The sequence below is a fragment of the Stegastes partitus genome, unplaced genomic scaffold (genome assembly GCF_000690725.1).
Source record: "Stegastes partitus isolate 25-593 unplaced genomic scaffold, Stegastes_partitus-1.0.2 Scaffold333, whole genome shotgun sequence".
Classification (NCBI taxonomy): domain Eukaryota; kingdom Metazoa; phylum Chordata; class Actinopteri; family Pomacentridae; genus Stegastes; species Stegastes partitus.
In genome coordinates this window covers 606,911-678,436 of record NW_007578064.1, presented here as the reverse complement: position 1 = coordinate 678,436, position 71,526 = coordinate 606,911, and the positions used below count along the sequence as shown (strand labels likewise).

Here is a 71,526-nt window from a genome sequence, read left to right as displayed (position 1 = left end):
TATTATATTATTCTCATTTAGAATATAGCCCAGCTGTAGCTTGTCATCAGTAATCAGTCTAAACAGTTTTTAGCGGGCAGTTAGGTTCACTCTACTGGAGATATATTAGATAGTGTGCTGTTTATGGCTCAGCAATAGCAGAAAACATTGGATGACAAAGAAGCCAACATTTAAAGCTGTTCCTAATTTGAAACTTTAATTCGGTCACATCTGTTACATTAACCGAGCCTCTTCACCACAGGGTTGTAATGGTTGAACTACAGTGACAGCCTGCGTAAGATGTACAGCAAATTATTTTTAATGATGTTCTTGATGCTCTTTGGGATGTGACGTCAATGGCGGGCTTGCCTCACTGTCGTCCTTGTCTTTTGCCACGAGAAGCTGGCAGCGACTTGTGAGTGAATCTAGATAACGGTCGAGTGCTATGTGATGTGCAGCGCGCAACGCTTACACATACTTGGAGTGCTGTAAAAAGTGGGTCACCCAGCCCACTGAGATTCAGCCTGTACCATTCACTGATGTGGAAATAAGTCTCCTGCATCGGGCCCAGCTAGCAAGGCTGCACTACCAAACGCTGCCACAGTCAGCACCCAGCTTTACACAACACAAACGTCCACATTTTCGCTTTTAAGGCCAAACTAGTCATTGTTATGCAACACCAGCCTAAAAAATGTATAAACCTACACATTATTATCACTATTTAAAGAGACTGACCATAATGTGTGCTTTACTCTGGAGACATTTCACTTGTACTGGATGATAAACGAAATCTGTGCACCAGGATGGGGCTGTTTTTAATGTGATTATTTAGCCTTGAGGTTTTTTTTTTTACCACAAGATGCACCACATTCCCATAAATTATATTCTTTGTCCAAGGAATGGCTTCATGTCTTTGCTATCTCAGCAAATATGAGGTAATTCTGTCATATTCTATCATATTTCCTGTGTCTTCATGACAGTTATGCAGACAGAGAAATCTACCTCGAAGACTCTCATGCAACTCACATAGTGCGGATAGAGTTAGCCACATAAACTTGGCTGTCACTGCTGCTGACAGTCTGCAAGACTGTCAACTTTGCATTGCTGGCAGGCACAAACACTGGAAGGATGAATCCCTCGAGTTTAGGGAACCTGTGTGTTTATATAACTCTGTCAGACCTGGTGTAATGTATGCAGAGATTTGAGCTCCTGCAGCTCTGACATCAGGTCAGAGTTGGATATAATGTAAGGGCGAGTAAAACCCTTGTCGGATGACTGATGGCCATGAGCCAGCGCTACTCTCAGCAAAACCTCACTGGCAGGCAACATGCAGGCTTTAATCCACATGCACCGCCGAAAGCTAGAAGTTTTCATTGCCACGGTTGGCTCACAACTATAGCTGGATCAACTTGCTGTTGGCCCAACGTAAAGCCAGTGAGACGGGCTTACTGTCAGTCCATTACCAGATTCAAGGCATCCACCTACTGGGGCATCTTATAGGCCATGGAACAGAATGGTTTGAACTGAACAAAAAGGGAAAATAAAGGATAGGAACGAAAAAAAGGAAAAACAAAACTTAAGAGAGCAACATAATCTGAATCATAAAGCTCCTGTACTGGCACTTGCATCATTTTACCAACATAATGAAACTCTTCCATCCAGTGTGATCAACTGTCTTCACAAGGGAGTCAAGGATCCACTAGAAATAAGAGCACAACATCCTCCCCCTGACTGTAGTGTAAAAAATTGGTATACAGTGCATTTTAAAGCCGTTTCCCCTCTGGGGTCCAATTGTGGCCAGCCAACAGTGAATGGAGAGCCGTACACAGATCTCAGGGGAGCAAAGAAGCTGGGGCAAACAGTCCAGAGCCATTACTGACAGCTCCCTGGTTCTCTCTGCCAGCCATGCCCCGGCGAGTTCACCTTTTACAACTACTTTATAGGGTACATTAAGGCTTATTGCAAAGCACACAGGATTGAATATAATTTCAGATATATGTAGTTCAAATAAAGCAGATGACTTCCTCCACATTCATCCTCCTCTCAAATCCCCCTCTCCCTGACTTCATTCATTTATCTTCTACCTCATCCTCCCTCATTCTCTTTCTCCTCGGGCTGTCTCTGTTTAGTTTGGGGAATATTTGATTGGCAGGTTATAACCCGCAGTGGGGCTGACATTGAGAAAACGTCTTATCTGTAAGTAGCGTTAATTCTTACAGTAATTTCAGAGAATAGCTACATGAATGCAGGGGAAGACAGTGAAGTCAAGTGTAGACGATGATGGACACCAAAACTGGGACATAGATGTGCTTTCATTTTTTTAAAAGGAAATGGATTAAGATTCAAGCATACATACAGCAGAAAATGAATCCCAATATACAGTCTACAAAGGATGCACTCTTATGTACATAGTGAAAGATTTCCCTCTCTTGTTTTGCTTTATTTAATGGCAGGCAGGAAGAAACACAACAGACATGGAATGACTTTCAGGTAAGGTCATACGCCAGACCTGTGCCCATGATGTCACCACCACATGTCGTACATCCCACTTACACACCAGGAGCTTTTTTTATATTGGGTTATAAAGCAGAAAAAAGGGAATGCAGACAATGTAATGCTTTTAGTGTAAGAGGTAGAAGGTAAATGAGCCCATATCCAAACATAAATAAACAAACCTAATGCTCGTAATGCTTAGAAGGTTGTATACATGCTGTACATGTACAGACTGGATGGTCTTGGTGTTTATTTGTCTGGCAAAGATGATAAAAACACAATAGAATCACCACTAGGGTCACTATAGCTGATGTTATTAATAAATAAGCATCCACTCATTTTGTCTTCATACAAGGGCATTTTGTGGTTTCTCATTTGCTCCTGGTGTCTGAGCCTTTTGTCTTTTTATTTACAGTGGCTACCTGTTACCAGAACCCCCACTTTCTACAAAACACAAAGATCAATTTGCAAAAACACTTGCCAACCCAGGGGTCTCCTATTGTATGCTTTCAACTATCAGAGAGCGCGCACAGTTCAGCGGCGAACCTCTGAAAGGTGGAAATCGTAGTAGTGTAGTAGCAGGAGCAGGAAGAGGCAAGAATGAATGGGCTGATTCAAGAACTTCACACAGTTATTTCCCCACAGGCAGCGAGCTCTACCTCATTAGTACAGCCCTCACCTGACTCTGCGCTCCACTCGCCTGCCTCTCTGATGAAATATGAGGCACGCTGAACTAGCCCAGAGACCACGCCACCGCTGGAGGACAGAAGCACAATGCACACAGTAACAACACACATTACATATTCAGACAGGTGCACTGATGAGTACGGTAAAGCACGAGGATGCACGCCTGAATCTGTTGATACGCTTGTGCATGGGCGTGTTGCATTGTGCGTTCGTGTGTGTGTACGTTTGTCCCCTCCTATGCAGAGGAGCCTCACCCACTGATTAACAGTGATGAGTGGCTGGAGATAGCGAGGCCGACCCCTCTGTCGCTCAGCGAAGGCTTTTATCTAACTCCTCAGAGGATTCTGCCATGTGATGTCGCTTCAGTGCTCCTGTCTTAACTCCCATGCCCTCATCTCACCTTATTATCTCCATCGCCCCTCTCTCTCCAAGGCTTTTTCTTAATGACTGTCTGTCGCTCTCCCATGCGCACCCATGCACTCTCAGGATTACTCATTCACCCATGATACACGGACGCATGCATGGTCACAAGGAGTTATCACGCCTTTTGTATTTTAATTATGTTCTTTGTCCTCTCTGTAACAAGAAATGCTTTTCTTTTCTGTTTTTCTATTTATACACAAGTAGATGTAACATCACACTGTAGGAATGCTAAATAATTTGTACATATAAGCACTCATCCATGGCCACACCAGGTATCAGGTCAGAGCAGTACAGGAGCAGGCAAACAGTCTCTCCTAATGGGAGTGGCACCAGGTTAGTGTGTGGCTTCTCCGTAAGCAGTGGGAATGGCCACACTGCCCCCCAGTGGATCATTTCTAAGTTGCAACTTTAAGTATGACTGATTATTGTCCTGAGGCTGTGCTGGAGTGAAAAGGGTGGGCTATAAAGCAGCTGAGGGCTGCTGTTAACTGCCTAAAATGTGTGTCCAAAGGGAAGCTGGGAGGCCAGGTATTACTATGTAGGATTTATTTAACTGTAGCTTACGCCCCAGAGACATCCTACTTTGTGTGTAACCCGACTCAGATGAGCTGGAGCAGCAGGATTTGGAGTGGGACTTCTGCGTTCCACTCCCTGTGATTATTTATGTAGTCTACAGGAATGATCCACTTTGTATAATTTCTCTGATTTACTCAGCACAGAAAAGCCCTGTGAGTTACAGCATGAACAAAATACTACAGTCTGACACACTGAAGACAGAAACCGCTCTCATAAACATGATCAGATATGAAGCTACAGCTGCCTAATAGCCGAATAGCTTAGCATAAAGACAGGGTGAGCAGCTAACCTCGTCTGCACAAAAACAAAAAAGCCAACAAAAATAAAATTAACTTACCAGCACCTCTAAAGGTCTATCATCCACATGTTGCAAATACTATTAAAAAAACATATTGTGATTTTATAGTTCAGACTGTTTCTTTAACAGGAGCAGTAACTTCTTGGTGACTTGTAAGCTAAGCTAACTGGCTGCTAACAGTATCTTTAAATGTACCATGTTTATTAGACTTCTCTTTATATGGCAGTAAATAATTACATCTGAACATTGCAGCAAATAAATAAATAATATATAAAAATAACTATATTTGTATTTCTATGCTTGTGTAAATCAAGGCAAAGCAAAACACCAAAAAAAATTCACAGCTAGGTCCGTCACGATATCAGATTTTGTCTACACAAATTTAATGCCCAAAAGAATTTGCAAAAATAATATTACTGTAATATCTGTATAAAGTTTGAAAAGAAAAAATTTGGACCTTGGCATTCAAATTCATTTCTTTGTTTGTTGTGTTTTTCGTCTTTCTTACACCTGAATGACACTAAAAAAAAGTAAGTGCAGGGAAGAGAAAAAGCTCTGTAACCATAACGAGCTGCTGGAATATGAACCAGATAGTTAATGTGGCTAGAATATTTCCGATTTTATCATGTGTGTATCGTTACTATGATATCAATAAAATAAACTAACTAAAAAAAAAGATGAAGCCTGTCTGTCTTACTTCTAACTTCAATGACTCTTTTTCAAAACAGATTTTATGTGCATTATGCAATACGTCTGTGATTATAAAACAGCGTAGGTGGACATGTTCATTTTTTTTGGTTAATTAGCTTCATTATTCCTGCATCACCATTCATCAAACTTTCGGCAGAGCTCCTTATTCTGTCTCTCAAGAAGACTGAAGAAGATTAATTTTAATCTCAGAATGCAAACAAGCACAGCCCTGTATTATAACATAAAGGTCAAACTGATTGGAATATGACAAGAAATAACCCACATAGGCAAGCTCCCCGATATTACTGAAAAAAAAATCATTTTGGGGATGTAAATGTCAGAAAAAGAAGTGAAATTGCCTTTGGAGTGAAAGAAAAATTCAACTCATGCTTGCACAGTTTGGCTGAGACATCAAGAATCACACTGAGTGTTGCTTCTATCTTTCCTTGATGTTTATTTACAGAAGAGAAGTTTTTCACAGTTGCTGTGAGCTTTGACATTTTCACATATGGTAACACAGTGGAAATATTTCTACAAACCACAAGTACTACCTATCCTGTGACCGATTCATCTGAACAAGCAATGTTTCTATCACAAATCATGGCCACAGTTGCCATGACTAACACTGAGTAATCCATCTGTCGTTTTACAGACTACGAAAATTGCACTTCTAGAAATGTAAAGATGACAGTCCAAAGTTGCTCATGGCCCAAGAAGAAGTGCTAATCTATTAAGTGCTCCTACGATTTGCTCCTACAGTGGCGTCTGTGATGGATGAGGTCTTTGCTCGGCACACAAATTACAAAGGTGTCTGAGTAGCTGCAGAGCGTCGCTGGTGGCACATGACCACAGAGTTTGAGTCTGTGCTTACACATTCTGAGAAGCAGAACTGAGCTGGTACGCACAAAACTAGAGAAGATGTACCAAAAAAGAATGAAAGAAAAAAAAGAAGAAGCACAACAATGTAACATCACTGGACAAAGCAGCTCACCATAAAGCACCAGAATGTACAGAGAAAAGCCAGAGAGACAGAAATACACTGAGCAGTTTGTACAAAAAAAAAAAAAGATATCTGTGCATAAGTTTCCTTGATTTACTTTCCAGAAGGACAAAATGAGGCTTTGTTTGACAACAAATGACATGTATCTGAGTTGGATATGCTGGCATGATCCTCTACAATTTTATGCAAAGATGGGGCACCTGAGTAGAGAAGAGACCATTATTTCTAGAAATGGTTAGTCTGCACTGAGAGGTATGACCTGCCTGGGGAGGCTTTAGTCCCTTTAGCCCTTCTCCCTAAGAAATCAAATAACTGACTCCTACCCCTACTTTTTTGCCCTAAACTCTTTTAAAAAGTTTGTTAATACCTACTACTGCAGAATAACAACTTTGATTACTTCTATTCTCCCCTCTTCCCCTCACTTGTTTACCCCTTCAGTGCAAGACGAGACCATCCAAGTCGCTGTAATGAGTAAAACTCACACTGAGGTAAAACGAAACATCAGTCCCACGTTCTATGAAAAACTTGACTCACAAAACAGGATGCCTATGTTCACATGTTCTACGTGTTACAAAGTGTGCAGTATCAAGAAACTGATCAGAATCCATTCGATGAGTTACCAACATGAGGTATACTGTTTTAATAAAACCCTTACAAAAAGAGGATGAAATAAACACAATTATCAAAGGTAAATATCATCTCTACAAAATAAGAGCATGAGTAATTTTTCCTCCCCACAAATCTGATTGTTCTAGCCAACAAAAAGGTGAACAAAAGGAAGAAAAAAAAAAAGAGTTACATATGTTATAGAGATAGTGGTTAATAGAGCTCCTATAAGGAGAGCATACATACTTTATGCTGGAGGGCAGGCTTTCTGCTGATCCCCATTTCAGATCCTCTGTTAGCTCCACACACCATAATAATCCACTACTGCATCAAGACTATAAACACAGACAACATGATCTGCTTTAAATCAATAATTTGTGGAAAAATGAATACAAAACTATGTCCAGCTAAGGTCTTACATTAGATTTTGGCAGCTACAGTATTATGACATCTAACTCCTTCATCACAGATGTGATAGTGTCTTTTTTTTTTTTTTTTTTTTGTGACTGAATAACATCCAAAAACTTTCAGGCCTAAATCAACTAATTTTCTAACGTGTTAAATGTCCGTGAGAACCAAATGGTGCAGTGGTGTAGAGAATTGACTTTCTCTATTACCGGGCAGAGAACAATCAGCAAATAATATGCACTTTGTATGCAATGACAAGAGATGCTGACAGAACAGCTGCTATGTGAAAAAGCAAACGGTGTAAAAATGGCCATGCTGGGTGAGAGACAACTTGATAAACTCAATACTCAGAAGATTAACTTTAGTAATTGACAATTTACTCAAAACACTACCTTGATTTACTGTCAGGATTCACTGTCCTCCTTTCACTTGGTCACAGTCCGGGTAGTTTTGTAAACACTGCAGCTTTAGAGTCTGCAAATGCTGTGGCGGCTGGAGGAACTGAACCCATGTCTGGATGAAGCCTGTCAGGAACACAGTCTGGGCTTTTAGCACTTCTCTTCTTAAGGTAGCATGGCTAGTCATGGCTGACCTGGACTGAGCGAGGTATGTTAAAGATATCAAACTGGAATGCTTTTGAATGCTTCTTTACGGGACTCAGCACGTTACACGCTTGTGAGAATGATGAGGATTAATATCAGTAAAGAACCGTATTGGTAAAGAACCTGGGTCAAAAGTATACATACATAGTTTTCGGCAGTTTGCTTTAAAGGGCAAATGATTATCAAACCACAGGGCAGAGAGCTTTGGCTGCTTTACCCTCCATACATTTAAATGATCACCTCGATCGATGATGTCACAGCAGGTGTTTTACCTCCAACAGTGATGTAAACCTGCCTTGACATCACTGATTGGAGCGTGGCCACAAATAAAACAAGCTTGTCGTTGTGGATTGATGAGCTGAGTAGTGCAGCAGCAGTTTTCTTGCTATGTGAGCTTGCTGTGGATTTGCCCTTTATATATACCATTTAATGGTGGTTTGCCAAATAGCACAAGCCAGTGAGTGCTACACATTTTTTTTTTATAATTACTATATTAAGGGACATAATAAATATTTCTCTGACAGTTGTTAAAATCTAAATTTTCCACCTATTTACCCCCCCAAAATGTCCAAATTACATTTGACCCAGGTTTATTAAGAACATTCACTTCTGTCCGTAAATGACTGCTACTGCAGTAAAAAATAAAAACAAAAATAAAAACACGTCAGTCTTGTTTTGATGTTGAGTAAATACATGTCAAGGCTAAAAAAATAAGTCTCTTTGAGGTACCAACCATGCATTTTGTACAGAAAATCAGGAACAATGAACGTTTTAGAGCAAACACAATTATGTTGGTAAGAAACAGGTTGAGGATGTTTCATACAAGAACCATTTACATTTCTACTGCTGATGTATTTTGAGTTGAGCTGGTGAGAATTTTACAGTTGCATGAATGTGAGTACAAACATGGGCACGATAGAAAGGGTTCGTCTGCTATCGTTACACTGCTGGATGACTGAAAGAAAACCACCTGAGAGAAGATGAGACATAATGAACAACAGGGCTGGACTCAATTGTTCTGCCTAATTTTTGAAGTTCATTTCAATCATATTATCGTTGTTATTTTCTACAAACTGATCCGAGCCTTTGCAAGCCTGCAACTGCCGTATCAGTCAGTTTTTAACGCACTCATACAAAGCAATGGTTGTCCTTTGTTTCCACCACAACTGTAGTGACTTAAATCATCGTGTTATCCGTCATAAAGTTGTCTTTTTGATGTGAAGCACCAAGTGAAATCAAAACCGACTCACTTCCATTACTTACTGGTAATAAGTTTAGCTGAGATTTTGCCACGAAGTCATGTGCTCGTCCGCCTAAGATATCTGTAAGGTTAAAGTGTGGTGAATACAACCTGTTGTAGCCGCATGCTAACAGCTAACTCATTAGCCAACTTAGCTGAGCTAGCACCTGTCAGTGACAAAAGCTTTCATTCCGCCATTTTGCTTACCATTGCACACAAATTTGGTAAACGGTCGAAAATTATTGAAGAAAAAAAAAAGATGCTTGTCAAATTAACAAAGTATCTACATGGCTGTTAGCAGCTTAGCTTCGATGCTAACATGACTAGATGTTCACATAATTTTGAATATGTACCTGTATTTGACTGTAGTTTCATTCATGTTTGCACACCGTAGTGTTTATTTTTACTATAACAGAGGTCGAATACTGGTGACTGGCGAAAACAACTAATTAGCTACGATGGCGACCTCCATTTTGAACTTTCCAGGGGTCTGTTTCACAAAGCAGGTTTAGTGAAAACTCTGAGTCTTCACTAAAGACTCAGACTCAGAGTTTTCACTAAACCAACCCCAATTCTTAAGGGTCGGCACTATCAGGAAGGAATCCAAAATAAACTGTTGTAGTAACACTCGTTGGCTGTAGGTGGCAAAAAGAAGCCACTGCCTTCCTTGCTTACAGTTGATGCCACTTTGACTGGAAATCGCAAATGGATGATAGCGGGTAGACCTACAGTTTCAGGTGCTTCACATCAAAGCCACTGGTTGTTCATGCTTTTGGTAGGTACAGAATGTTACAGTGAACAACGCACTGAAGAGATATAACTTCCTGTTTTGACGTAATGCAAGAACATACAGTCAGTGTCGGACGATTATTTCTGCAATGCTGAAAGGCTGTAAAATCAGACAGGTTCAGAAAAAGATCTTAAAAAGGTGCTAGATACATGAAACTAATAAAACCACACTGGAAACCATCCTGAAAAGAAATGAGGTAGTGCTGTTGATAAGGAGTAGGGATGCACCAGTCCGTCTTTTACACTGCTTAACCCAATCCTGACTCACTTTGTTTAATGTAATCATTTATTACTTGTTAGCAGAAATCTATTTCATTTTAATCAAAGGAGAGTAAAGGGGCACTTTGATTGATTTTTTTCCTCATTTTTCATCTTATGAATGCAAAACCTTTAAAAAATAAAATAAGATTCTGACATGCTAGCAGAGAAAATAATTGTAAACATTTTCTCCTACAGCTGGGACCAGATGGGCTTGAAAGTTGAATTTCCCTTCAATTTAAACCATTTTGCAAAACCTTCTATACCAAGTTAAAACCAGGCTCCAGCATCTTGACAACAGTATGGACATTGGTGCATCCCTAACTGGGAGCAGAAAAAGGAGAGTGGTCTACAGATGGATTGTAATATCTCCTCTAGTTCTCCCACCAACATAATTAAACCGATACCAAAATCAACACGTGAATACTTTGATTCCAAAATGAGATATCCACCATCTTTAAAAGAGGAAGAAAAAAAAACAAACACCTTTTACTTTTCAATTAAGTGTCCCTGGTTTACAAAATCACACCACCTGGATATATGGCATTTTGGAAAAGAATACTTCACATGTACCAAATCTGTATACTCCATATCATTTTACATTTTCAGTGTTTTGTTTTTTTTTATCCTTCATGTTGACATGTTTTGTAACTGTACTGAATATAATCATATATAGAAATATACAGAGGTTATAAACGCACCTAGAATAATTAGGCACCTGAGACCCCCACACTCCAGTCAGGAAATGTGTGTGAATGCGTGTTTATGCATGACTGTTTGAATTTGTGTGACGTATCAAGGAATTTGCTATTATTGTAGCTTTCTTTGTGTTTTTCAGTGTGTGTCTGTGTGTGCGTGTGGACCCTGAGACAGCAGGAGGCTGGAGAGAAACACAGGTGGTCTGCACTCTCAGAGTGTGCAGATACTCTTTAAGGCTTATTCCTCAGTGCCACTGCAAAGTAGCATCCACACAACGAAGCCCGGGGAGACCCTCCGCTTCCAATCCTCCCATCGACGATGATAGCCTGTTGAAGTGCTCACTCACTCAGGGAACGTTCCTGGCTTTTTCTCATTCCTGAGTGGAGCAGAGCCATGTGCGACACAGTGGGAATAGCCTCCTCCAATCCACTTCCATCTGCTTGGTTAAGTTAATTTTTTTTTCTTTTTCTTTCCTATGGACAGGAAAGTTACCCAGAGGAAAGTATGGTTGCAATGCTAGAGAATGCATACCCATATACAGTACTCTACCACTAAAAATATACTGTATATGTATACCGTATATACACACGTATGAAACAATGGATTCAAAGTACCTATAAAACTTTGCAAAGAAGAGAAAGAAATCCAATAATGAGGTGCATAAAATAATCCGTAGGGATTCTTCCTGGGCACATAAAAGAAAGTCAGTCTATGCGTGGCTGATGCCCTACATGCAGAGGCTATGGGCACAGATAACTGTGTGCTGCTGAGGTAGAGTGGACAAGGCCGGAGCTGACAAAGGGGGCAGGGGACCGTCCAGCAGAGATGGCCTTCCCCGGTGCTGAAGGGCAGTGTCTGGAGTCCCCGTTTTCCAGATGCTCTGACCTCAGCACAGACCTCACAGTCTTAGGCGAGTGGAAGCCATTGGTCAGCCCCATGTCCTGCTGTGGCTCTGTGTCTGCAGGCGGCTGGTGTCCTATACCTTCTATCTCCCCGTTGTGATTAGCCATCAGCTTTATTGAGGGAAGACTCGAGGGGCTTTGGGCCTGTGATAGTTTTTCTAGAGGTTCCTCCTCTGCTGGCGGACTTGCCAGGAGAGGAGGGGAATATCTGTCCTCTGATAATGAGGGTCCCCTGGTGGTGTTGGACTCCTTGTCCCGCTCACTGCACTCCTCCTCTTTCTCCCTCCCAGGATCTGACAGCTCAGAGTGAACAATGACTTCTGCCTCGACCTGGTTACTGCACAGGGATGTACACAGGCGATCTTCTAAGCCCTGCAACAAAACAATGTCACTGTTAGTTGTTTTCCTATTAGTTTATCTCGCTGAGCAACTCTGAGTCCATTATAGTTCCTCTGTACACATCCCAAGGGCATGTGCTGGTGTAGGGGATGAATGTTTCATCTACTCCTATGTAAGCCTCAACTGTTGGTGTGTCCACCTAACTAGCTTTTGGCTGTAGTAGTGAGTGTTACTTCGAGGGCCAAGGAGCACAGGTTAAGTATTAATACTAGAACTAACAAGCTTCGCCCTTCAATACAAAGACAATTTTTACTTCTGTGTTTTCTGCAATAGGTGGGTATTCTAATTTTTAACCTGTGGAGTAAAAACTTTAGCCTCAGTCTGCAATAATCTCATATATGGAGGCCAATGCATATTTAATACCACATGCATAGTATTCATGCAATAAGCCAGTCAGCTGCAGACAATAAAAAGTCATTTCTTGGAGCAAAAATTAATCTAGCTTTGGCTGATATCTGCCAGCGACACCTGTCACATCAGGCAGCAGAATCGATGGTCACCAGCCAGAAATGAGATGCTGCTTTTGTTTACCTCTTTCCGAAATCAAGTTTTCTGTTTTTTTTAAAATAAGATTGCATTTTAGTGGTTTGTCTGCCACTGTTTAGATCTAAATTGCATTGACTATGAGGGGTGTGACTTATTAGTCTGTCAAGAACATATATGATTTTAGCCAGGGATGCTAAAGCTAAAGCTGTTTGTCACTGGCTGACCGGCTACAGTAGTTCATGCAAGTTGTTGTGTTGTGTTTCTTCAATTACCGTGCCGTTATCTGTAATTAGCATGTTGAGAGCTCCATTGATGAGTGCTGGAGAGTCTTCTGTTATGGTGTCTCTGTATCTAGTGATTCTGTTGGCCCAGTTATGGCTCACAGAGCCGTTCCAAGCAGCCTGCAACATGAACACAGTGAAAGCATCAAAATTAGGTCTATTATCTCTCTATCAACACGTGAAAATAACAACAAAAAAAAAAAACACAGAGAACATCCAAGGCCCATCTGGAAATGAGTTTTTCCCTTGCAGGTTTCGACCTTGGGTTCAGGTGCGGGGGCATCCTCCCCTTCCCTTGGATTAGCACTTGCCATCAGACTCTGTTCCTCTGGGGCCTCTGCTGGCGGCTGACCAGACTCTTGGCTGCCGAGGGGCATTAATGTCTCCAACTCATGACTATCGCTGCACTCTGGCACGGTGGTGGGAACAGGGCAGCCTCCTCTCCTGTACTGAGGCGTCATAGCTGTGGAGTCCAGGCCTCTCGATATCTCCCTATTTGATGCAGTGGATGTGAGGGATAGAAAAAAAAAAAGACTGAATAATATGCAGGTTTAGCTTTTTGTTGTTTTAATAAGGAGTGTAATAGGTAACATGCATTGGTGCTGATCTACTGATGCTGTGCAGTTACTGTACCTGGATTTGCTGTTACGAAAGCTGAAACACATGCAGAGGAGGATGCATATCAGTCCCAGACACACACCGACTATGATGCCTGTCACTGCATGGATATCCAGCTCTGTTAAAATATCAAACAATATGCAAAAAAAAGAAAAAAAATTTAATGAACACAAACAACAAGCAGGCCTTTAAAGTGGCAGAAATGTAGCCAACCCCAGATATATACACCATATTAATTTTCACATTTGATCTATTACTCATAATAGAAGTCCATCCAAAAAAAAAAATTATAGGAATTATAAAAACACATCGTGACTGAAATACTACTTGGCACAGGTCTGGCATAAAGGGACTATTAGAAGTGACTGATTCCTTCATGTAAGGTAAGGTTACTGTAGCAAAGAAACACAAGGCAGCATTGAACAAGGGAGAGGCAGACCTTCATTGATATTCATTTATGCTGGGTATCTTTGGCAGTCTGGATTAGGAGAGGAGAGGAAACAGATGGCAGAAGATCTCACCCACCCACCAGCCACCTCAGTCCCATTCACACTGCATACTGGTAACACTATTACAGCTCATGTGAACAAAATAAACCTGTTACTCTGCCTTTTTATTAGAGTTTTGCTTTTCAGAAAAAAAAAGAAGAAGAAGAAGAACAAACAACAATACTGCATTTGACTGCTTCTTGTGCTGCCAAAACTACCCTCTGTAATTACAATATTCACAAAGTAAACAATATCCCTCTTAGGTGCTCATGACAGAAAAATAAAACGACAAAATGCTTAATTGTTCACAGAGGAGTTAAAGGTATAGCTATGTTTAAAGTAATTACAGGTATGACTAAAATGCTGACTGAATGTACGGGAAAGCGTGAGCTTGAACAAAAAAAAATGACACGAGAGTAAAGAAACTGCTGTCCCCAGCATATTCTACTATGTACACAGAACATTATTTCAAAGATCTCCCTTGGGGGTCGCTGATGAGGCCACCCCCCACTTTCATATCCACGCTTTAATGCTATCCTCAAAATGTGGAATAGGGCAACAGAAACAACAGAGTCATGCAGATGTACAGCTTCTCTGCTTGCAGGGACAAATTGCACACTTTAATTGGAGGGACTGTGTGTATTTCTGTGATATATGCACAGATAGTAATGGAGGGTGTGTGTTCTTGCAACAAAAAAAGAGACTGATTGGTAGTTTCTTCTGTTTTCTATAAATGTAAAAAGTAATAATAATTAGTGAGGAAGTCACAGTACTTAGAACGGTGAGCATGATGAATAATTTGGCATTGATGAGAGCATTTTTTAATGAATAAACAAAAGAAATCCTGAAAGAACAGCTTTAATAACATTACTATTAATTTAACTAATGATAATTTGCTTGCCCTAGTGTATTTCCACTATCCTAGCCCTCAGCCAAAGAAATGCCTCTGTGTTTCATCAATTTCTAATTAGGCGTTTTGAATCTTTGCAGCCTCCAAACATTGAGAGTATAACCTTCCTCCTCCTCATTCCCAGTGTTTCTCATTTCCGCTCATGAATTTTCGACCATAGCAGTATTTCCATGTTACATAAACTGATTGCTGATAAATGTTGATCTTGAAATATGTTTTTTTTCTGTCTGTCTGTTAGATCTGGTAAATTTTAACATTCATTTTTTGTTAACAAGGTTTTACTGTGACAAGTTTATTGAAAATATTGCACAATGCTATCACTAGTGTCCTACAATGAGTGTCCTTAAAACTTCTAATACTTCTTTCTCTACCATTACTGCCACTTAAATAAGTTCTACATGTCATGTACCATATTGCTGAAGAGGCGTGTGGACGTCCTTTATGGGGGAATAAGGCCCTGGCCCCACCTCAGTAGACGCTCCCAGCTTAAAAAAGTAACGAGTGCCACTGGACAAACCCTGGACCTCCACACTGGTGATGCTCCCTGAGAAAAACAATGAGAGAGAGAAACCTTGTCAAGATCCACCGTTAGCTCTATAGTTTCAATTATGCCAATAATTTTTTAAGTATTCAACTCTAAAAAAGAGACACAAATACATATTACTGAAGCAAAGGTGAATAATGCATAAATCAAATATCAATATAAAATCAACATGTTTTTCATGTGCCAGGGAGCACCCACCATCCTGAGAGAGGTTTTTCCAGAAGTGCTCCGGCTCGCTGAGGCTGCCGCTGTACAAAATCCTGTAACCGATGATGATACCATTAGGCTCCAGCGGAGGGCGCCAGCTAACCAGCACAGAGGAGGAGTCCAGAGCACTCAGCTGCAGCTCCTCCGGAGGTGTGGAGGGCCCTGAAGGGGAAAGGAAGAGCGGGTCAGTAATTAGAGCCCAGAAATGAGGCCTCACAGCTGGGGAATGTATATTGTCTTGGTGGGGGATCTGACATGTTGTGTGACAACCATCTGTGTCCTCATGTCCCTGCCACCTGGGTACAGGAGAGAGGAGACATGCGGGGCATTGGGGGAATGGGCTGGGGCTCAGGTGATACACATGGTAGTGGGGAGCGTGACGGGGTGATTGGTGGTAATAATGTCATTAAGAGCGGCCCACTCAGCACCCACCACCCTCACCTCAGTGACAAGATGGAGTTGTTGGTCAACACGAGAGCCACTACTACACCTGGGGGTTTCATTCCAGCTAGTTATCAGCCATTGTTGCCAACCGCTAATTCCCATGTTCACTGGCCAGTGGCCAGCCAACACACTGATATGCACATGAGTGAGCACACATTCGCTTGCATGCCCAGACGCACTCAAGCACTCCTTCATATGCATATGCTGCACCACTTCAGGAGTCCAGACAGCAAAAACAGAACACCTTTACCTTGCTTGCTTGAGAACAAGATTAAAATAATTAAATAAAATCAGCATACGCCACCCTTTAGGTGCAGCTAATCAGCCAAAAGGTTCGAGAAACATGAATATGCACTTGAAGAACAAAAGGAAATAAATGATTTACAAGGAGCTTGAGGTGATATATTTTAGCAGACACAATGAAAAACAAATGTGTGACATATTTTTAGATGACTCAGAGGGGACAGAGTCAAAACTATATTTTGAGCTGAATGAATCTGAAAGGACCTAAAATACAGGCTCCCACTATTTCCTTTAAACACTGTTCAAAAAGAAAATGTGCACTGACCCTGTATCCTCCTTGTCTTCAAGAGGCACATTCCCACACATATCTACACCTGGTAGCTGTCCAATAGAACTGCGCTTTTCTATTTTTTGGCACAGTGTAGTTCTCCCTGAGCTGTTAAGGTTAAGTGACTTGCTCAAGGGAAATGCAATGGTTGTCAAGGAAAGGAATGATTTTTTTCTGTTTTATTTATTTTCCACCATCAGGTTCATAATAAAGGACTTGAAGTGAATTGTCTAACCCTACATGAGTCAGAACACTCACACCTACTGTGGATATACTGCTGATTACTCGTAATCAGCAGACTATCTAAAACCTGCAGGGGAATCTCGGTGGAGACTCACGGTCAGACAGAGTGGACTCCTCCACAGTGCCACTGAAGGGTCCTACCACGTCCACTCCATTAGACTGCACTGCCAGCTCATAGCGGGTGAAGGGCCTCAGTGCCCCGAGCAGAATCTCCTGCGCAGAACTGCAATACACGAGCATGGGAAAGGACTTAGGTACTCTCTGTGCTGACAGAAAAAATAACTGCGAAATATAGTATATAGTATATAATATGACCAATTATATCGGAACAATATCTCATCTCTCGAAGCAAGATCATATCATTTATTTAATAAAGATGTTAATTTCATTGGAGTTTAAAGTGTACAATTATAGGAGAAAACTTTAAATAGGGCTTTGCAACATAGACTGTATAAAAGATGGTCGTAGCAACCGGCCCTGAAAAATTAAGCCAACCCAGAAGTGTCAAAAACCTTCAATATCACTACGTCCACTAGCTGCTGGCTCCAAAAAGCCCTGGCTCCCATAGAAATGAATTGGAAAAGAAGTGATCACAGATCAGGAAATACCGCATTCCTACAGCTCAGGATTTTTTTCTTATTAGTTTTCATAATCAAATCCAGAGATCAGGTGGCCAATCTGAAAATAAATCAATACTGAATTTATAAAAAATCGTCAACATTTTCGGGGCAAGGGGCGTGGCTGCTTGATTGACAGTCGGCAGTGACGATGCAGGAGGGCCCGCCTCTCAATCCGTCTGACCAATCACTGCTCCTATGGCTCCGCCCCCCTCCGACGATTTTTGCGTCACTGGCTCCAAAAATCCAAGATGTCAACCAGGAAGTAGCAAAACCCTGGCTTCATTTTCTCAGTGCAGAAACCAACGGGTGACGTCACGGTAGCTACGTCCATCTTTTATACAGTCTATGCTTTGCAATGAAAACACTGATACAAAAAGAGTTATCCAGGATGCAGTACTGTATGAATGTTGACCATAAATGTTTATTTTGTGCCATCCAGGGCCACTATTTCTTATACATTACAGGCATGATTAGGTTTCTGGTATTTTGCCTGATGTCCTGACCTGGTGTGATAGGAGACCAGCGATGCGTTGGTGGTTCCTGCCGGGCTGCAGCGCACCGTGTAGTTGATGATGCGTACGTTGCTGAACCGCGGTTTCTCCCAGCGCAGCCAGATGGACGTGGAGCTGTTGGCCGTGGCTTGGATGCTGCTTGGCGGCAACGGAGGCGGGCGTAAGGGCAGCAGCAAAGCTTTAACACACAAGTACATGTTACTTCCCTTGAATCTTGGAAAATGTAAACATCATTATTATTACTCGCCACTCTATAAAAATGATAGAGTTCAGGATGTAAACATGTGTTTCATTCACTTATTTATTCATTCATTTATACATCCACACATGCATAAAGAGGTCTTACTTCTGTTATGGGCCTTGTCTGTCCTTCCCTTCCACACTGCAGCTGCTCCATCTATCTGCTTATTGAATGCCCAAACCTTCACCTCATACTGCCGGTCAGGGACTGACACAAACAGAAATAAACAGAGACAGAGGGAGACGGAATGACGTTCCAGCCACAGTCAGTTAGAATATGCTTTCAGTGATTTGTACTTGTTTCCCGAAAACCACAAATAGCAAATGTTCTACTACCTGCAACCAAATGCTTCAACTTAAGAGACTGTTTTTGAATGAAATGTTCAACCATTCATTTTTATTTTGCAGAAAGGTTTCTCTTCTTTTACTTTTCAAAATAGCTGTAATACACCACTATCTGCCAAAGACAGCTGTACTTTATTTGTTTAAAAAAAAAAAAAAGAAAAAAAAGATGACTCCTTTTTCCATTTTTCAAAAACGTAGATAAAAGCAAGGTTAGAAAAGCATGGACAAGGTGCTTCGTCATTGCATTTGGAGAGTTCTCTTGTCAACAACTTACCCAGGCCAGTGAGTAGATGATACCTTGCCTTCTTACGTAGCCTGATGGTGTGGGTCTGTGTTGTCCTTTCCCCGTTGGCAGATTCGTCAACCTCCACCTCTCGACAGGACAGCTTGTAACCAGAGACCAGCGTGTGATTGGGTGAGGGATGCCATGTCACATTGAGTGTGCTCACTCTGGCTCTGACTTTCAGCTCAGTAGGAGCAAAGATCACTGGAAAAGATTGTGAAAGGAAAAATTATTCTAACCGCCAGACCTTCAGTCCAACTATATATCGACCTGATGGCAATGATCACTGCCTAAATCCTTACAGTACTGCTGCTGGCTGATATGTCATCTTACATGTGTGCAATAGCAGCTCACATTCAGTTTGTCTGTACTTCAGTGTACAAGCTTTACATTAATTATGAGCCTCCCAAGCAAGGAGGGAGCACAGCTGTTGAAGGTTGGACTTCAGAATTAAAATTAAAGTTACATTTTTCAGACACGCTGCGCTGTAACAGCATTATATTGCTGCAGCTTGGCAAACCAATAACTTCTGCAATGAGTCACTACTGTATCTAAACAAAAGGTGTGATGCATTTATAATTGAGAACAATGAAGAAATGAACTAGCTTTGCTGACAAAGAAAATATCACCATACAGCTTGAATAATATGTAGAAAGCAAAACAATAAGAACTGAAAGAAAAACAAACAAACAAGTGATTCTCGTTATGTTAAATGTGAAGTGGAGATCACTATCAGTGTTCAGTCATACTGTAAAGTCTAACCTGCATTTTCCATTTTTAACAACAGACACCATCACTTTAAATTCTACACTGAAGCGTATAACGCCGATCATCTCGTTACAAGGCAATGCTCTTCTGGTAAACGTGGGTCAAATGCTCTTTTGACATGGACCACACACCTAAACATCGCTGATGAACAAACACGCCCCTGTTGCCAGCCGTGTCCCCCAGCAGGAAGATCTGGCTTATTACACTGCAAAAACTGCTCATGAATGGCTCGAGGAACTTGACCAACAGTCCAAGTCGTGAATCTAGTCTCCCTCCCAACCCACATGACCCAAAGGATCCACTGCCAACATTCTGATGCCAGGCACCACAAGACACCCCGAGAGGTCCCGTGTGTATGGCCTGATAGGTCCGAGCTTTCTGGCAGCATGAGGGGTAACTACACTATAAGAAAAAGAATAATGCAGCTGACTGGTGTACAAGACAGTCTAAATAGCATATGTTTACTAGGTGACTAAATGGTCAGTTAACATAAAGGACTCTATGTTTCTTGTCTTGATCATAGTTTTCAAAAATTCCTGTCACTACCACATGACCAACAGGAGTCCTGAATAAAACAAAACAGAAATTCTTAGGATGAAACAAATGCAAAGTGAGTCCAGTGCAGTGTCTTCCTTACCCATGCTGTGGTCACTGTGGTTGTAGTGGGCTAATGTTTGGTGCTGGGCCCACTCAGAAGGAACCCCAAAGCCAATGCCAGTTCCAGCTGCTATCCTCAGTCGGTAAGCCTGGTTGGGCTGCAGCTCTCTCAGCGTAAACTGCGTCTCATTTCCCCCCACCTCCACTGAGAACACAGCACCCACTGTGGCAACACACAACAGGCACATTTATGTATACATATCTACTAATGAGGTATCTCTTCTTTCTGATGTTCTGAATGTCTTTTTTTTTTTTTTTTTAGAAGAAAACACACAGCTGTATTCTTTCTTGGAAAGGATGATTCAACATATCATTTGTATTACAAATGTTCTGTTTCTGTGGTAATTCATGTATAACGCAGTCTCTCAGGGACAACCTGTTAAAAAGCTCCATTGAGAGTGAGCTTGAAATCCCCGTGCATTCTGGAGAGAAAAGCACTCAGAACACAGCTCTGCCGGGCCAGCGCACTTGTGCATTCTATAAATTAAATTAACCCTTTCGTACCAGTTCTGTACTCTTAAATCATTATGATCTATATTTTAGAACTATAACAAGAACTGTGAGCAAAACAATAACAGTCCAAGTTCTGCCACTGTGCCTACAACATACCTACCTCACTTTTTTATTTTGAATATTTTGGAAAGAACTCATTATAGAAAAACTGAGAGCAAACAGCATAAAAACGTTAAAACAGTACAGCAGATATGGCCAACCACGTCAAGCATTCAGGTAAAGTAGACTGTTGATGCTTGTCCCTTTCTACACACTTAAGCCAAAGCTAATATTTCCTCGAGTAGTCTCAGCATGTCATAAAAATGTTTTTCACTTGTTGTCAGTCATGGCCAGCAGGGGTTACTCACTCTGATCCAAAGTGCTGTACTCAATGCGATAGCGGGTAACAGCTCCTCGGCTGTGCTGTGAGGATAGTGGATGCCACATCAGCCTGATGTCTGTGGGGGAAGTGCTGGCTATAGACAGCTGAGGAGGTGCACTCGGCACTGAAGGAATGAATAAAAAAAGACACAGTGAGCTGTCTGATGATGCACATTCAAGGCCCTTCCTATAGAACCTCAGAGTCACTGAACAAAAGTGTGTCTCTAACTATTTCATATTTCGTAAAACTTTAAATCAGTGTGTACTTAAAGAATTATCCAAGGCTTGCTGCATTTACGTGGTGATTCTAGAATATAACCGAATGTGAACTCTCAATTAGATTTTGAGGCTGGAAGCAAAAATGCTCAGTTCAGTCTCCAGTGTGCTACTTGCACTCCTTTTTAAATGACTACTCTGATACTGATGATTCACAAGCTCTTAAAAGTGATAAAAGAGTTACGCAGTAAAAATGTTTTCTCTCTGGGTCAGTGACGAATCCCAGGCTGGCCTTATTTTACCTGAGTGGCCTTATTTCATCTCTGTAGCCTCATTTTACCTGCGTACTCGTTTTTATTACTCACCATCCTCCAGCATCTCTACAGTAACAGGCAGGGATGGGCGGCTGGCACCCATGGGAGAGTAAGCCACCACAAAGAACGTGTAGGCAGTATGAGGGAGAAGCTCTTTGACGAGATACTCTGTGGTGTCATTGTTCATCGCAAATTGATACTCCACATTATCGGAGCCTGAAAAGGGATGACAATATTCAAATCAATTACTTTTTCTTTTTTTTCCCCCCTGAAATATGGACACACTTACCATATGTCTGCACACACACACACAGACTAATAAAAAGAACACACCTGCAGCGCGTTGGCAGTGCACAGAGTAGCCGATGATTTGGTCCGAGTTGTACTCAGGTTTCTCCCACGTGAGCAGGGCAGTTGTGCTGGAGTACGGTGTAGCAGACAGGTGGCGAGGAGGGCTGGGCAGACCCTCCCTCACAATGACCGTCAGCTTGGCAGTGGCACAGGCCGTGCCAAGTCCATTGTCTGCTATGCACTGGTAGTAGCCCGCATCCTCCAGAGCCAGCTGGTTGATGAGCAGGACTCCAGGGTTTTGGGTCTTCACTCGTCTGTATGACTTGATCGGCTGGCCATTCTTCAGCCAGTGCAACACTGGAGGAGGCTCCCCAGAGCTGTTGCACAGAAACCGAGCTGTGTTTCCCCGAGAGAGCGACACCGTCTCTGGGGGCTGAAGAATCACTGGAGGGGCTGTTGGGAGTTGGAAGCAAAAGTTTGAGTTGCGCAACATGAAATTAAAGGGATACTGAAAATATTTTGTGTGAGACGGATTATACAAAATAAGTAGGTCAAAACTGAGGTAAAAACACATCCTGACTTTCAGTTTTATCTTGCACTTCCCTTTATTCAACACAATACAATCTTCCTTTCGATCTTACTAGCCTGGTAAATGCCATATCTCACAAAGTTCACACCTGCCAGTTTTTAACAAAGAGTACGTGTTAAATGTTTCCAGCTCAAATTAAGATAACTCAAGGAATGTCACGTGAAGCCCCAGCAGAGACGCAGAAGACATTAAAAAACTGCTTTCTCAAACTAAGTAGATCTGACTTATGAAGTGACTTTAATACGAAGAATTGTTTCTTTAAATAAAAAAATATTGTATTTTTAAGCCTGAATCATTTCCAGAAGGTAGAACGTAACAAGTTCAGTATCTTAAGTTCTGCATTTTTCTCTGTCAAGTTGCCATCTTGTCATAAAATCAGAATCATCAGTTTAGCATTTTCGTACATATGTGCCACAGAGAATGATCGGATGTTCACTGCTTAATTGTACCAATTTGTCAACCAACACATTAGCAGAGGGATGATAGGAAGCCAAAGTCATGAGAGGCAGATGCAAAAGGACTCAACAAGTAATGTTCCAGTTAATCATTAGCTTTTTAACCCCAAAGTGACATTCAGCTCTGGATTTATTACAGACAAATGGCTCATTGCGTTATAAAATAATCTAACTTCTATGTATAGATGGGAGTAACCTGCAGGACATAACACATTTACTCACACAAATTCCATTACATTAGATTTGACAGAAACTACTCTCAATTAAACAGCTCTAACAAATGTCTAACTTGTCATTAGATACCAAACATTACACGACTCTCACCAGGCACATGCAGCTCCGCGGCAGCAATGACAAACTCTCTGGTCTTGGGCTTGTTGGCCCGGCAGACGTAGACGCCGGCGTGGTGACGCCTCGTGTCCCTAATCACCAGGTTTGTTGCGAGGACAACCACATCAGTGGAAATGGGCTTTCCGTCTGATCAAAGCAGAAAGCAATGGAGGACATCAGACGACGGCCCCACATCACAGAGATGGGAAAAAAAAAAAAAAGGAGACTGGCCTTGAGAAAAGTGGAGATCATTTCTCAGGCTTTCAGATGCCTGAGCAACAGCACAAAGGAGAGAGAAAGCACTTGAAACAGCAGGGGATTTGACCTGTAATCACACAGACTGACCAACAGGTGGCTCTGTGACTTTTCAGTCTGAGTTCACTGAGGCGTCTGCATTGGCACACTCCTAAGCTGTGTGTGAAATCATTCACCATTCACTATATAGACCCCTATTTAGTTTGTCCGCCATTTTGAGGAGTGAGTATTTTCCACAGAAAATCTTCATCACCCCCAAATCTCACTAAACAAACATGCAGCGAAACCACGGGCAAGAGATGTTAAGTAATCAAGCACCAATTACCGCTTTGCAGTTGTCATGACCTGAATAGTTGAGTGCAGTTTTCTTGCAAAGAATTCCCTGCATAGCGAAAGGTTATGTGTGAATGAGTGCATCATTTCAAAAGCAGTAACTACACTCCAAAAAACTGCAGAGAGGTTGCCAAATCACAGGGTGAGAAACAACTTCCACATGACATAATTTCCACCAAGATTTCACAAGTGTGTGTGTGGGCGTGTGCGCGCGTGTTTGCGTGTCAGAGCTGTGGAGGTGCGAATGAATCGATGCGTCAAATAATCTTACGTAAAGTGCAGCCCAAAAACACAATAGAACAGCTGAGAAGAGACAGCGACTGTCAGTGAAACAGCTACAGGTACCGCAAATCCGATCCTGACGCGCTGATGTTTGTTCTTTGTGTGTGAGAGGCAGATAGGAAGAGAGAGACACAGATAATGAAAATGTGACAGATGCAATATAAGAGGAAAACAAATAGGCTGGGAAGCAAAGAGAGAAAAAAAAAAAAAGCAAGGAAGAACATTTGTGGTATTACCTTGTCTGCTCCAGGATACCAGTGGTTTTGGCTGGCCTTGTGCCATGCACTCCATCACGGCGGGATGGCCGAGCACAACTGTGGCATTCTGAGGTGGCGCTACGATCACAACTGTGTTCAGGGCTTCAGCGGAGCCTATCGCAACAAAAGAAGTATATGCTTTGGTGTTTTGATCAGGAAAAAATTAGGCAAGTCGGTGCTGAACCCGCTGACTGAATGAGCCGTGCTACCATCCAGATCCTGGGTTTCAGATTGCAGAGCTTTGCAGATTTTGCAGCAATCTAAATACTTTATTATTCAACAATGAAGTGAAACAAAAGGGTAGTTCAAAAATAATTTAAAGAAAAAAAAAAAAGAGGAAACATTGATTTTGGACACTAGTTGCACAATCACAGCAAAAACTATCCTGTTGCAGACCGGCAGTTAGCATCTCATGCAAAGACTTCAAATGCTAATTGTCACGTACTGCAAAAACCCTGCACTGTATCCTATTTGCAACTTAGCTGGAGGAAAGAACAGGATTTATAAAGCTTTGGAGAATGTCTTCAAAGGAACTGTCTGTGACTCATGAGGTAGATGACTTTAACACCAATACAGGCCCTGTAGCTATAGTACTTCATGGAATCTGGCTTAGGCTCAATAAACTATGACTTAATGGTGGCTGTGGACATGATCCTTCATTTACAGACAACAGACATAATGTGCAAAACCAGAGATGAACCATAAACCAAATGGCTGACTGAGGGGGAAATGGTTAAACAGAGAAAGGAGGTGATGCTTCTAAAACATAATGACCAGGAGGAGAAAAAAAAAAAGAGAACACACAAAGAAAAAATGCTTCTGTGAGCGGAAAAAAAAAAGGTAAACCATTAAGTCAGTTAATAGAACGGCCTCAGTGATTGAACTGAGGAACACCTCTCCTCTTCAGTGACAAAGCAGTTATTCAAAGTGTATTGTTTATGAGTTGAAGGGACGCTCATTTCAGGAGTGTATCAGTCCCCATGGTACAGCTGGTGTGAGTGGGCCTTACTTCCCTGCAATTCTGCTCAGCCCACAGCCGCTCATAATGCTAATGATCTCAGGAAAGAGGCCTGGCATTCTGTAAACACATTATAAATTAATCATTGAGATTACATACAGCAAACCTTGGTTATGCATAAGCTTTTAAGTGGGTCAGTCTGCCTTTGCCAGGACTGCACTGCAGGGTGCGCCTTTATAAGGGCCTTGTGTGCAGTGTAAAGCAAAAAAAAATAAGAAAGCGGGTGAAGTAAAAGAAAAAAAATGCAAGCGATTGTAGATTTGAAAGAGGCCGAATGTTTCACATTTTCTATTTTCTACCTCCTCTGAAGTTAAATATGTGATTTGATGACTTTGAGATCAACCTGTCAAAGCTTGGCTGTGGGTGTTGAGGTATTCTATTCATAGAAGTGAAAGCAAGTGAAGTGATGGCATTAGATCTGACGCCTGCTTCATGCAGTGACTCTTAATAGAGTCTTAAGTAGTGTCCTTCTTGAGTTGCATGACAGCAGCAAGGCCACTGGGGGAAACATATTTTTCTTGTTTTCGCTGCAAGTGTGAACATTCTATCTATCTATCTATCTATCTATCTATCTATCTATCTATCTATCTATCTATCTATCTATCTATCTATCTATCTATCTATCTATCTATCNTCTATCTATCTATCTATCTATCTATCTATCTATCTATCTATCTATCTATCTATCTATCTATCTATCTATCTATCTATCTATCTATCTATCTAAAAGACTAACATAAAAATAATAGGCTCTAGACTTGAAATGTTGCTGCAACAACCTTGTGAAAGTGAATGTTCTGTATCTAATCCACTTGCTTTGGCCTTTGTCTGTTTCTCCTCGTCTTTCTTTTTGTTTTTCCCTTTAAAAGAAACACTGGCTGTGACTAAAAAGGAACACAAAGGTTTCCACAGAGCAGCCAATTAAAGTTGACTGGTCTCTAGCTAGCTAGTGACAGAGGCAGATAATACAGCACGGCTTTAAAGTGGGACTCCTAATGGCAGAATCACACCTCATGATGCTCGTCACTGACTCACTGCACCATGTAATCCACTAACGCAAGTATTTTGCAGTCATCGTGGGACTCTGAATAAAGACGGAGAGGTTTATGCTGATAGTAGAAAACTCAAGGCAGTATATTGAAGTATATGTTCATTCTTCTTTAAACAGCATCACTTATTGAATTGAATTTTTAGCACAGTGGTACATTATTTAGAAAAAAATATAGAAATTGTGTTTATTGAATAGCGTAATTTAGATGTGATTACTTATCTGTGGTATCAAGAAATGTAGTGATTTCTATCATAATACATTGAGGTAAATTATTTAAACCAATTAATCCGTTTTCCCCACAGTTCAGCAGCAACTTATGAGAATTGCATAACAAGATTTTTTATACTCGTATTTAGTCAGTGAGATCCATCCCTGAATCATTTGCATTTCTCTTACAGAGCAGGGAAAATAAGCTTTTATCAGTGACTGACAAGATGAACAAAACATCGCGCCAGACACGTATGGCAGAGTACATTAAAAGTGTCAGCCCAATGTCAGCAGCTATATAGAAGGTGACTATAGTGAGTGAATACTCAGAGAAGAGAAGTTTCCTGACACTGTATGTACGGCAAATTAATTCTGAAGGACAGGCAAAGCAAATATACAGCAATTTAATACACAACGTAAGCTTAAAGTGCTTTACATAATGGGCATGCTTTTAATAAGACAACCTAAGTATCAGACATCGATTCAAACCAGCCATTTTTTCTATGAACCCATAAACAGTGATTTGAATTAAAAAAATATTCGACACTGTGATAAACATCACTCCATTTCAAAACATGTTTTTATCTGCTGCCTAACTTAGAAGCAATTTAATATTCAAACGTTCTGCTCTCACATTTCCAGCTACCGAAATCAGATGAATTACATAAATGATCAACACGATGATCAAGTGATTCTGTTTGTTTCTTATAGATGCCGCACATCATGTTCATTCCTTTCGGGTTATATTATATTATTTTATTGTAGGAATTTAGACATAGATTGGTGAGGTGAAGTAATACAGACTATAATACTGAATAATAAGAGTAAAAAATACATTTATAAATATATTCTCAGCAAGAACACGTCCAATTCACTTTATTATAAACGTAGTGGTGGTTGGAAGTTTGTGAACTCTTCACAACTTCCAATATTTCTGCATAAATATGACATCAAACACCATCAAATTTCTGTATAAGTACAAAAGGTAGATAAAGAGAACTCAATTAAACTCATGAGGCAAAAAACACTAGAATTTTTTTACTGAGCAAAATTATCCAATAATACGTTTTCAATGAGTGGAAAAGCGATGTGCACATCTAGAACTAGTAGTTAATTTGAAAGGTAAAATTAGAATCAAGTGTTTTCAGTCAGTGGGTTGACAATCAGGCATGAGTGGAAACTTCACTTTATTTAAAGAACAAGGGTTTACTAAGGTCAGGCATTCGCTTGATTCCTGAGGACCTCATAAACGTAGTTGTTGATGTTCATCAGAGCCGAAAAGGTTACAAAACCACATCTTAACAGTTTCACCAATCTACAGTAGGACAATCTGTGTGCAAATAAAGTATATTCAAGACGGTTGCTACTCGACCCAGGAATGGTTGACCAACAAAGATCACTCCAAGAAAAAGGTGTGTGATAGTCTGTGGTCAACAAGGAACCAAGGTTGATGCTTAGGTTTGTGAATCTATCATCAGGAGACATTCATCAGCAACGGTGCACGTGGCAGGATTGCAAAGAAAAAGCTGTCGCTCTCTAAAAAGAACATTGCTGCCTATCTGCTGTTTGCAGACAAATACGTGGAAATGCCAGATAGCTATTAGAAAAAAAAGAATAGTTAAAGGATGAGTGTTACATTTGGAGAAAGACAAAGCAGTACACTCCAGCATAAGGGTCTTGTCCTGTGTTTGAAACACGGTGGTGGTAGCATCATGATTTGAACTTGTTTAGCTGCATCTGGTCCAGGATGAATCGTCAGCATTGATAGAAACATGGATTCTGAATTTTACCAGCTATTCTAAAGAAAATGTCAGGACATCAGTGAATAGTCAATAGAGCCCCGCAGAAAGATGAAAACACCTCTAAGTCGCTCTATCACAGACTGATTACAGAGCAGTAAAATTAATATGATTACATTAATGCCACGAGCAAATATGTAAAAGTGGATCATTTTCTGACATTAATAAATTAAGTATCATATATTTGTCTCATTTGCTTAATTGGGTTCTCTTTATATCCAATCACAACTTGTGTGAAAATCTGTTGACCGCATTTATGCAGACATTTCTAAAGGATTCACAAACTTTCAAGCACCGCTGCATATATAATGCATTCAATTATAATGTATCTTTAAAGCCCATGCCACTCAAACGTGCTTCACTTGGGTGTCTGACCTTCACTGAGCAGAATGATGTAGGTGCGGTTTGACACTAGAAGGCTGTTTTGTAATTCATCTGCTGAAGGTGGAAAGTTTCTCTGCGTTCACCTTGAGACGTGCACCATCGTGATTTCGTGACATCACATAAAATACAGGAGTCAATCACGGCTCGGTGTGCATATACAACTTACAAACGCATTGAATTATGTCTCGTAGGTACAATTTTCAACAGAACAGTTTCTGGATTTTAAAAGTAAAGGACATGGAGTAGATTTTATGTGGAAAAACTGTATGTGAAGGAATTATTTAAAGCTTAAAACTTGCCTGGAAGGAATCTTTAAGTGTTATAGCAACCTTTTACTTTGATGGTAATGTTTAGTTTGGAAATAATAATGTTTAAAATTTGAAATAAACATGATTAATATAATTATAAACCCACACAGACTACACAAGAAAATGGGTAGATGTATGTTAAGCATATTGTCCTAAAACTCACATTAGAGACGGGGCTGCCAGCTCCCAGAGGTGCCTGCCTGCATATTCAAACACAATAAAGAACCACAAGAGACCTCACCTGTGGAGACAGTGAGCCTGGCTTCATGACTGATGTCCTTTCTGGCAGAATTGGACGCGACACAGCGGTAGACGCCCTCATCCTCCTTGGTCACCTCCAGAATCTGGAGCACCCCGTTAGGAAGGGAAATGAACCTGTTATAGACAAGGCAGTAACAGAGGAGAGGTAGCAGAGGGAGAAAAGATTACGAAGGAGAATGAGCAACAGAAAAAAAATGGCTTAGTGCCCTGCAGCATGAAGTATCCAGCTGATCGACTCTGCAGGGATCCTGTGGGGTCCTCACACGGCATCCGTCTTTATTCAGGAGAGTGACTTTTTGTGTACAGTCACTACAAAGCATCCTTCTTCATACATGTCAAAGTTGTTTTCTTGGCAAAGGCAAGACCTTGAGATTCACACAATCCCCAAAATGCAGTATGCAAAAGCAGTGACACATTTGTGTGTATTTTTTCCCATACAAGGTAAATTTGTATTGTTGACGTTATCATGTGTGCTCTAATCGTACATATCACCACTTCTCCCTCTGCTGCAGAGGTCACATTTCATACATATTACTCCTGGTCTGCAAGCCAGACCCCCAGGGCCCGGCAATGTAATGCCATCCCACCTCTTATCACTTTTATCATGACCTATTAATCCAACCAAAATGTGGTTAAGGGGGAAAAGAAGTGGAGCGAATGTGAATAAAAAAAAGAGAAAGAGAGGGATTATAAATGCAGACAGTAGATAGGGAAAAAACAAAGAATAAAAAGAGATAATGAGAGGACGACGGAAAGCAGTGAATGAAGAGAAAACGGAGATAGAAGCGTAACAGAAATAGAAGCGGATCGGGGATAATAGCAAACAGAAAGAGCAAGAGATGGCAGAGGCTTTAATAGAGAGAAAAAGGCACATTAAAGCAGGAGAGAAGGGAGAGAAAGAGAATCGCCAGTGATATATCAGCCATCCTTTGGCTGATTTTTGCGAGAGGCCATTAACGGCGCCTGAGGTGGGAGAACCACATCCCACCAATAAGACCTTATAAGCAGCAAGCTGTTTGCAGGTCATGCGGGGCTACAGCAGCCATTAACACTTAGCCCGGTGCAATAAGGCCGGAAACATATTCCAGGGCCAGTAGAGCCACAGTGAAATGTCAATATTGTTAAGTGGCCCAGTAAATGAGAATATTTGTGAGAGAGAACTGACAGAGAGAGACCTGTCGAGGATGTGGCCACAGGCGAATACTTTGAAATGTGTTTTTCTCTCCGTGTTGTTTGTTTTAAACTCAAGGTGACTCTTCAGTGCTTTTCTTATAGTGACTGAAATCCTGAAATTCTACTTTGAACATAGTTCTGCTCTTAGACTTTTATCTAATCCAAACCAAGCCGGCACAATTACCGTAAGGTTACACAACAAAGTAGAAGTCCTTGGCCCATTTTGATGCTTGTAGTTTTTAAACATGGACTACTATTGACCCTTTATGACGAACAAACAACTTCTTCTTCTACTAACAACAGCATTAGGGGAATTTATATTTTAAAAAAAAGACTGGTCACATTTTCACCTTAAACATATGAAGCATACGAACCAAAATGCACATTTTTTGTATTGAACAACAAAGGACGGAGCTGAATGGGATTCTCCAGATGAACAGATAGCTCCATACTGTTGTTATCAGATGAACTGGAGGACTTCAACAGTGCTACCGGTTATGATAAACTGAAACTTTCCAATTTAAATCCAGATCAGACTCTATATATACTACAGTGTTTTATATTGCATTCACTTCGGTGCACTTGTACTAAATCCACTGTAAACTATCAGCAAAACTAAAGCATGTACACATTGCTACATTGCTCATTCATCAATACACTTTACAAGAGTATTTAAGATACAGAGAGAAGACAAAGGATCACAACAAAACACAGTGGGGTTACCTTGTCTCCTCAGGCACAGCCTCTTTGTCCCTTTCCCAGGTAATAACAGGTGTGGGTACTCCATCAATCTGACACTCAAAGCGGGCAACTCCCCCGGTGGGCACAGTTTGGGGTGATGGCTCCTGATGGAACTTAGACAGACCTGGGGACCCAGAAATAATAAAGACAAACGGGTTATTTGTCAAAGCAGAATGGGTGATATGCTGGTGGATGGACACATACGATGACCCATATCTAAACTACTGCTTGTGCAATTAACCTTTCTTTAATGATCTGACATTGGTACGTCCACCTCTGGTAGGACAAGCAGGAGACAGTTTGTTTGATGGCAGTCACACCTGACGTAACAGACTGTTCAGTTATTTTGAAGCCATAAGCTCCACAGTTCCCTTTCCATTAGACTTCACATGCACTACATTAAACATACCAAGTAGACCTAATTACATGTGTTGCAAAATCATTGTGGTTGAGGCAAAAGGGGGTCTGAACGCTAATTGCCGGCTCAAGCCTTAACACTAAACAAACAGAAACGACCCTACCAATTACCCCACTCACACGGTTTGTTTCAAGAGCCTAATTAATATGTTAGTTTTTTTTTAAATTTTTTATTTTGTTGACTTTAAAGAGCAGCTCGGGTGAGTCCAGAATCATATGCAAATGACACTTCTGCAATCTGTATTTCACAGACTTCAGGTTTTTGTACTGATGCTATTTTAGGGCTTTTAAAGGTGCCGTTTTAATTTTTTGTAATTTAATTAAAGACTCATTCACACCATTTAAATACCCTTGAATGTCCTGATTAGGAGAAATTTGGGGATTTAATCAGGCTTGGCTCGATTATTTCTCTCTCCAGGTCGACTCTTGGCAGGTCTCCAATTTTCACAGCCTCCAAACATTCACACACAAGGGAAAGCTTCCTTCTGTAGGTAATGCTGAGCACCAGGGGGCAGCAGGGAGTCCCGTCTGAGGGCCTCTGACCTCTGACCCCAACAGGCTGTTGGAAGAGAGAACAAAACAGGCTGGCTGTCCCAGCCACTTTGCCTGTAGCCCTGACTGAGAAGTAGAGAGTGGGGGTGGATCAAAGGAGAGAGCAGAGAAAGAAGACGGAGAAGGCAACCAAAGGCAGGAAAAAAGCAGGAACATAACAGAGAACAAGGAAACTTCAGATCCCAAATGACTTAACCGGGCTAGAAAATGAAAAGAGTACGGAGCTACTTCAGCCAAATTCTAGATTGTAAAACATTTTAGACTAAAGTTAATTGTACTTAAGTTTAAACAAGTCTCCAGGATGGCCTTCTTTCACCTGCACAAAGTTATGCTTGAAAACTATTCCATGCATTTGTTACCTCTAGGCTGGGCTATTGTTCTGCCCCAATAACTATGACAAGCCTCCTGTTGGTCCAAAACGCTGCAGCCAGAGTGCTGACAGAAATAAGCAAGAGAAATCTTACTTCTCCCACATTAGCCTCTCTGCATCCAGAATCCAGAACAGAGTTTAAGATCCTTCTCCTCACATGCAAAGTTCCTAATGATCACGTCCCATCACGGTGTCCCATTATCCCAAAAGAACACTTTGTTCTCTGAGTAATGGCCCATTTGTGGTTCCTTGAGTTTCCAAAAGCGGAATGGGCAGCAGAGCCTTCAGCTATCAGGCTCCACTCCAGTGGAACCAGCTCCCTGTTTGGGTCAGGAATTAGAACTCAGGTGACCATGCATCATGTCTTAATTATGCTGCCATATGCCTCCTCTGCTGGAGGACCTCCCATGATGCACTGAGCAGCACCTCTTCTTCCCTCTCCTCTATTTCACTCTCAATGCATTTATATGCCACTATTGCATGTCATTAACTTTATGTCTTCCCTCTGTCATAGTTTGTGCTTTGTCCTCTCTGTCCTCTCTCTCCCTGCACCTTCCTGCAGGTGTCCTTGGCTCCAGAGCTGCATGTTTCTCATCTGCTGTTACTGGATATTATTTGTTGTTTCTTGCTCGTCTTTTCTCTCCACACTCTCCCCTCACCAAGGCCTATTGAGGCAGATGTTTTTGCCACCCTGAGTCTGTTCTGCTGAAGGTTTCTTCCTGTTAAAAGGGAGTTTTTTTCTCCCCACTGTCACCAGGTGCTTTGGTTTCTCTCTCTAAAATATTGTAAGGTCTTGACCAGACTATGCGACTTAACACTATGTCTATAACATGGATTTTTTTTTACTGAATTCAACTAACACCACACAGTTTTTATGTGAAGTGAAATGTAACAAAATTCTAAATTAAATAATGCACCCAGCTGCCAATCAGTCCTCCTCTCTCCTCTCTTTCTCCACGTGGACATAATCACACAACTGATTCAGACCACATACGTGCAGCCTGAAAATGTCAATGTTTTCCAGCAGTGCTAAACACATAAATCCATCCATCCATCCATCCATCCATTAACTATACACCGCTTAATCCTCACTAGGGTCGCGGGGGGGCTGGAGCCTATCCCAGCCAACTTAGGGCGAAGAAAGGGGACACCCTGGACAGGTCACTAGTCTATCACAGGGCCACACTTAGAGACAGACAACCACATTCACACCTACGGACAATTTAGAATCACCAATTAACCTCAACATGTTTTTGGACTGTGTGGGAGGAAGCCGGAGAACCTGGAGAGAACCCACGCTGCACGGGGAGAACATGCAAACTCCACACAGAAAGATTCCGGTGCCCCCACCGGGACGTGAACCAGCAGCCTTCTTTCTGCGAGGCAACAGTGCTACTAACCCCACATAAATCCTCCTTTATTAAAAATTTACAAATGTGTCTGTAGTTTTCTATAATGTTCTGAAGCTGCATATCCAACACTTACACCTACTTTGTTCTGTGTGCATTTCAAAAACACTCTCTTGAACAACCCTCCAATCTATTTTTAACACAATTAGTTCAGTCACTTTTCACCAAAGTAGCCAAATGCAACGCTACAAATAATTTCCAGGAGGGACTGCCTTGGTATATTTAAATAATATTGCATCTCCACTATCTTGCTGATTTTGACATTGCATAAAAAGAAGCTATATGTGAGAATAACCTCACGCTCACACCAAAATGCTGGAAAAAGTGAAATTGTGACCTGATGAATGGCATCAGTTGAAAGGTTCCGTTCAGATTTTTTTTTTTTCTGAAGTAAATGAATGTATGTACCCAACTGCATGGTGTTTCATTCAAACGTTATTGAGAAGTTAAACTCAAAACGACAAATGTCAGCTTCATAATGGTAATGGAGCAAAGTCAGGAGATCCCTAGAGTCATTAAATCATCTGGTAATATTGAATGGCTATACACAGCTTTCAGATGAGTGCGTGCATGGGTGTATTAGTGAAAACCTTTGCTGCTTGATAAAATTCAAGGAATCTCAAAAGTTGTCAGAATTCCTCCTCTGGGCACCAGATGTATCAAATTTTGTGGGACCTGCCTAAACAAAACCTGTCACAACAATTCAGAAAAATAAAACTAGTATTAATCTGCTGGTGTCACGCGAGATAAACTCAAGGAAGTGACCAAAGTCAATAGGCTTAATGAATGTCTGTACAAACTGTCCAGTACATCCACTCGACAGTGGGCAAGACATTTCAGTCAGGATCAAAGTGAATCACAGAGAAGCATTCAGCTGCCACACAGACTGACATTTCCATCCATTGATCCATGCCACAGAATGGCCACGAAGCTGTATAAGATTGGAGTCGCACTGGGATGCCAATAGAATTTAAACAATGACAACTATGAAAGGATGTTCCAAGTGGAGAGCCTGGTGTCAGCACCTAAGTCTGCCTCTGCTTTGACATAAAACTAACAAGAAGAGCCCTTTTCAGAGGCGGATGCTTCAAATATGCAGCCAATCTCAAGACTGCCTCAAGATTTCCATAACTCGAGCCTCGAGCTTTTGCTCCAAACCACTGTAAGCTGGAGGAGACTCTCCAAGAACACCCTAACCTCGATCACACCAACTGTTAGTTATGGCAACAGACTGGCCATCTGTGTTTTCCTGCTCGCGCCGAGGGAACAAAGTTTCTCAATGAGCACACAGAGGCTGACACATACATGCTCGGTCATAGTAGCAGCAAACATTTATTTCATTTCAGGAAAAAAAAAAAAAACTTGTGCTGACTGTTGCGTAGCGAGTTTTACAGGAGCCGTTGATGATTAACCCCTGCCACTTCCAGCCATTACACAGCATGATACCCTCATGTAAACACACGACCTGTAACACTGCCAGACTGCCTGACAGGGTGCCAGGCTCCCTCAGTGTGTGTGTGAGCGTGTGTGCACGAGTGTAAATCTGTGAGTGCATGTGTACCAAGTTACTTGTACCTCAGTGTTTACTCTAGTGTGTGCCTCGATGCCTGAACACGGACTGCTTGTGATTACATTGCTGGATCACTGTGTGCATCTGTGTCCACTAGTGTGTGTGTGTGTGTGTGTGTGTGCACTGGGAGGATGTCTGCATGTGAGTGGTGAATAACAGCTGATAAGCGAGAGTGCACATGAGCAGACGTTAATGCAAAGGGGGGGCGGCGCGCGTTCAGGGAAAGACACTTTACCCATGCTGTGATGGAACAATGGCAACTGGCTGGGCTTCCACCTCCGCTCTATCAAAGCATAATCATATTAGTCTTTTCCCAGGACTCTGTGAGTGTCCCCGGGCCTGTGATGAAATTCCATGGCAGATCCATCCGGCACCATGCAGATCGCGCTCTCAGATGTTGCAAAATCGACACTGCGCTGCCCGGGCTTGTGATGATACACTGGGCAATTTTTCATTGCAACACTCCCAGCTAAAGGTGGCACACCAAGCCACAGGGTCAAAATTGTTTCCTAGCAACACGGTCTTTATATGTAAGGAGCATTTTCAGGAAGCTCCTTGGGCACTTCTTGTATGTAAACTTTAGCTCTTCAATGTGCAACATGGAAAGTCTCCATCTTGTTTTTTTTGTTTTTCTTTGCTCCCTCTTCTATTTTATTCAGCGCTTCTCCCTTTCCCTCCTGCCCTTGACTTTACCCCGACTCTTTCCCTGTCTTTGTCTGTCCCTCTATCTATGCCTCACTCTTTGGCCCCACAGCTATCAGATTGCAGCGTTTTTCCCCTCCCCTTGTGCAAGCAGATAATTTCACCCGTGACCTCTCTGCTACCCAGTTTTCAGGCTGAGCAACACTGTGGAAACTCATCAAGCATGCCCCCAGCCTCGACTGATACATGTAATAGCTACTGAAAAATACGTGCAATTCCATCAGTTTAGACTTGCACGTATGAATGCCCTTCAACACTGACAAAAGGAAGCCATTTATGATAATTCTGCAATGCCTTTTCACGAACTAAAAAGGATTCAGCGAGGAAATTTTCCTATAATGTTAGATGTATTTAAATTGGCACTTCTTATCTTGAAATTCTCCTCACTGTCTTCAGATCTCTTTATTGGCGTGGGGCGTAAAGAGTTGTAAATCGTGAAGAGAAAGAATACATTGTTTGTATGCATTATTATTATTATTACGCTGCCTCGAGATAAGAACTTACAGCAATCATGTGAGGCAGAAGAAATGAACACCAAACATTAACGGAAAATATTCAGTCTCTAAAGCTTGAAATGCAAAATGTAAAGTGGCACAGTTGGAAGAGAGTGTACACTTTCCATGGTTTATGACATCAGCTGTTTGATTGAAATGCTTTGCGAAAGCTTGTAGTAGTTAGGAAATATTGACATTCACCTCAGCAGTCTCATAATGAGAAAGGTTAATTAGTCTAATTAACATTAAAAGCTGTTTTTTTTTTTTAACAATCATCCTCGTTTACCCGTGAATGTATTTGGAAAAATGTAATGTGCACTCTGGAATAGAAGAGCGTGTTAGACGCTGGCAGACGGTCGACCAATTTAACATTTTTTTAAATCTGTATTTAAAGAGAGAGAGAAAGTGTGTTACGCCGTCTCTCTGCCTCTCCGACACATGCACATGGTTCTAGACGAGGCCACATGCATCATATATTGCGACAGGGAAACTAGAGCAGGTGGCTTTCGTAATGTGTTTTCACAGATGTGATCTCTGCTACGTTCCCTCTTCAGTCTCGTTGCTGCCAGTGAAGACACATTAGGAAATGAGAATGTCCGCTCAATGTCAATGTTGAAGCAGTTCGGCTTCGGACTCCTTCACACTGGTCACAGCTATCTCATAGCCTCCCGCTACTGATGTAATTCAAAAAAAAAAAAAAAACTGCACACACATACATGCACCTATACACACACATACACGCAAACTGAAGGTCATTCTTAATGGTCTCAGAAGCCTTTCCTTTTCACCATCACCGCAAACTCTCTTCAGCCTCTTCCGCCTTCCCACCATTCATTCAACATCCCCCCTCCCTACCCTTTAGTCCGTATTGTCCCTCAAACAAGAGATCCTCATAAATAGGCATGTGACAGCTGACAAAAGAAGGGGCATCCGCAGAGGATACTGTCTCATTTTACACAAAGCTAATGACTAAATAAAGACTACCACTTAGGAGTGTGAGAGAAAAGAGGCCTCCTCGGAGGGGCGATTAAGAAACTACAGCCTGTCCTCTCATCCCTCATACACCCATCCTCCTGTTCATTTTTTCATTTCCACCCCATTCCCCCTCCTTTACTCTGTGTTGTTTAAAAGTGGACCCGATCCCAGGATACTTGTTGGGTCCTGTTTGAGGCAGAACAAGTTCATCTCCGTATGTAAGAAAATTCCCCCCAACAAACCTGACTTATCACATTGCTGTGGAAGTGAATGCTTTAAATGGAAGAATATATCCAACCAGTGTTCTTAACCTCCACACACACCTGCATGTTTAATGTGGTAAGGTTTCTGAAAATAAAGATAGTCATAATTGTGTTGAAATGATAAATAAATACTTAGATTTTATATAATTATTAGTCAAATATGCAGCTGACTAATTTAGCTTAGCATAACGTAGCATTATGGAAACAGAACGTAACACTGAAGTTGACCCGGTATCTAATCTGATTATCCCAAAAACTAAATTGTATAAATGATCATTTCTTATTTAGTACATCATTTGTACGTACTGTAAATAAAAAACAGTGATATCAGTTTTCTCAATACAAAATCAACTTGAGTATTTCCCAAAAAAGACTGTTTGCTTTAATCGAACGTTCAGCTTCATTTTTGTATCTTCACACGTTTGCACTGCAACTATAGATTATTGTTATTGATAAAACAGCAGTAGTTTTTTTGCCTCTTTGCTTTTAATTGTTTGGTTTATTCAATACCAGGGGAAAAAAGTGAATAATATCAAATTTAGTGGCATTAAAGCTCTCACAAGAAGATATCAACTCCCATCATAGAAAACTGATTTAAAATTTCAATTTAAGAAGCTGGAATCTGAAAATTATACGTAAATAATAAATCCAAATAAAATAACTTTCAGGTAACGACTGATCAGTTATTAGACTATTCATGTAGTCTTTTTACTTGTTTCTTTTTCCAAAGCATTTCTGTCAATAAGAAAAGTTGAACTATTCACTGACTTTCAACAGAACTAACAAAAAATTAAACACTGTTTTTAGGGACAACTGTGAGCCGACAGCCCGCCTAACATGCACTCGACTGTAGCCACCAAAACAAACCGCAGTGTTCTGGGTGTTGCTGGACACCTACTTGCTAGGAGCACATTTACAGTCCGGCTGGTCAGTGCTCCGAGGGCGCTGGCACTCACACAGCTGTATCCGCCCTCCACGCCCAGGGCAGGCTGGCCTTCCTCAGAGGTGGGCAGCAGCAGGAGGGACCCGTTGACCAAATACTGCAGGTAGTCGCCCCCCTCCAGAGGCAGCGGCTGGCCATCCTTTTGCCAGGTGACATTGAAAGGTGCGTCGCTGGCCCCCAGGTTGCAGTCCAGCAAGAGGGGCAAACCCGGCTCCAACACTACATGGCTGGGCCCAGCACCACAGCTCAGCTCCACCGAAACAGGCTTTTCTGTGATAGAACAAAAAGAGAGAAGTTGGTAAACTGAGCTCTGTACCCACAAGGCTGAGCTGTCTCCCTGTGTTTTTTGCTGCAACCCTCTGCAGCAACCTCTTACTACTCTGTGAACATGGTGCAACTATGAAATAAATACTGCACCTTCTCCCCTCAGTGATCTGAGCATTGTTGCCTTCGTGTGTGTGTGTGTGTCATTTGTCATATTTGCTATTCTTCGTATACTTTATCAGTTTCGGCCAATTTGTCATTTCACAGCATAACATCAATAGCGTTGGCAGCACAGATGGATGGGGGCAGTGCATTCCAGAGGTAGGGTGTTTTGGGGACAGAGAGGAGGCCAGAGGAGGAGGAGGAGGAGGAGGAGGAGGAGCTCTGCAAATGAAATGGGCGCAGAGGCATGAAGGGATTTGTATGTCAGCAGCAGGACATTAAAGTCAGCGAGCGAGGGGAAGTCCTGGAGTGAGAGACTGATGAGCTGGTGTGAGGTGAGCAGCAGAATGCTCAATAAACTACAGTCAGGGGAGCCGTCATTGTTCAATGATAGCAGTTGAACGATGCCAAATTTTTACTCGCGGCTTATTTTCAATGATTCAATGTAACATGTTCAATTATTAATGAATGAAAGTTGCAGGTAATTGTGACTGTAAACGAATGCACTTACTGCGTTGAGAACATTAGGCTGCATTCGTCCTTCTGCTGGTTTACTTTACTGCCCCTCTTTATTTTGCTGTATCTCACCGACACATTTTGTCACTGTTGGTACATTTCGCTCGTCTATTTTGCGAAGTTGGATTGTAAAGCAGTTTCAATGACTAACAACACGGAGACAGAAGAGAAGAAAAATAGCAGAGGTCTTAAGAGAAACGAGAATTGATGAAATCCGAAGAGGGGGAGATCAATAGAGAATCAGGTAGAAAGAACTGAAGACTTCAGACCTGGGATGACATGCCATCATTTAAATATCATTTATGAGGAGGCTGAATAGCATCAGGAACACACAGACGAAAGCTGAAAAAGTGAGGGTCAACGGTGTCTCCATTGTACTGCTTCCATTAGACTTACATATATTATCCTATGCATGATCTATTGTTAGTGCTTCTAATGTGCAGGTATTTCTTCATACATTATGCATTAACATCTGCTTTGTAATATGCATGAGACCAGGGGAAATTCTTCTCCTTGTAAGTGAACTACAAAGCTTCGCTCGCTACTACCGTATATTAGAGCAAACTAGTGGAAAAGAATTGTAAAACAGAACCTAATGAATGTGTAAATGCATTGTGGTGTGGAAGAAGAATCAAAGAGTGAGGCCTGAAGAGCTCAGATATGTGAAAGTGCAAAATATGTCTTCAGGCTCGTACTGCAGAGCTTTCACTGAAGTAGCTGAAAGGTCCACGGTGACATCCATACCTAAAATTGTCCAATTTTAACAACACATACTTTGCTTTTGCTTGTCTCTATGCTACAAAAGGAATTTCAGCTGTCAGAAATGGAGCATACATGCGCTGCAAACACCACTGCTTTTTTTGTTGCGTAGGTCCTGCATCAGGCACAGTCTTGATTCCTTCCTTGGGATATAATAAACAAATTTAGATTTAGTCTGATGCCTGAAGGAACTTCACATTGGCATAGGCAATTTGGCACCATTGGAGCTTTGGAACGAGAAGAGTCATATTACTTCAAGATCATTTTTCACATTTAGCATTTATTCACTTGACAGACGCAATTTCACACAAAGTGTCACAAAGCTCACAGGTGCATGAAGTAACATACGGTACAAGTGCTTAGCAAATGCCTCTTTTTTTTTTTCTTTTTTTTTCTTTTGGTTTGTTTTCAGAAAGAGCGAAGACTGTCTGACCTCCACTAGCGACTACCCTGACGGCTGATTTATGTGTAGTGCTCTCCAGCTCAGTGGCCATTACTGCCGAGCACATTTAGTAACAGTGAAAGGTTTTGGTTGTCGGCAGCCGCCCCCTCTGACAGATCGAGGTACGTGTTTGTGGAAATTATTCCGTCTCAAAGCGAAAGTTTGGAATTAGCTTTGACAAAGCCTTTGGGGAAGAAAGAACATCAACCTCCATGTAAAACCACTACATACAGTAGCTCATTAGACCTAAAATATACCAGTTGGTTTTCGATTTGCAATTAACTATATTTTTGAACTAACTGTATTTTTTTCTAGTGCAACAATTTCCCTGAGGTTTACACCGAAGCGATCAATAAAGTTTCATTCTATTCTATTCTATTCTAACTCATAGTTTTTTGCATTTCTTGATTAATAAAAAAGAAAAACACACAATATTGTAAGATTAGAATATTGGCTAAGAAATGTACGAGAGTACCAAGAGACATGTGGGATACGTTGCTCACAATCAGCCCCTTGGCAGATTGTTCAGTCTAGTCGTACACGGTCTGTCTTTAACCAGCCTGCCACTCAGAATGTGACCAAAACATGAGTATTTAACGTAAAAAATATCTTTCAGATCCTCGACCGAATCGCTTGCACAGACGTCGTGACAAAAATGCTTAAGAACTGAAACTATATGCACGCCGTACATTGCAGAGTTAAACATGGGGTGCTATTTCAGTAATTGCAGATTATTTATATCTGCCTACAACCCAGATTTGTCTACAGCTGACAAATAGAGCTCAATAATAGGAACAATTCAATCCACAATGCTGCTTGTATGCTCTTCTTCATGCAGTTACATCAATCAGACTTTGCCACAACCTCTGTGAGCTGGTAGTTTCTCTGCTGTCAAACTGTAAAACTGTTCCTTTGCTGCTGTCAGCTGTCATTTTTAGTTGCCACCTCCACCTCCTTCCACGGGTCCTTCCACTGAGTCAGTCCTGCCTCGCATTACATCCGTCCAGATCCTCACCACCACCGCCACCACCAGTGTCGAGACTCCACAATATGTCAAATAAAGGCATTTAATTACGCTTTAAGCCTCACTCGCATTCGAGTCTCTCCTGATTTAAATACTATAAATGAAGGTTATGTCACTTCAAATGTCTTTTTCATCAAGTCAGTGCATGATCTCATGTGTACCTGTGCAAGTCATATAATTTAGACTTCCCTTGTACAGTTCACTTGACAGACCTCTTTGTGAATTCAGCTTAAAAACACTTCTCAGAGAGAGAGAGAGACACACACACACACACACACGTATGCACACAGGCAGGTTTCTTTCAGCTTGTCTTTCTCTGCCGTTGGATTAATTAAGTTAATGGGAGATGGAATTTTTTCCTTGATTAAATGAGGCCTGACCCCCCACCATCACTTCCTGATGAAGAGGCTGGGTAATGCTGAGAAAGGCTGCTGCACAGTACTCTGGTACACACACACACACACACACATCTGCCATGGAGACAACATAAACATGCATTCACACACATGCACCCAAAACTCATGCAAACAGGCACCACATGTTAAGAACACTAAAAAACATCAACACAATTGTAAGTGCGAGTCAGCACACACAGACACAAATCACCTCCACGGCTCCTCGCTTCCCCATCTCCCATTTCAACTAATTAGGTCTCATTAAGTCATTAAAACGTTAGCAGCCATTTCCCAGCTCACTGCCAATGGTTTCACTTGGTGAGAGGTGGGTATGATTCTGCGTTGGATATGGAACCCATTACCCCCTTTACAAAACCGGATCAGGGATGTGATGAGAAACAAGCAAAAGTTAAAAACAGGCAAAAACAAGTATCTCCTCCTACAAAGGTGTGTAAAACTAATTACATGTGAAAGGAAGAAACAAAAGCAGAGGTGTGCAAACCTTGAAAAATTACATTTTCAGAAGCGAAGTTTAGCATGACCTCTTATCCTTTAAAGCAGTAGGCAGGGTAAGCATATCACATATTTTAGTGGTGGATATTTCAACTGGGAATAAAACACTTGATATTCGCACACACATTTGTGCCAGAAACCTGGACATGCCCTACATTTCTGGCCACGTGTAGCACACACACACACACACACACACACTCAAATATACAAACACATATTCACACGCTAACACGTCCACCTCCACCCCCCCCACACACACACACAGATGCATGCCCACACAGTAACTGTCAGTGTCTCATGAGGACACAATGCGGTGAAGAGGGGGAATCTGTGAAGTGGCCATTTTGCTATTTTACTGTACAAGTGGGAGCTGCTGGAAAGGACAGGGTGCACTCTGGGATATAGTAGCGGCTGTGCGATCTCGCTGAGCTGTAGTGAATGGATTGTGATGGCACTCAGCCAAGAGGTTCATAGCTTACTCTAAGTAGAGAGAGAACAGTGGTTTACAAAAGAGAGAGGGGATGAAACAGAGACCGACAGTCACCGGGAGACAATCAAACACCGAGAAAAAAAAAAAGAAATAAAGAAGCAAACATATCACCCGTAAATACAGTGCCCCTGTGACACTTTTGACATGTTGTCTACGTTTGTAATAGCTTTCTAAGTGGACTAATAATAGTAATTGGAATCATGTAAGAATATAACAGTGATTTAAACCCCAAGTCGGATGTTTAATGTATCTCTGCACTTCTGCCACGGGTGAAAGGAGACAAACAGACAGACTAAAGGCTGATTTGTTGTGCTGCTCACAATCAAATGCACGGGAAAGAGAGACAGAATGGAAACAAAATGCGCACTGACAAAGAAACAGACTGTTTCTGTGATTCAGCGAGACAAGTCGAGATAAAAGGCAGGGGAAATGGAGACGTTAGGAGGGCAGTGCTCTCGATACCATCAACACTTATGCCACTAGTCCATTTCTGTTAATGGATCACCTATTCACAAAATGTTTGGGAGAACAGAAGGAGAAAGAGGAGGAGCGGGAGGAGGAGAGTGACCCAACACAGGGAATATTTCACCCGGCCCAGCTCAATGTCAACAGAGACTGGACACCCAATGACCCTGAGGCCACAGCTCAGGTTTCCACAGCCTCTAAAGTGAAGCTACACAATACTCCAGGCCTTTCAGGAACCTGGAGAAACCAACAAAGAGTCCAAAAACTGTTGTTTCACATAACGAATTCAGATAGAGACAAGCCGGAATGACATGTTAAAGTTTTGTTCTACTGTTATGGTATACGTGCCATATATTTGCTATACAACCAAAGACGACTTAGTTTACCCAGTCTTGTCATATTCTAAACCCACTTAAGTACATCTGCCAGAGATTACACTTCTGTACGTCGTGTTACATTAGACATGATGTATTTAACTGCATGAATCAAGACAGTATCAAGACACTTCAAGTACTGACGTTAAGTCAAGAGGTTTTAAACTTAACTGTGATCACAGACCATATGTAAAAGATGGATGATGTCAGTGACTTCACTCAACAGTCTGAGGGCTACTGTTTTCAAGCATCAAGTTTGACATTTTGGCTGTTGCTACCTCGGTTTTTGTGAAATGGGAAGTGAAGGGTGCACAGAGAAGCTAAGGACACGATGCATGCCCATGCAGCAGCAGCAGCTTGTCAATCCAGTACCCGAAAACCAAACCCAGCTTTGATGTCTGTTGGACCCTAAATGGGACCAAAAGTCACAAAATGAATACCATGCTGCATGAAAGACGACTTGACAATAAGGATTGAGACCATAAACTCAGTATGCTTACTGAGGTAACAAACAAAGTGAGATGTAGGGCCATTTTTTTCATAGACTTCTATACAATCAGACACGGAGTCGCCCCCAACAGGTCATTAGAAAGACTTCAGGTTTGAGTCACTTCTGCATTGGCTTCACTTTTCAGACAGCGATTGACAAGCATATCATTAGTTTCATAAGTCACTTGATCTCATCATAAATCAAAGTACTGGATAAATCAATCAGTCTTGAGGGGAGCAGCATCAGGACTAAATGTCATGAGTGTCATTTCAATCGTTGTCAAAATATTTCACTAATAATCCAAAATGTCAGTCTCATTATGGTGCTTAAGTAAAGCTCAGGGGATCACCACATTCAGTAGGTTTAATCCCCCGGGGAGTCATGAGAGCTCATATGAAATTTAGGCTGTGTTTCAAATCGCATACTTCATCTTCTAACTTTCACGCACTGTGCATACAGTTGGGACAGACTTCTTCCTCACAATATTGCTCCTTAAACTTTGACCCTAACAGTTTATAGTGCAAAATGAGCTGCGCGCCTTCAGCAGCTCAAGCTTGCTTCGCCTGCGCAGGATACCGTGGCGTTACTGTGCAGGGGATTGTGTATCAGAACGGCCACAAAAGCATGCAGGCTTGTATACTGTAAAATCCAGCCACATGTAATAGGACAGCCTGGTATTTTTGGCATACTGCATTTGATATCCTATGTAATGGGACATAGTAAATCTTTTTATGGCGTGCCATATAGTTTGGGAGTATGGATGTCAGAATGTAATTTCAGCAGCAACTTCTTGGCAATCTGTGGTATTGCTGTTCTGATTTTTCAGTCTGCACCAAAGTAGCGGAAGGAGCAACACATTAGACATTAGCCATCTACCACACTGTGCTGCTAGCATAAATAAAAACTGGTATATCATCAAAGTATGGGTATTATGGGTAAGTCTTGTCACTTGGCAGGCGTCATGTAACACTCCAGGGCAGTTATTTTAGGATACCAAACCTCTATCTAAACGAATGGAAAGAGAACCAGCTCTAAATGGTCACCAATCCATCCAAACTACGTGTGGAATCAAAATAAGCCGTTTGCTCTAAAATAGGGTTTAAATTATGTTGTTTTTTTCCCTCATGGGTTATACTTCTACAATGTATGTGCACAATTTCACAACACTGTGTCTAAATCAGCAACATCACTGTCTGGATGTTGGACAGTTGACATTTTGAGGGGGGGGGGGAGCAGAACATATTTAGCATCGTTGTAATTTTCCCCAAAGACGTTCTGGTTTGGATCCTTTAAATGGCGAGTCACTCCCTTTCTTAACATTTAACATCTCTGCTGTAGAGTAATATCCACATATTGAAGTGCCAAGTCGGCTAAAAAAAAAAAAAAAGGTCACACACTTAAAAAGGTTGAGAATATGAGGTAAGAAATGGAATGAGAGGATGTGAGACAAAGACGGAGAACTTTAGAAAAAAATAAAATAAAATATGAGGACTGAACTAGTGCAGATAAGATTAGGGCAGCCTTGAGACTCAACTGAAAGAGAGCAGCGAAATGTGATTAAAGGTGCTTCTGTGGAGAGGGACCACTAACACAAACAAAAGCAGTGATAACCAGATTGGCTTATCTGCTAAATTGACACAGCAGCAGTAGATAATTGCTATGATTTGTCCCTGAATGATGTTAGCAGCGTATTGCATTATGCATGTAGGTAGCACTAGTCTTGGAAAACCTGGCTTGTAAGACATTGCCATACACTGAAACACAAATACAGACCGAGTAGACACAGACAAATGGTCTAACTGATAACACCGAGGAGGAAAACTGTGTGTATGTGTGTGTGAGGTCCAGAATCCTCAAAGCATGCTCAAATGGCTTGCTTTCTCTGCTGCTACTGTTTTGTGCCTTTTTTTTGCTAATTCAATTACCTCACATCAATAGCAACAAGGTAAAAAAAACATAAAAATAACCACTTGCATATACTTGTGGCCAAAAAACTACCCAGCATGCGAATAAATCAATATTTTGAAGCCACAGTTGCGATCGTCTAAGCAGACAAGCAGCAGGCAGAGACTCTCAGGTTTCGGTATGCAAGTGGAAATGCCTGCGCAATAACGAGAAACGGAAAAAATCTCACTGACAGATGCACCTTACTACTGTCTAAATATTTAGGTTTCCATCTTGCGGAGCGTCATCTCAAATATTGCTTTGTGCACTGGGTTCTCTCTGTGCAAAAAAAAAATAAAGCACTGTCAGGAGTGTGACGTGTGCTCACCGATATATTCACCCCCGTTTGAGAGCCTCGCATTGCTCGGGTGGCAAATTAAAGCTGTTTACTGGTTAAGCAGTGGCACACACAGAGGGCTCCACATTTCACTGAACCCACAGCGAGGCTACGAGTCACTCAACAATGTGAACAGCTGCCGTGTCAAGTGTTAAACATTCCAGCTGTGTGTCCTCCCACAACGTTACACCACGGCTCTTCTCACACTCAGACATGGGCGCGCAGTCGCTGTTAGAAAGCTGGTGCAATGATCTAAACATTTTGGGAAAGTTTCTCATCTGTCTAACTTAAGGTTTGTTCCGTCGCTGCTCTGGGACGCCGCAGCAATTTGCACTGTATAATTATTTACTTTATCTCAAAACCAATTACCATCTAATTATCTCCCATAAGCACATGACTGACATTTCAAGAAGCAAAAAAATGTCATTATTTTTCGGTAATCTTTTTATTTTTTTTTTGTCTTTGTACTTAATCAATTTGTTGTTTCCTCTTTAATAAAATAGGAAATATTAAAAAAAAGAAAAAATCCATCACAGTTTCCCTAAAGCCCGATCTGACATTTGCTCATTTTTTTTCCATCGAACAACAAAAATCCAAACATGTTTAATTCATTATCGCTGACAAATAAGAAAACCAGTAAAACATCATAAATGAGAAGCTGAAACAAATGAATTTTTGCTTGGAAAAAATGTTAGAACTGAGCCGGCATAATATATATAATTTTAACACTGTGATTCGTGCATGTACACGAGTCACATCACAGGAGCAACATGACGGAAGGCAAATTAACTCAAACACATACAACACTTTCTGCTGCTTGACACAAAAAGAAAAGTCATTTTCCGTGACTAATCTACAAGAGAATTCGGTCTATTATAACATAATTTACTCCGTATTTATCCAGGGTTTTCACAAGGCGCAGAGGCTTGTTGACATGCAGGCTCTACGTGCACACAGCAAGATGAGCGAGGAGCAGGAGATTTAGTTGCAAAAAAGAAACACTGCATTATTGGTATGGAAATATTTCTGCCACAGAAAGGATTATGTCGATTAAAAACATGTACTGCGTCAGTAGTGTTTTTGCAATTATTGCCACCGCGTAATATATTTTTTGGACCGATTATATCAGAGCCACAGAACTTTGTAGAAGTGCAAAGACAGATCTGAACGCCATCCAAAGCAAACAACTGTTTTGATTCCTTGTCCGGCGTTACATCATACGAGAAAGGTTCCAGCTTTTTTTTAAAAAGAAATGATATTTATCTACAAAATCACCCCAATCATTAATGATTAATTTATTTCTGCGAGTTATTTAAGTCATCAGGTGGAAAAAAACAGGATTTTTGTCATATTGAACAACCTAACTAAACGTCACAATGTCCATCTTTTGCATTATCCTGCACTTGGAACTGTTTCTGATCATGCTTTGTAAACTGACTAAATGAAAATAGCTCAGCTGTTTTAGTTCTACATGGTTCCCAAACTTTGAAAACAAGGTGCATTTTTCTGTATTTGTCAACCTGCTTTTGCACTTGACATGAATGTGCAAAAAGCTGTCAAACATTAGTCATAAAATAATGAACTACAAACTTGTACATTTTGCAACGAGACCATATGGGGTCTCAAAGCCAGCGAAACAACAAATGGCTCGAAAGTGTACAGTGAAAGAAGAAGAAGAAAAAAAAAAAACCGAGGGGATGTGGTGAGACAAACATGGGAGCAGAACAGAGAACAAGGGATAGAGAGTGAGAGAGGGGGGCGTATCAGTGCAGTCCCTCATGCCTCCTGCTCTATGTACAGTGCTCATTCATCCCAGTCTGGCCTCCTCCAATCACAGAGGAGCTTTCCTGCATGCAGGGCCTCCCAGCAGCATGGGGCCTCCACATGGCCATGTCAAGTGCCAGACCCACTTGCATGAGTCAACAAAGCTAGCAATAAAACTAACATGGGAGTAACAGGGGAGATCCAAATCAGAATCCGTTTGTTCACACGGCAGCACAATGAAGTTACAGGAAAGTGACGCTGGTGCATGAAATAACATTTGGTAAGGATCTGGATGGTAGGAAATAGACTAATTTTATATTTAAAAAAAAAAGATAGAGGATAACACGTTCCTCCTTTCCACATCGCTGCTTTTGAAAGTGAGGCACATGGACATTATAATGTTCGTGCACAAGGATCAGGGTTGAGCATCTCGCACAATGTCGGGATGATGAATGAGACTGTTATGTGACACTACCTGGTACATGCACTGAGGAAGGGCACTGAGCAAGCTCCACATATTATGCTCACACCAGGGTTGTAAGTAATAAATTTCCCATCACAGATGCGAGAGATGTGCCGTGATCTTTGAATAATATAGTGCATTTGAATGAGAACTAAAGGGTGTGTGTGTGTACTCAGTGTGAATGCACAAATGGTTGTTCAAGAGATTCATAAAATGTGTGCTCGCTATTGTGGGACGGCGGGACGTTGGTATTAGTGATCTAGGAACCAAAGTGCAGCCCTACTTTCAATTGAATTTCTAGACCTGCGTTTCCCACTGCAGCATGCACCCGTCAATAAAACCGTATAGATAGTCCACATCTTCCCACCTACACTGCCACTTTTAGTGTAACTCCTCCGCTCTCATGTGACCGAGCAGACAGCAGAGAGGAATTGGAAGGAATATGCGTGCAGGTTGGTTGACCAAATGAGTGCAGCCATTTCACTGAGACTCTCGCAAAAGCATGCACACACATACGTAAGATAACAGAACTACACTGGTGTGATTAAAGCCGACCAGCGTGATACGTTGACCTACAGTCGTGCACTTCTTTTTTGTTAATCTGACGGCATCTGAGCGCGTCAGCTTCACGTCTGAACGAACACGTGGTCACATGGTTGCTTTCCTGCAAAAGTCGTGAGGGGAATACGACCGGGTCTGGCACTTTCAGCACGGCACAAGTCTAAACTGCATGCTGTCACATTAACAGACAGGCACACAGAAGCGTCTCTGACTTGTGTGAAGCAATTTGAGGAAGGTTTTATCCGCATTCCAACACTAATATTAACATACAGAAGAGTGCAAAAGACACCGTTTGGGTGCCAAAAATCACAAAACACCTGTCTCGTTCACTGTGCCCTACAATTTCACATCTATTACGTCCATTAAACATTACAGTTCAGAATAATGAGACTCACCAATAACGAATGCAAGCCAGGTTTTAACCAAACATTAACAGGAGCTGAAGTTTAGTTTGTTGCCCCCAGCTGTTTGTAGGAGTCTTTCCTCTGAGCTCATTATAGTTCTGCTGTATCAAACCCATATTAGCATCTCCAACACACTGACGCATGGCACAATAACTTCCTTAATTATTTGGAATTATAAGTTAGCTGGGACACAGAGACAGCATGACAGCAATTTGCTCTTATTTTAAATGTAGTCTCTTGTTTAGTTCTGCATTATTATGTGCAATACTTGATGCACTGCTCAACCCATACACTGCTGACGGTACGTAGCCTGATGTTAAAGTGGCCTACATCTGAATGACACAATGCCATCAGTTTAACAGATTGAGGAAGTCGACAAGGTTACACATCACAGGTCTAAAAAGGGCTTTCGTGACAATGTGCTTACGGTTTGGCCGTGGACTGAGGTTAGCGCTGGTCACGGCTCCAACTTTATACTGTACACCACCTTCAGCGCAGCAGAGCAACAGCTGAAATCCCATCATGTGTATCTATTACACTATGTGGAAAACCTTGGTGACCCAGTAAGCCAACAGGATGAATTAATACAATCCATCTGAGTTGCATCATTGCAGCGGTAATATCTCTTTGTGCTCCCAGGATCAAAGTATTAACAGATAGCAGCATTACCAAAGAGCAACAGCCGAACTCACTTGCATTTGATCTCTGCATGCAATTGAGGTGCAACTCGGTGCAAAAGCTGGTATAGCAGAAAATTACTTTTGGCCCTTTGAGGTATGTTGTACATGTTGGCATCATCTGAAAAGGATCGTGTTGTAACATTTCTGTATTTTCAACATGACTAAAGTGTGCGAGAAAAAAAAGTTTCCATTAAAATGAGCCAAAAGCCCAGAAATGTTCCAGAAACCAAAGTTGTGTCTATATAAAGCTTTACTATATTGTAAAAGAAAAAGACTGAAAATAAAAAAGGACATTTATGATTTGTCATATTTAAAAAAAAAAAAACAACACAAATATTTTATAATGGCATTATGATAAATAAACTGGTTTTTGTTGTTTTTAGGGGTTTAACCGAGGCTAAACACAAACACACACATGTATGTTTTCCTGAAATTAAACTCTCATTAGCTCACAAGGTCTGACAGTGTTTTCAGATTATTTTTTTTTAAGAGACCGTGCTATTTACATCTGAGAAACGGCACAAAATAAATTCACCACAACACTTTGAACAGCCCAAGAGAGCAAATCATTTGAATTCATAGCAGACAAAATCGAGCTCAAGGCTTCCTCTCCTTTCATGCAAACACTTCTGTGCTTAAGATTGCTTCCCTGGCAGCGTGAATAGGCGCACACACAGGGCACCATAAAAATCAACATATTCACTGCACAAATATACCCAGCTGAAACTCAGCCCAGGGCATCTTTAAATAATATGCATCCTAATTTAGCATGGACTCTCTGGGGAGGGGATCAAGATGCACTCACAAATCGCAGCTGACACACCCACGCTTACACACAAGCGAGCAGGCACACCGGGTGTACTGTATGTACCTCGGCAAACACACACACACACACACACACACATGCAGATACCTAATTTACCGCTAATATGTAATTAGCTAGTCTCAACAGGCGCTGCTGCTGTCCAACAGGCTCTGGTTTGTAAGCCTCAAGAGATCTGTGTACGTATGTTCACAGATGCACCGGAAGAGCACGGCGAGTTTGGGTCCCAAAGTTCAATCAGCGCTGGCGACCGGAAAAGAAGTAATTAAAAGTACGACTTCGATCTTTTAACATTAAATTAGGAATGCGGCGACATGAAGCCAAGTTGAGAAAGAGGAGAAGAAGAAGTGAAGGTGAGGACAGACTTAACTAAACTATTCTCCTTCTGCACTGAATAAAAACCACAAAGAAGATGTACGGGCGGAAACATCATTGCTGATGTGAGAGCGGTTCCGCGCTCGCGAGCAGTAACCAAAAGGCCAATGCAAGTCGTTCTACATGAATCCCTTTACAAAACCAACGTTTAATATTCTGTAGCAGCCACTATACGGAACGTTGAACAGCTGTCCCCCCGATGTAGACACAACAAACCGGAGCTGAACACACTCGAAGCATTAAAGATGATGGCCGAGTTCAGGAGGAGTCACGGTTGACAACTCTTACGAGACCTAAAGGTGGACAGACTCCATCGCAAAAAAAAAAGGGCTCAGCAGAAAGAAGAGGGATTTTTCCAAAAGCTCTACAGCTGTTGTTCTAAGTATGTAAACCACAAGTTCAGCTGATTCTAATTCCACTTCTGATATCAGTATGAAACAAGCAGAATAAAGAAGAACCTTCAGAAGTGTCACCACATCTCTGGGACACTTGTCTGCTAATGCGCGAACAGAATCAGATCATCGTACAGAAGCAGTCGGCTGGAAGAAAATCAGTGTCGGATAGAAAGTCATGCTTTAAAGGAAACCTCTTTCAAACTTTCAAAGCCCCCCTGGCTCTATGTGTCACTCTTCACACCCAACACAAGCTGTTTGTTTGCTACCAGCCTGGCGTGATGAGAGATGACACCAAGACCGGGGAAGAGAATGAAAAATCTACCAGAGACCCTTAAACTCAAATCAAGGTCACCCAGACACGAGAATATGACATTTAAGAAACGTGGTGTGAAAAGCAAATGCCACCGCCGATGGTACTTTTGTTTTTTGCTGTAAATGCTGCACTTAAGGACCGACTGTTGACCGAAGGTTTCGTTGCACTTTCTACTGTACGCTCGTGTATGAAAACACAAACGTGTGGACAAAATGTCTGTTGCAAAAATGTGAGTTTGTTCTCTCCGAGGTTTGTGCTGGCATTTTTTTTTATTATTTATGAACGAGCGAGGTCTGATTTCTTGACATTACTCTGGTGTTTTGACACCTCTAGCTGAGAGGCAACATAATGCCAGTAAACACCAGAGCAGAGGAAAATATATTTAAAAAAAAAACATTCTTACATTTTAAAACGAGAGTTGGGAGGAAATCGTTGTGACATTTCATGCAAGTCGGATTATCACGCAGGATGTCATTCAACTTTATCACAGTCAGTGGTGCAACTTTTGTGACGGGGATACCTACGACTTGTGATGTGAGCATTCTGTAGTATCACTTGAACTTTATGTTTCAATAAATAACCTCGCTGAGATTTTGTGAGAAACGTATACATCTGTGCTCCGCCAACTTCCTAATTTGACACGGCGCCAAGCCGAAAATGTTTCCCCTTTGTGTAACTTTACATCGGCATGATATTTAAGCTAGAGAATGGACTTTGCTCCCTGGTGCTGTGAGTGGAATAAATGGTTGACTCAAAAAAACACTTCCCTCCCACCACCATGCCTAACGTTGCACAGGGTCACTTCAGCAATAAGATTTTTACAGTCAAATTTTCCTCGGGTGGTCCGTGAAAATATTTCAGTATGAAAGCAGCTGCTGAGATGACCCCGTCTGACCTGTGAATATTGGAGGAATAAAAGTGGGGGCTTTTTGCCTAGAACTGAAACTCAAGAGTTTACATGCTGAGTCCTACACATAGCCATCACATCCAGTCATCCATCCATCCATCCATCCGCCCGCTGTTGCACAATAAAAGATCCTCGCTAGGACTGATCACACACAGGTAGTCTGAGGTGATATTAAAGCAAGCTAAAAATATCAGCGACGCAGTGATGTTGATGGGCCACTCGCAGCCTTCAAAGGCATGTCAAGAGCGTCTGTGCAAACGTTGCTCATTTGGATACCTGTGTTTCTAAAAAGGATTCGCTCAACTGGGAAGTGGACCAGAGATTTAAAAAATCTCTGACTAAGTGCAAAGCTTACAGAGCAGCACATTACCTGTTCTGAATCGTTGTAGGTTCGTCTGTATAAAGTAACGCTACCAGAGCTGTCATAAACACATGATGCAATCAGAGACACGTTAATTAGTGCCGCTTCTGGCAGAAGCTGAGAAGAGAAGCAGACGAACACAACAGGGCCAAATCTCAGCAGGTTTTCACTGTAAAACTTCACATCGGCGGTTACCTGGCTTCAGGGTTTATATCTCTCCTAATTTCCTGAGTCACAAATGACAAAGGCTCTTTGATTTTCCTCAATTTTACTTCCAAAAAAAATTAGAATAAACCAAAGTTTAATGTAATCAGACTCAAAACACAAATTGCTTAAGTGAATGGCAACAACAAAATGTCCATACAATGTGTTTGATTCAAGCTGCTGCATACAACACGCTGAGATTTTCATGTTTTCACCTTTAAAGTAGCTCTAATCCATATTTTAACAATGCAAGTATAACAAATGTAAAGCAGGGTAACGATATCAAGGCAGTTGCTCAAAGGGAATGTATACGTTCACCTGAATCTGCTGTTCAGCTTTATGCTGCTTAATGGTGAGTTTCACATTATTGTTTAGCTGTCCAGTCCACAGCCGTATTGTTTCGGTTCGCCCTCACTGCTCTCAGAGCATCGTGTTCGGCTGCAGCTCTTTTCAGCAAGAAAGCACTAAAATTCCACGACCTGCTCACTTTTCCCAACTCGCCAGTGTATATAGCAGCGCATTTAGTGTATAAAGAGTGGGATATTTCCCTTAGGAGTCGGTGGAGACCCAAACCAAGGCTATGAGAATGAGTAGTGTACTTCTATTCACCAGGTGGTCAGAAACACAGCAGCGTTGCTCCATAATTGCTGGATGTGTATTAACGAGTTGGAAACTTTGATACAAAAGGTGACAATATATTAATCTGCTGTGTTCACAACTCCTTCAGGTTAGCTCCAAGTGGCCAAATTATTGTAGTTTTTCATTTTTTAGAAGAGCTATGTGCAAAGGAGCACTTTAGAATGAAAGCCCTATGCTTCGTCTATTATTTTTCTCCTTGAATGAATCTGACTCATAATCAATGCACCTGAACAGCTCAAGAAGTCCAACTTTGAACCCAGCAGCTCAGAAACATTGTTCTCGACAAACTGCTCTGAACAAATTTCTGGCTGATGGTGTTTAACGTGGGATGCTAATTAATTTGAATTAATGTGCATACGGGCAGCGCTGTGCCTTTTCTGTGTTGTTTGCATGTTTTCTATCTGCTGGCTTCTTTCCTGCAGTAACACTTGTTTCCTCCCACAAGACGTGCAGGATAAGCAGTTTTGAGAATGGATGGTACCGAGTACAGGGTAAGAAATTAACACCGAGTACGTTTCAGCTTAATCGAGCCACATCACATTCTGCAGCTCCCGTGGAATTGCGGGAGGGCGGCCGTCCCACAGGGTATCTCTGAGCTGGTTCAGAAACGCAGCACAACGCTTAGTAAGAATGACGACTTGGAGGAGACGTTTAATAAGCGTCAATAAATGACGACGTTTCCTCGGATGAACTCAAGTGACGTCCTCGAGCAGCGTTGATGCTTCATTATGCCGCCGTTGCTGTGTTTACATTTTTCATGTGCATGTAAAACGGCCAGAGGCAATAAACGTTTTACCGCAAATGTTGTTTTATTATGTCCATAAATGACTGAACAGTGTTGTAATGACTGTGACCACAAAGACACGTATTTGCTTGTGATGTGCTGAGTGAGGCTGACATAATTTCATTTGATCTTCGGAATACACAAAACAAGGTCTTTGTGCGTGTAGTAATGGCCCTTGCCCTCAAATTTGCCCCCACCAGAAAACGCCAATTCATCCCTGTCCCAGAATCACCCTCAGCCCCCCGCTCACCACCCGCCTCTGTTCCCACAACCACCAACACCCACGACATTCATGCGTGCTCCACTTTCTGAACCCACACACACACACACACAGACACATGCCTGTGTTGTTTACCGGCCTTCATGACCACACAATGCAGTTATTTGGTAACAACACATGATGAGAACTAATCTGTTCATTTGCTTATAGAGCATGATGTCGCTGTCAGCTGAGCTCATGAATACAAATGTGGCTTTTTGCTTTGATGCGAAACACTTTGACAAATCTTAAACGTCCCGGCAAATCGTGGAATCTTTTCCGAATGTGATATTTTTTTATCAATTCAGAAAAGCTTTTAAGATACCGAGCAAATGTCAAAACGGAAAAACTTTCAGCGATAAATCTCACGGCGCAAATACATCAACTCCTCCTCACGCTTATCGCGGACAACCTCCACACCAATCAGCATTAACTTGCAAGAGATTTCATCATCTGAATGTGATCGCCCTCAGTGTGGCACTCACTCTCCTGTCAGGAGGATCTCAAGGGGAGTAATTCCTTATTCTATCTCTGCTGGAGTCTGCGGGCCATGGTAATCTAACTCTATATAAATTGTATCCTCTGACCTTCCGCCACTATATCAGATGGAAGTCAAGGAGGCGCACCTCTCGTTTAAGGCCTTTATATTCGTAATTGAACAATGAATAATGGAACTTATGTGTTCAAATTACAGCGTCTCAGATGGAGGTGATGTCCACGTGGACACGCGTATGTTTCTGATGTATTCATCCCGTCATGCTCGACTTTTCACACTCTGGTCCTTGTGCTCACAGTCGTGCTTGCTTTATTTCTTGCTTTATTTCTCATCACTGTTGGTAATAATCACTGCAGAGCCTGACACAGTGGAGTTGCAGCAGCGGCAGCAGCAGCAGCAGCATAGCTACAGTATCTCTAGTCACAAGAGGAGGATAAAACTACACCGGCAGCTGAATGAGAACAAGATGATGGAAGGGATGTGGTTTTCTGAAATCGAGCGGCGCATCCACATGAGTTTCCAGTGCAAAATAATAGCTTGTGTAGCGTTCAGATAGTGGGATGATCAAGCAGTCGGTTGATTGAGGACTTCACAGACATGCAGCACAACAAGTTGAAGATCCCTCAGGACATGCAAAGAATTGAAGTGACGCCAAAAAAAGCAGCAAATCCTTACATCTGAGAGGCTGGAAGCTGATTAATGTTGTTTTAACTTGAAAAATGACTGAATTTGCAGATCAATTTTAGAGTAGAAATGACATAAACCATTGATCCAATAGCCACATAGCTGCACACAGTCCCTCTTGTCTGGTCCTCATGACAGAAGCTTCATAATTGGAATCTGGTCATAAGTGCTTTCAACTTTCTTGCTTCTTTGACCTTTTTGCCTAAATGTCAGCCACACAGTTCAAACTTACACTGCAGCTACTATGTGCGACTGTGCAGCTAGTTACATTTAAACCCATTTATGCACAAAGATAACAACTGGATGGATTTTTTGGGACTGTTTTGCCTCATTACATCAGCGTTACTTCAGTCCTCTCCTCATCTGAAGCACTGCATCACACACATGTCACTCCATGACACTAAACATGAGGCTCCTTAATGAGAACTTTCTTCTTTTTTTCTCCAAGAACCAAGACAAGTCTGGCAGGTTGCCTCGTTCCATGTTACATCTTGGTTCCTTGGCCCCTAAACAAGCATTTAACTGTGTAACCTGCCTCTGATATTCTGCACAGGTCTTTTGTCATGTAAATCCTAACGCCGACTCGTTGTCGCCTGTGTGGGCAGACTTTTTTTTCCCTCTACCAAGCAGCCCAAGCTTCTACTCTCTGGAGCAAATTAAGATCAATCTTGTGCGCTGAGCAACTTTCACTCGCAGCTCCAAAAACACGTTGAAGTTTAGCAGCGTGGCACAAACCGGTGCGCCAAGTGGCTAAAAAAACACACACGTCCCGTGCGCGCAATCATTCGTTTGTAAACTACGAGAGGAAAAAAGTTCTCATGTTGTTTCCTTAAACTGGCAAATAACAACACCATCTAACACCGGGCTGCTTTCCAGGTTCCCCTTTTTTTCCAGCAAAACCATGGAGCCCACATGTCTTCATCGTGAGCTCCATTTCTCCCCCTGGTTTTCCAACTTCCACCCGGCCGGCTCGCAGCCCTGTGGCCGCCCCTGTAGGCACCATTCAAAGAGGGAACTGCTCCTTTTGGGGAGGAGGAGTAGTGGACACACACACACACACACACACACACACACATACACATACACAAATGTTGCTGCAACTTCGCAACGACGCCTAAAGCCTTTTTCCAGGGCAGTCCTGAAAGAAGAGAACACCCATGGAAGAAACAATACACCCCGACATCCAGAGCACCGGAGAGAGGCCACATGAGGTGAACGCTGGAGGAGACACCGCACACGGACCGCGCAAGGTGCAAATCCAGCCGGTAGCTCCTCCACTATCTGTTATCGCAGCCTACTTATTGCTCTGAGCAACTGCACTTCAGTGTAATCTGAGTGCTCCGGCGCCTCACACATGCACCCCACCGAAAGAAAGAAAGAAAGAACATGCAAGATGATTAAAGTGAGCGCCTTTTTTTTTCTTTTTTTTTTTTTTTTACCTTGCTTGGATGGACCACAGAACAGCGAAAGAAGACAGAACAGCCAAATAGTACTCTCCACCGCCATGTACAGCCTTTGATTTCCACCAGTGGGGTAGCAGCGTGCGTCTATACAACCCGCTATACCGTTATAGCGACATGCATATGTTGGAATCCGCTATTGTCTCCGCCGGTGCGTAAAGGAGTCTCTGTGAATGTTTCGCCCTCTTTGGTTCACACTCCCCTTGGCTTCTCCTAACAATGCGCTCGCATTATTTGGGGGAGAGCCGTCGTGTCTCTCGGCGCTTCAACGCCATGTTGCGAACGAATGTTAAGTGTGTGTTGGCTGCTGGTCCACACACACACTCACACACACAGACACACACGCGCGCGCACACACACATGCGCGCACACGCCCGTTCATCAGACACTGGCTGGCTGGTCGTCGCTGGAGTCCTGAAAAGCTGTCGGTGATTCTAACACACCCCTTCTTCCCCCTTTTTTTTCTTTTTTTATTCAACTCTACGCTTTCTACCAAGACTTGGAGGATCCGTTTACGCACAAAGCAGCAAAAAATGTGTCCAAATATTTATATTTTTTTCTCTCTCTTTTTTTTTTTTTTTTACCCCAGGCGCCCTCTCTGTCTGTCTGGGATGATGAATTCGTTAGGGCAACGCTTCAGTCTCTGCTCGAGCAAAACGAAGTGTGGAGAATGGTCTGGCTAAGTGGTTATCTGTAATGACTGCTAATGCGTTGCCCTGAATGAACCCGATGTTGGAGACGCTGCTGCTGCTGCTGCTGCTGCTGTTTATGAGCGCTCACACATCAAACATGATCCTTTTTTTTTTCTTCTTCTTTTAAATCATGCAGCACCTCAGTTATTCATGCAATTTGCTCAGTGTGTCTTTGTGGTGTTTGGATCTTGTTTGTTTGTGTGAGCATGCACCTTTGTTAGTGGCTGTGTGGATGCCTGTGTGTGCAAGTCTGAGTAAGAAGAAGAGAGAGAGAGAAAAAAAAGGGAAAAAAATGGAGAGCAGGAGAGGCACATGTGCTCCCTGAGCAAGAGCAGGCAAGAGGAAGAGGAGGAGGTGGGCATGGGTGATGGGTGGGTGGGGTAGTGGGGCATCGGTGGTGTGCATCCCAATCAATCAACCAGCTCGCCTCCTGCTTCTGAGTGCTGAGGGACCCACTGACTTTTGCATGCAAACACACAGAAGGAGCCAGCTGGAGCCCAGCCTTCCCAGAGCAGACAAAGACTCGCCTCGTGCAGCGCTCTCAGCATCACTGATACCAGCAGCATCCCCACATTCACCAGAGATGTGCAGGATGGAGAAGGGAAATATAAAAAATAAAAAAAACACACACAAAAGCCAGAGACTTTCACCTGACGGATGCTGCAGCAGTTTGCATGCACGTCGTCAGAGCTGCTACTTGTTACACTGTAATGAGCAAAGCATTGTTTCTTTGAAGTTCCACGGTGCCGTATGGACCTTTTGATGTGACATCCAGGCTACTTATGGATTTACTTGTTGAGATGAAAAGAAAGCCCACTGCAGATTATTATGAGGTCATCTTGTACCACAATGTGTGCTTTTAAAGACAGACGTTTTTTTTTTTTTTTTTCAAAAATGGATCTACAGCATGCAGGGGGAGAAAGGCTTTATATTACCTTCTGCCTACAACACTGAGAAGAAAGACAAGCAATCATAAAAGGCTGTAATGAAGGAGTTCCCTTTGGTAATAATATCTTGTCTAGCCAGATTTCTGGTCTCAGTGTATTCATTTAATACTGATGGGAGATTGATTTGAGCTGATGAAATGAAATGGGATGGATGCATTTCCCAGGTGTCTGATTAAAGCAAATGTCTGGGCCATCAGATTATGTGATTGCATTGGAAAACTAATAGCACGGCTGTGTCCTCTGTGATTGTGGTCAAGCTGTAATTTCCCTGCCTCTCCTTTTTCCTCCCCAGCTGCCGTAAAATAATGAACACAAACTATCAGCTGCTTGCAAATTTTTGGAGTTTTTGGCCGTGTGCCTCCATCTGTCACACTGTGTAGTACGTGTGCTGCATGTGCTCCATGGGAAGTCCTAACAAATAGAAGCGGTGCACCTGTGCATACCAAAACATGACTATACAATACAAAGTTTACGTACGGTGGCCAATTAGAACCTCAAAACCGGCTCTGATGGAAGGGAAGACCTGCTCCGAGTTATGTTTTTAATTACGAGTAACCCGACTCCCTCAATCCACAAACCAAGCGAAATGCTGCAGCAACAGTTGAAGGCTATTTGTTAGCCCTGACAGACGCGGCTGGCCGTGCACTGTGCCGCGTTTCTGTTGTGAGACTGGTGGCTCTGTGATTGAACATTGTCCTCTGATGAACATATTTAAGCTGTTCTGTACAAGATGACAACAATGTGCTCCAGGATTTATTACAGAACTTTTTTTTGTTTTTTTGTTCAACAAGCACAAGTTTCTCTTCACAATGAAAGGAAGGCAGGACAGCCAAAGACAGAGCAGGCCAATTGCTGAGAAAATTATTTGCACATTTGATGCTTTGCCCACTGAGACCAATTAGGATAGTAAACTTGTCTGGCTTGAGTCAAGCAGTGAGAGATTTTTAGTAGTTTCTCTTGGCTGTAAGATGTAGTTTGGCTTTGCTGTGTTTCTTTGAAGACAAATTAGATGTTTTTTTTCTGCTACAAACAATGTTGTAATTGGTTAGTGAGGAGCTGAGCAACGGTGCACTCCACAAAGTGTCCATCTTTGTGAAAAAGTGCACGGAATGAGATTAATATGTTGTTTTTCTAGAACACCTATGCTGTCTGAGCAATATTCTCGGGTTAAATGACATAAAACTGCAATCTGCTTTTAATGTAATTACTGTCGTGCACTTTGACTTTATCTTTTTTAATGGCATCATTACTGTAATAGTCATTTACACAGAAAAAAATATGGATTCTGAATTATACTGTAAATATACAGTTGATAAAGAATTAATGACGCACGTGACATGAACAAAAAGCGGAAATACAACAAACGAAATAAAATTCAATTAGTCCTAATTATAAAACCATCGCTTGCATATTTGGCACAAAGATACATTATCTGTTTTAGCTTTGCATAATGTATATGAGCATTTATTTTACCAATTACACGGCACTAAAAGAGGCTAAATTAATATTAGAGACCTCGAGCAGAAGCAAACTAAAAGTAAAATGAATAGTTCAAATGTAATAGCATGGGCTTTCTGGCTTCTGTCTGCGAGCTAAAGGCTCGTTTACGTGGGCTGCCTAATGATGATAGCCTACTTATCATTCATTAGCACCATTTGTCAAGAACAAATATTTAGTGCTTAGTGATAGATTACAATTATTGCGAAGACATCATAAGCAAAAGTAGCTAGTCTGTAGCCAACACAAGATTAGATTAGTGTGTTTTTCTTGAAGGAATCGTGCATTTTAAAGAACTATATACTGAGGATTTCATTAAAAGCTTCATTAGCCACTCTGCGGTGCACGGATGACAAAGTGCTCATATGCCAGCGTGATGCATGTACCATCACAAGTTGGTATTTCATGTGCCATTTACCTCTCTTTGTTTATGATTATGTGTTCTTTTGACCAAGTTAAAGAGTTGGAAAATAGCATTTCAATGATTTAAAACGCTCATTATTATTTCTATCATCCCTGCAGTGGTGGGTCCTGCTGTTTGAGATTCAGCGTCGGATTATATTCAGCGATCAATGAGGCTGTGTGGCAGTCAGTCACTGCCACAATTACTGGCCCAGTAAAATATGTTAATGTAATTCTGTTTCTCTGGTTCTGTTATTATTTGACCTATCAATCAGTGGCCATTCTGTTTCAGGAGTATTTCAGTCACACCACTATCTTGTTTTCTGTTGCACTGTTTTATGAAGCTTTATTTAACCATGCCAGTTTTTATGGTTTGTTTTAACAGAAGCTATACATAAAAAGTAGTTTAAGCAATTTTGAAAAGCAGGATAGAAATCAGAACAGTTAAAATGTGATTAGAAATAAAACCTGACATAGGATCATGTGTTTGTTTTTTTCCTCCACATTGTTTGTGTCCTTGTAGGCCACAAGGACTCCAGTTGTGAATCTGTGAGGTTAGTGTATTTAAATGCTGAGTACAGTATCCTCCGAGGTGGCTGTCTTTCATCTTCTTCAAGGTCAGAGACACCCAACTCCATCTGACAGAGGAGCGTCTCCTGAATAGGTAAGAAAACACCGGCGGACTGACTGACAGACAGAGGGAACAGTGCCCTCAGCTGGAGGCGTCGGGGAACGAGCACTTCAAGGCTCAGACATGCATGTACAGTACCGAATACAAAGGGAGCCGTTCTGATCAGGATGTAGAAGGTAGTGCACAGGAAGCCTCACTCCTACAGTCAGAGAAAAGAATTGCTTTTCACTCTAACTTTTCTCACATTAGGTTTCTTCGGCTCGCACAGTTTGAGAATCCGCTCAACTTTTCTGTCGCTGTAAAATAACCGTCGTACGACTCCCATTTCAAGCTGGGTTTAATCAACTACTGTGAAATGTTTAGAGAACAAACACTGTACGCCACGGTCCATGGTTCATGTTTGGACATGTAAATGAGCTTGGTGTATGATTGCCTTACCACAATGTTATTCCACCTCCTTCCGCTGGAGGGGTGCCCTCCGCATGCTTGGTCTGGAGGAAAGCGTCTCCATAGAAACTAAGACAACGGTGGCACATGGGCTTAGAGGGTGACTGGGCAAATGGTTTTTCTTTTGGAGGACAATGACACTATGGTGCACTGGCGCTGTGCCGCAATTGAGAGCATCAAGCAGGGATATTGAATGTCAAACAACAGACACTTATTTTTACCTCATTTAAAGTGCGTTTACACACTCAGTGATGAAGATAAATAAAATGTACTCACGCATTTAATACGAAACAAGTAGAGGAAGAATGTGTGTGTGTAGGTGTGTGTGTGTGTGTGTGTGTGTGTGCTGAACCTCCAACTTTTACTGATGATTTTCACTTTAATGATTTTTTTTTTGCACAGAGCAGAAACAAAATGTGACACTTTCCAAGGACATTATCTAACAGTTCTTTCAAATTGATCACACAAATCTGAGTAATAAGTGCGAATTTAATCATTAATCAACCTTTTACTTGATTTAAATATGCTATTTTCTAACTAGTGAGTCATTTGTGGCTTTTAAGTGCCAAGAAAGAAAGCAGAGAAGGAATTGTCGCTGGAAAAAAAGACACTGGATATCTCTACCTCTAATGTTCAGTTAACGTCGACGCTAACGTGTTCTTGCACCCTTCATTTCCTCCCTTCTTCTCTTCGTCTTTTGTTTTTTTTTTTCCCTCCTGCCCTACACATTCTCTCACCGTCTTGCTCAGTGCTTAATATCCTGCGTTCTATCTGCACCCCGTCCAGGTTGATGACAAAGCATGCAAGAGGACCGAGAAAAGACTCATTGTGTCGCATCAATGCCGTGTTGGCAAAGCTCATGGGGGGGAAATCTGACATTCCCATTTTAATCAATGCAGAGTGAAGCACTGGTGCTTGGTGAGCTGGAGTGGGAGGGAGTAGGTGGGCTCTGTTAATACAGAGTAGGACCATTACTACCTGAAAGAAGCAGCCCTTGTCCTAATTAGCTCAAAAAGTAGATTCTGAATCAGAATCTCGGCTGAAGATTGTGAGGCGTGAAAGAAAGGAACTCATCTCAATGGTCCTGTCAATGGTGGCCTTGTTTGGCGTGAAGACGAGGGAGGCAGAACGAGAGACGGAGTGAGAAAGACACAAAGAAAAGAGAAAGAAAGACCACTTACAGCCTACTATTCTGTAGATTTTTTGTGCGAGGCCTATGGCATAATGGCCTTAGAACAACCTGTCAGAAGCTTGTCTAGACTGAAACTGCTTCAGATAAATATTAATGGGGAGAGGAGGAAAAAAAAAATGCGAGAGGTCGGGGGTGTGCCAGTGTGAGATAAGTGAAGTGAGAAGGGACAGCTTATCAGCTTTCATCCTTGGTAGCTGTGACTTGACAGGGGGTGACAGTTGATTCAAAGCTAATCAAATGAGTTGGTGCCATATTACAGATATTTTTTTATTTTTGTTGGTTTAGACTGAAATGCATTTTATTCCTGTGTTAGGGAGGCGGCTCTATGCTGGTGTTTCCACTCACTCTGCTGCTGCATTCAAGACACTGCACAAGTAAATCTAACGTTTCAGCTCCTTCATCAGACAGTGACATGGATTATAGACCATTAAACACCTCCCTGTGCAGATGAACAGATGTCAAGTGAAGTGCAGACAGAAAGAGAACAGCTAGATACCTGTTGGCAATACAACACTTAAACAGATGAAAGGCTAAATATGCAGAATTCACTCGTAATTACAATCTGAAAATTGGCTAAAACAAGATTTTTCTGTTGCAAGCTTTTACTCTCAGCAATCACACGTGTTTGCACATGTTATTCACTATTCATTTCAAAACAAGTTTTGCTGATTACACTGTGGGAGGAGTAATTTGCAATGCTGATTTTACTTGAAAATATTGAAAACACCTAAATACCTCGCCGGCCTGATTTAGTTTGAATTACCGTGTTACTGTAAATGAACAGTCACTTCTTATTATTTTGCCAATATTTTCATGACAAACATTGTTAGAAGACACACCACAGCTCAACACTGCTGCCAGATTCTTTGTTACATGGTTTCCAGTTTGGCTGGTTTGAGGGCTCTTCTATTTTGGTGCAACAATAGAATTTATTAAATCATATTAGGGTTATTTAATTTAAGGGTAATATGACATCTGTAGTACATTGTAATGCTAACACGTCCCCATCAGAGACTCTCTGACTGACACACAATAGCCGGTTTTATTTTCTTGTCTTGAAACTACATTTATGCCAATCAATACCAGCTAACTTTAACCACAGAGAGCATAATTTACACTCCAAATTACACTTGATTTGATGTCAGGTATCAACATGTAAATGACCTCAGCTGCTATTATTCCTTAGTGAAGCAGAAAAGTACCTGACGGCTCCCGCTGAGCTCAGTGAATTTTTGTAATTTATGTAATCCAAGGAGTAAATGAGGACTAACTCTATCTAAACTGGAAACAAATACGAGAACAGCTATTGCTGCTGCTGTTACAATTCTAGAAGATATTCCAATTACACCAACTCAGTTTTGTAAAATAAACTGCGACCACTCTATCCTTTACTGTAGGACTTCATCCGTAGTGATGCTTAGCTCTAATCATCTGACCTGACCAGGGTTGACCTCATGACCCATTTAGGCTGATCAGGGTGCATCATGTAGGTTATTTATGTTGGGAAACATTTTGGACAGTTTTCTTTTCCTCTCCCTGCTCTTTGACTGATGATGTCTATCTACCACAAAGCCCTTTTTAAAATAACTTTCTAGCTGCCTAACTCTTGATTTTAAGGCTTCTGCTTATCCTCATTCTTAATAAATGAATCACTTTAAGGTAAAAACTAACTAACCTGCAGTATATCATTTTTGTAATGTCATCATAACATACTCACAGTGATGGAATGTAACTAAGTATAATTACTCAATACTGTACCTAAGTACTAGTATATAGGTTGTGTACGTATTTATTGTATATTTCATGCTACTTTACATTTAGTCATTTTTGCACTTATTTGACCCAGATATCTTGTAGTTACTTTTTAGATTTTGAACTTTTTTTTTTCTTTTTTTAAAGTTATTTTTTGGCCTTTGTGCCTTCTATTGATAGTTCAATGAGAGAGAGAGAGACAGGAAAGCAGGGGAGAAGAATGGGGGAAGGACATGTGGGAAAGGGTCATGAGCGGGAATCAGACCCATGTCCTCCACATTGGGACTGTAGCCCTGCACATGGGAAGCCAGCTCAACCAGGTGAACTATAGCGGCACCCCAGATTTTTAACATTTTTGATCTGATTTTCTCAGATTTGTGATCACGCCATTAAAAAAAATCCATTGTTACAGTTAAAATCTGTTGTTTTTTTGCAGCAGCCTCTAACTGTAGCCTGTTGTCGCAAAAATCATTGGTCGTCAACAGCTTCACTAAAAAGTGACCTTTCATCTAAGTTGAAGTATTAAAAAATATCCAACAAAATCACACTCTATAAACATATAGGTGTTCTGATATGTCTGGTGATGCATTGGAGGGGCCTGTATTGATATTGGGGACCAATAAAAATTAGCTAGAACTAGCTCCATCTGTTAAATGCTGGCGACACATCAATGTACCACAACATTAAAACCACCTTTTTAAAAAAATATTGTCTAGGTCCCTCTTGTGCTGCCAAAACAGCTCCGACCCAAAGACACCAGACCTCTGGGGGATATCTGTGGCTGACACCGGGACGTTGGCAGCAGATCCTTTGGGTCCTGTGGTTTGCAGAGTGGGGCCTCTGCGGATCGCAGTTTATCCCATGATTGCTCGATATGACTGTAATCTGGGGAGATTTGAGGCTGGGTCAACACCTTGTGCTCTTTGTCGAGCTCCTGAGCTGTTTGCAGCGGGACGCGTTGTCCTGCGGGGAGAAAACTGCTGCAGCAGAGGGAGTGCTGCTGCCACAAGGGAGCAGACTGTTTGGTCTGCGACAACGTCCAGGATGTGTCGGAGTAACATCCACATGAATGCCAGGATGGAACTTCATTGTGATGAGCTGATCAATGATGTGCACTTCACCTGTCAGTGGCTTTAATGTGGTGGCTGCCAATAATGTATTGATCAGAGGGGACAAGTTGCTGCTGAATGATTTTGAGACTTAAGGCCAGCTTTTGGTATGACCTTCACACATGAACAGGACTTTAAATACTTAGAATTGCATACTTTGGGGCAGATAGCTCAACAGGTTGGGCAGGCGACCCGTGAACAGGGGCTGGAGTCGTGGGTTCCAGTCTGGCCTATGACCATCTACTGCAGGTCCTTCCCCCCATATTTCCACGCTCTCTCCACTTTCAACTATAATAACGGCTAAAATCCCTCTCGCCCCCCAAAAATGCATACTTTTACTAAAATCAAGGCTCTAAATACTGCTGAGGATTCTCCCTATATATTTAATATGCATTATCATAATCTGTAATAAATGATCTTTTCAAAAAGCTTCTCCAAGTTTCTGTGGAATGTGAAATCTAAATCACAACATCCAATATGTGAAATGAAGGTATGTTGACAGCCAAGGTATCACACACTGGTACAGTTTTCCTCCAGAGTCTGTGGTTGCGGTGAAACAGCAGCCCCAGCTGGAGAGCCGGAGTCAGGTTAGTATTTAGGTCAGCAACAAACTCCAACCACACGTTCAGGTTTGTGCTCTGACCTGACTGATGATGCTGTACTCCTGTGGGGGTGCAGTGCAGCTGAATTTGCACAATATAAAGGAACTCCCTCCTGGACTACTCCTTCACTGAACCATGCATGTTTTTTTTCCCGGATATTGAACTGACAATCCAACAGCACGAGATTCTGATCATCTGAGCATCAGGTTTATCATGAATGTTTGCAAGCTGCTCATCACATTAGAATGAGGCTGCTGGTTTATTGCTGTGTTTATTTCCCTCCTCGGCTCCATGTTCAGCACCATGGACAGAGAGCCAAACAGTGATTGGGTCAACAACACAACGTCAAGGATTAGAGTAATCCGCCTATTGGTCTGAATCAAAGTGACAGCAGATTGGAGCGCTGTGATTGGTCGAGGGGGTCAGGATCACCAGGATTTATCGCTGTAGTTCCACTGAGCTGAAGAAAGTCGGATATTCCAACAGTGTGACGGTTTGCTGGCAGATAGCGACTGAATATTATCGACGGGCAGCTCAGCGTCCAGGTGAAGGTCCCGTTGGAGAGCACTTGGAGCGGAGGAGCGGCTGCTCTCTGGAGGAGGAGGAGGTAAGCAGATTATGTTTCCCGTGGGATCCGTAATTCCTGGCCGGCTTCCAGACAACCAAACTGTCCTCACACATGCGTGGCGAATATGTGCGTTTCATCCACTTTGCATGTGATTGCCATCAGCGTGTGCGCCGCGATCGCCCGGGAGTCCCTTAGTGTTTCCTTCACGGGAAATCGGAAGGATTTGAGTCGTTGGGAGTCTTATCAGCAGCAGCAGTGAGACGTGGCCGGAGGGCTCACACGTTAAATCCCCCGGTGCAACGTCTGGACGGCGACGCTGGGCTTATAACAGTCTCTGTTTAACACCTTCCTCCCGTAAATAATGTCAGTTTGGCGGTGCTGTGGTGAGATCCACTCCTTATATGTAAGCTGCAGGCTCTACTAACCTCAAGTTTCTCCTTATTTGACAGACTGAAGAGACTTAAGGAGGAAATCTACAAAGCTACACTGCACCCACATGGCTGGTCAGTAATCAAATAGTCATATACTAAAAAAAAAAACAAGACATATTGAAGTCATATTGACATGTCTACCTGGTGTTAAACTTTTTGTTGCAGAGCCCAATTTCCCCCCGTTGCCAGGCTTCATTCCTCTCAAGCCGTGTTTCTATCAAGACTTCGAGGAGATCCCTGAACAGCACCGCAGCATGTGCAAGAAGATGTACCACCTGTGGATGTGTGAGTGGCTCAAAGCAAAGCTGTACTGAATGTGTAACTTATTTGCCGTTACAGCGAAGCCACACAGAAACCTCGGAGTTCAAATATGAAACACATTTTTACTGCACAAGCTGTCTGACCCTGCAAAAGAACAGCAGCTGAGAAAAAAATATCCTTGAAATTTTTCTACAAGTCCCATAAAGCGTCTTCTCCTCTCTGATCCGTTTGAGATAAGAACTATGTAACAGTAGGGCAGCGGTTTACAAGGCTCCTTTTGGTCTAAAAGATCTTTTTTATTGGCTGTGGCTGTGATATCCTGACTGGTTTATTTGCTAATGACTCATAGCGCTGACCAGATGGCCTTGGTTTGAGCAGAGCAGTTAACACTGAAATTGTGTTAAACAATCTTTGCCAGAAGCAGTTTCATCAAAGTTTATTACACCATAAACACGCAGTACAATGGTGTTTGTGAATCGCTCTGCTCTGATGGCTTCCTGCAGCATAGAGGGCAGGAAGAAGAGCAAAGAAAAAAATTAATGCAACACTGATGCATGTGCAAAAAATGAGCAAACATGAGCAAAAGAGCACCATGGAAATAATGTTAAGGTGATGCTGGTGCACTCATGCAAGGTTGGAACTGATTTTGTCCAAAGAAAGAAAGTTCAGAAGAGCATCTCTACTCCACCAACCTGCCCAGTGCTGACTGTATTTCTGAAGATGATCTCCAAGTGGAATAATTACCACAAATGTTCATCTCTCAGTCTGAACTATCTATAACTGCTGCTAACCTCTTTTCTTTCTGCAGGTGTCTTCTTTTTATTATACGATAAACATAAGCAGGTATTTAAAGTCTCGATCTGCTTCAGTGTGCTCTTATTCTCTTCCACGTTGCTTTTTGTAGTTAAGTGATTTTCAGTTTGTACGTCTTCTTTTATTTTTTTCTCATTTCATTTACCAAAATCATTTGAAGCCAACTGAATTTCTTTCTTTATTTTTTTTTCTGCTATGCATGTGGGAAAGTGTTTACTAAATAGCTTTCATGTTCCAGCTGTGTCTGGCTTCACAATTTTCTTGCAAAGCGCTTCAGAATTTCCCTATAGACGAACATTTGAAAGCGACTGGCCTTCTTTCATAGTTTAAAGACATAAGATGGGACGAGAGCGCCGAGCCCCAATTAGAAACAAGTGTAGTTAATAGAAAACGACTCCAGTTAAAAAGCTATTCAGGGAACACAAACCATCTTTTGAGTCATATTATGTTAATGCCAGCTGTTCTCACAGCCACCTCTTTCTCTTTTTTTCTCTCCAAACTCTTACCACCATATGCATGTGCATGTATCAAGTAGATTTTTTTTCTTCCTTTGGCTCCAATGCCAAAAATATCCCTGTGCTGATTTTACAGTGAACAGCGCTACACTTGCTGTGAATCTCATTGGCTGCTTTGCTTGGATGTTCGGTGGAGGTGGAGTGACCAACTTTGGACTGGCCATCATCTGGCTCATCATGTTCACTCCCTGCTCCTACGTCTGCTGGTTCAGGCCCATCTACAAAGCCTTCAAGTAGGTCCGAGCACTGACATGCAGATTTGTTTTCAGCAGAAGGTAACTTATGATTTGAAATTTTATAGTTGATGTCATAATATCTAAGCAGCACAGAGCAGCATTTTAAAATACAAGACACTAATGGGTACATTTAAATGCTGTTTTTGTGTTTCTATTGCGGTTATTATTGTTATTATTGGATTTGACTTCAGTGCTTGAAGTCCANATTATTGTTATTATTGGATTTGACTTCAGTGCTTGAAGTCCAATCTGGCACATGAGATGACTTTTCTTTTTATTGCCACTTATGACAAGTTTGACCCTCACATCTTTAATCCCCACCTCCTCTGAGGAAAAAAAATGGGCCAATGATGTATCTACATCATGATCACCCTCTCCAGTCTGCAACATTCAATAAATGACATAAGTAGCTGTCCACAGCTATATGCTCATTTCTACATGTTTAACAATATTTAATATTTTTACTGTATCATCATTCAGCTTCCACTTATAGATAAACAGGCTAACAGACACGTATCTGCTCTCAAATCCACTATAATGTGCCGCAAACCCATTATTACCTTTGGCTTATAAATGCTAACCAGAC

General features: G+C 41.8%; 2 protein-coding genes across 2 annotated transcripts in view; one reads left to right on the top strand and one right to left on the bottom strand.

The window, feature by feature from the left end:
* Positions 1 to 10,883: 10,883 nt before the first annotated feature.
* On the bottom strand, positions 10,884 to 58,891 carry igdcc4 (immunoglobulin superfamily, DCC subclass, member 4). Its single transcript, XM_008283937.1, has 20 exons — positions 58,825 to 58,891; positions 39,054 to 39,368; positions 31,386 to 31,527; positions 29,470 to 29,603; positions 24,441 to 24,575; positions 23,329 to 23,481; positions 22,003 to 22,413; positions 21,721 to 21,885; positions 21,127 to 21,264; positions 20,247 to 20,429; positions 18,833 to 19,045; positions 18,320 to 18,421; positions 17,965 to 18,151; positions 16,937 to 17,064; positions 15,575 to 15,745; positions 15,242 to 15,376; positions 13,450 to 13,552; positions 13,128 to 13,308; positions 12,808 to 12,936; positions 10,884 to 12,022 (listed from the first exon to the last, which is right to left on the bottom strand). Exons 1-20 carry the CDS (start codon positions 58,889 to 58,891, stop codon positions 11,489 to 11,491), a joined length of 3,726 nt encoding a protein of 1,241 aa, XP_008282159.1. The 3' UTR covers positions 10,884 to 11,488.
* Positions 58,892 to 69,180: 10,289 nt separating this feature from the next.
* scamp5b (secretory carrier membrane protein 5b) overlaps positions 69,181 to 71,526 on the top strand; it is a 4,887-nt gene continuing 2,541 nt past the window's right edge. The window contains exons 1-3 of the mRNA XM_008283939.1: positions 69,181 to 69,187; positions 69,239 to 69,400; positions 70,781 to 70,937. Of these exons, the coding sequence (XP_008282161.1) occupies positions 69,181 to 69,187; positions 69,239 to 69,400; positions 70,781 to 70,937 (326 nt within the window). The remainder of the gene's footprint in view (positions 69,188 to 69,238; positions 69,401 to 70,780; positions 70,938 to 71,526) is intronic.

What these genes read in the sequence shown, in the direction of transcription:
- igdcc4 (XM_008283937.1), bottom strand. Translation starts at nt 58,891, where the DNA reads ATGGCGGTGGAGAGTACTATTTGGCTGTTCTGTCTTCTTTCGCTGTTC. An exon ending in TGTAAATGTGCTCCTAGCAA is followed by an intron (nt 31,528 to 39,053) that starts GTAGGTGTCCAG and finishes CTGGGTCCCCAG; the next exon opens with GTCTGTCTAAGTTCCATCAG. An exon ending in GGAGTCCACTCTGTCTGACC is followed by an intron (nt 15,746 to 16,936) that starts GTGAGTCTCCAC and finishes TTTCCCCTTCAG; the next exon opens with GGCCCTCCACACCTCCGGAG.